At 38.0% G+C, this 55,346-nt stretch overlaps 3 protein-coding genes across 3 annotated transcripts; 1 reads left to right on the top strand and 2 right to left on the bottom strand.

Annotated features, from left to right (window-relative positions):
• Nucleotides 1-4,472: 4,472 nt before the first annotated feature.
• LOC139728426 (uncharacterized) lies at nt 4,473-14,800 on the bottom strand. The gene is made up of 4 exons (XM_071639403.1): nt 14,570-14,800; nt 6,702-6,885; nt 5,759-5,815; nt 4,473-4,683 (listed from the first exon to the last, which is right to left on the bottom strand). Exons 1-4 carry the CDS (start codon nt 14,642-14,644, stop codon nt 4,670-4,672), a joined length of 330 nt encoding a protein of 109 aa, XP_071495504.1. The 5' UTR covers nt 14,645-14,800; the 3' UTR covers nt 4,473-4,669.
• A 524-nt stretch (nt 14,801-15,324) lies between these two features.
• Nucleotides 15,325-30,900, top strand: LOC139718544 (out at first protein-like). Its single transcript, XM_071630046.1, has 5 exons — nt 15,325-15,688; nt 24,247-24,381; nt 25,382-25,559; nt 26,384-26,431; nt 30,590-30,900. Exons 1-5 carry the CDS (start codon nt 15,419-15,421, stop codon nt 30,868-30,870), a joined length of 912 nt encoding a protein of 303 aa, XP_071486147.1. The 5' UTR covers nt 15,325-15,418; the 3' UTR covers nt 30,871-30,900.
• A 10,328-nt stretch (nt 30,901-41,228) lies between these two features.
• LOC139724564 (retinoblastoma-binding protein 5-like) lies at nt 41,229-51,375 on the bottom strand. The gene is made up of 11 exons (XM_071635727.1): nt 51,288-51,375; nt 50,439-50,464; nt 49,398-49,570; nt 48,353-48,493; nt 46,798-46,885; nt 45,524-45,595; nt 44,848-44,957; nt 43,950-44,122; nt 43,322-43,494; nt 42,529-42,646; nt 41,229-41,332 (listed from the first exon to the last, which is right to left on the bottom strand). The coding sequence occupies exons 1-11, from the start codon at nt 51,304-51,306 to the stop codon at nt 41,229-41,231; spliced, it is 1,197 nt and encodes a 398-aa protein (XP_071491828.1). The 5' UTR covers nt 51,307-51,375.
• Nucleotides 51,376-55,346: the final 3,971 nt, after the last annotated feature.

Raw genomic sequence — 55,346 nt, 5'->3', positions numbered from 1 at the left:
GAATTCATGGACCTTTTTAAATCTCATTGATTCGACACATTAGTCATCATCTATCAATAGGGGGAAATTTGTGCTTGATCTCATGCTCAATACTATATTACATTGTTTATTTTCAGAAAGAGAGAAACAAAAATATGGACAGAGGATGCCTCGGTGGTGATTGTCGGCAGCGATTACATCGTTCTATTGCATCGTATAGGCCTATACGCGATGCATGATAACCATGACTGCATACAGTGGCGTATAGGGAAAACGGCGCCCGGGGCAAGCGCGGAAATCTACGCCCCTAATTTCTGAAAAAGTATTAAACCCCCAACCCCATCCCAGTAGGGACTTCATGCTTTTTCATAATATATGCTTTTTCAAGCTTAAAAGGGGTCTTTTGAGGGTGATTTAAATGTAATGAAGTGTGAAAAATTTGGGCGAGCGAGCGTAGCGAGCCAGCCAAAAATGGTTGTATTTCAGCTTACAAAACATGGAATTCTTGTCATTTTTTGCTTACTAAATCTGACAATTCTAATCAAGATAATTATTATATAGTGACGGCCTTATAGATAACGATTAGTGACGGCTTTATAGATAACGATTTATACCAACAAACTAAAATACTCCAACTTAGTACGCGCGAGTGAGCCGAAATTTGTATATTTCCGCGTCATCATCACGTTTTGTTCTTATCTCTTTTTTTTGTGACAAATTTTGGGCGAGCGAGCGCAGCTTACAAATCATGGAATTCTTGTCATTTTTTGCTTATTAAATCTTACAATTCTAATCAAGATATAGTGACGGCCTAATAGATAACCCTATTGATTTATACCAACAAACTGAGGTCTTGAAAAATACTCTAAATTACTACGCGTGAGTGAGGCGAAATTTGTTTATTTCCGCGTCATCATCACGTCTTGTTCTCATCTTCTTCTCTTTTATTTTTGTGATAAATTTGGGCGAGTGAGCGCAGCGAGCGAGCCGAAAAATTTTTGTATTTCAGCTTACAAAACATGGAATTCTTGTCATTTTTTGCTTATTAAATCTTACAATTATAATCATGATATAGTGACGGCCTTGTATAGATAACGATTTATACCAACAAACAGAGGACTTGAAAAATACTCTAAATTAGTACGAGCGAGTGAGCCGAAATTTTTGCGCGTCATCATTACGTTTTGTTCTTATCTTGTTTGATATTTTTTCACGCCCCCCCCCCCCCCATGTTCGAAACCGTTGGCGCCCCTCTTTTGATCCAATCGGCGATCGCTTCAGAACGAAAAAAAAAAAAATTGCAGCCGCTGCTCCGTGTAACATTTTGCCTGCTAAATATAAAATGACATGTGTGAACTCAATATACATTGTCATTTTGTCCGCATCATCATCATGTTTTGTTTTCATCTTGTTTGATTTGGTTTTCTGCCCCCCCCCCTCCCCCCCCCCCCCGTCCGGGCGAGGGTTTTCTCTTCTTCTTCTTCTTCTTCTTCTTCCGTTCTTCTTCTTCTTCCTTTTCTTCCCGATTTTTTCTTTTTTCTTCTTCTTCTTCGTTTTTTTTTTTCGTTTTTTTTTTCGGTTTTTTTTTTTCGTTTTTGGCGCCCCCAAGGAGTGGCGCCCGGGGCACGTGCCCCCCTTGCCCCCCCCCCCCCCCCCAGATACGCCACTGACTGCATGGTTTACAACGTGATCGGCAATTTCTAGGTTTCAACTTGTTTCAGTGTATAAAACCATGCATACATCATCATGTGTCACTTTCTGTATTACTATTACCCCTATCTTACTTAACTGGGGGGGGGGGGGGGGGGGGGTCAAATTGACCCCCTCCCGACATTTTATTTGCTGATTCCGTATAACGCACAAAGATTTTGCGGCGCCACATCGACTTTTTACTTTGAAGTCTCCATTGCATGATTCTCATGAGACCAATAAAAAAATTGTGACGTCCGGGGTACACCGTTATGAAGTTATAATGTTTTATACATGCATGTCATTACGAAAACAGCTCAAATTTGTGATATTATGGGCAAATTCAATACAAATTGTGTTTTCTTGTTAAATGAACATCGATTAGATTATTTCAACTTTAGTCATTGCATAATTCATCCAATGTAGATAAGCTTTTAATCAACGTTTGCAAAAAATCTTGGATAAAGAGATTGAAAAAAGATGAAATACAAAAGTTCGAAGAGCAACAAAATACCAAAGAAATCAACAAAACAAACAACAAAAGAAATCATTTCTGGTCGTGCTATTTTTCCTTTTTTTTTGGCTAGAAAATTGTTTAATGATCTTGAGGAATTCTAATGCAAAAATTAGCAATCCTTCAGCCTTTTAAATGGAGTTACAGGCGGAAATATGATCTCATGCACGTTGAAATTTGTATAAATTATGTATTTCACTGAAATTAGAATACGATATTCTTTTTATTTTTCTACTACTGCATAACCGTATGATCTTGTAGTTGCTATCCGGCTCTATGTTCAGGAAAAAAAAAATTGTAGCGATCGCGTCATTAGCGGCCGAGATCTGATTCTGAAGGGGTACAAAACTTGGTCTTAAAATTGCCCAGAGAGAAAGTCCACCATAGAAATTTAATATGAAATTGTGTCAATGTTTTAATGGCAATGGCACACTCCCCAAGCATACAGAGCCATGGCAGGCCGTAAAACTTCATAGGCCAAACAAAGAAACCCCAATAATTACGTGGATTGAGTGAATGCAGCAATTAATCATTACTAGAACACGTCAGGACAGTGAAGTTTGAGGAAAATCGGAAAGTCGAAATCGATTCAAAAGTTATGAGTTTTTCGAAGTTTCGACATTGCAATTTACACCTCTGAGCCCTTTATTACATAGAGCGCCCTCTATAGAAAATACTGCTACAACTGGTCCAGGAGTCTGGACGCAAAAACCACAGAACTGATAGACTTCTGTGGCAAAAACACTGACCCCAAAGAAATCATTTTACTTTCGTGCTTGCGTCTCTTAATACAAAAGCAACAAAAATAAGCATAATGGCTTGATGCAGTCCGAGCTTCAAAATATGTTTATTGAACTTGGTCCAACCTCCCTCTGTGAGGTGCCCTCGAGTTATGTAAATGACTAATAATGGTATCCTGCTATGGAAAAATTGATAATATCGTTTATTTCATTCATTTTCACGTGCTAATTTCCATGTATAACAAGTTATAATTTGCCATTGGTGTAACTTAATATCTGCACTGTGTTGGGGTAGTTTTTTGTTTTTTTTTATCAGCTTACTAGAAAATATTGTATCCTTTTATAAAATGTCTCTGTAATTCCAAAAGCTTAACATTGTGTGTGTGTGGACATGTGCGTGTGTGTGTTTTAGGAGGGAGGGGTGGGGCATTGTTTATCCTCCAGCAAAACTTTTCATTTATTATGGCAGTATTTCTGTGTGCAATACTGTGAATGTATTTGCATGGTTGAAACCAATGTCACTATTTGGTGACATATTGTGATGAAAATTTTCCCTTTGTGTGTGTCTGACTTTACAGATGTTAAGGTAAAATGATTTTATACAAAACAGTGACTCCTAACCAAAATGAAATTAATTTTCAACAAAAATGTTTGGAGCAAAATGATTTGGCAAAGGCTATTTCTCTGCTTATTGAACTACATCTGTGCAAAAATGAAACTAATCTGTTATGCATGGGTAAGTACACATTAAAGAAAAAAAGTCACACATCATTCAGGGGTGCCTGTGAAATAATTTGTATCTGGTGTATGTCATTGTTTTATCACCCATCTTTTGACCCCCCCCCCCCCCCCCCATACACCTATCCTGACTCTTTTCATGAGTTCTGTTATTTCAGTCAGGCAAACACAATTCTAGTGGTTATGTTCAACCCTCCTATAAATATACACACATGCAGCTTATTTAAAAAAAAATAAAAATCAGATTTTGTTTCTCTCCATAGTAGTTTTGCAGATATGAAATGTATGTACATTACCGAATTGTTAATCAAGTGTTGTAGTGTGGTTGTTGTCAATCCAAAGGAACAACCATATTAGTGTTGTAGTGTGGTTCATGACTTCAATCTGAAAGCAAAAAGTGCACTAAGTTAATACAACCTAACTCATCATTCACATACCACACTCTACCGAAATACCACATGATTAGATACACACACACACACGTACGCACACACACACACACACACACACACATACATGCACTGATACACCTCTACATATGAACTAAACACATCTCTGTTACTTTTATACTATACTATGGACTCCAATCCTACCATGAAGTGGCTTCAAAACATTCGCATAAAATTATACATCATTTTAATGAGAAATATTGTATCCCCCTGGAGTGGTATTCATTTCTATTGCTTTCCAATTTTTGATACCCAGTATGTGTTCCAATCCACTCATTCACTTATTCTCTCATTCACAACATCTAATTCATAAAAGCACAATTGAAGGCTGTTCGGACAAAAGCTCACAAATAAATGCTGATCTTGATTGCCAAAAAAATCAAACACCGTCCATTTCAACACGGCTCTTTATTAGCGAGTCAAGAAAAGTTTCAAGAATGTAACTGAAGACTTGAAATAGCGACTAAGGTGTGTTCCCATTGAATGTTGAGTGGGACGAACAGATCCTGGTGAGAAACTGACAGCCTTTGGTTTTCTCAGCAGCAGGAACAGCATCAGAACTAGTCAAACAGACCTAGAGAGAAGAGAGAACAAGAAAACAGATATCCATGATCAATTACTTCAATTTCACAGTGTCAAGATCAGAGATGGAATCCCTTGAAGTTAACTAGTAATACAAGTTACGGGTACTGGAAGCATGATATACAATGTTGATTCCTGGCTAATCTATTCTATTCAATGCTTTTGCAAGGCAGCTATTGTAGTATTTTGTATCTCAACTGGACTATTTCAGCGGTTTCCAAGCTAGTCAGAGTAACTTACTGTACCTAAATTCCTGCTTCCCTGAAAATTAAAAATATTACGTTTCTGATTTGTCTGTACCTCCCCGTCAGTGCAGCAAAACATTATAAAATGGTCACACATGTCCACAAGATTTGTAGTATGATCTTTGTAGTATAACTGAAATCCATCTTTAAGAAAACCCGATGCTGGTTGGTCTTTGACTTTGTACAGGAGTACTTGTTAAAATGAGGACCTAAAAACCATGACAATTACCTTAATAATTTTTCTGGCTTCTCACATCATCAGGGCACAAAAACAAATCGCAAAGAATTTGGGCCTGTAAAATCCCAATGTTTTAAGACGGTTTTGTTATATCCAACCTCTTAATACTGACATTCCACTGTAACACTGTTTCTCATTAAGGCATTTGGTTTGTATGCTGCTACAAATTCGCTTGTTCATATCATTGGTGTATCAAATCTATGCTCCATAGTAATAGGATTTGTCAGTACAAGGCTCATTTCTTATCACGCTTCTATGGCCACTTTACATTTAAATGTCCCCCCCCCCCCATCTGATTTTTATTTGTTGTTACTATTTCTTTCTTTTTTTGGGGGGGGGGGGGAGATGGCCATATGGAGTAGTGTTATTACATCATTTCGAACATACAAATTCAATTAAGTGTGGCTGATTTACATCATCAATCATGAAGGGTGATTTTTTCCAACAAAGTTTTAACTATGTTGTTATGGTCAACCAAAGTAATATGCCTCTTCCCTCCTTATGCCATAGGTGAGATTCAGTATGTTAGATATAGAGCTCACACCATGGAGTACTTAGAATGGTGTTCTATAAGAAAAACTCACCGAATCCCATGTCATCATCCGACTCCTCTGACTCCTCCTTCACTTCCTCCTTCTTCTCTGTAACGGGAACAAAACAGAAAGAAACAAACGGTAATGACTCAATAACACATTTTGATTCACTTCAATTCACTTCATAAGACAAACGACACCCAAGCTGTATGCTAACAGGTGTTACAGGGGAAAGCTCATGAGTGAATGAAATGCATGGGAAGACTTGCCTATGCTGCTCTCTAATTCGCCTAGTTGAACCATCAAATGATCTCCCCTACATTCACAATGGGGCGATATAATATAATGCAGAAATGCTTATCTCTCACAGTGAGAACATTCTTTCTGTAATCTATTGACTTGTGCTGTTTACTTCCTCACCATTTTTCTTTTGATGCTTGCAAAATTTTTGCAGTCTTGGCCCACAATGGATTATAGTGAATTTGTCTTAATGTCCCATCTTCACACACTCTAAACAATAGCTAGATTATGACTAAGTGGAATGAATGACGAAAAGGGGCAGTTTAACAGGTACTCCGGGTAACTGTAAATGACATACATTACAAAGTGTTTCATTTTTGCTCTTCCAAATAAATTTCACAAGTTGACCGATATTCACAAAAGGTAACAGGGATATTATATACTCCTATAACACAATACAATGTATACTGTATCCAAACTGGGGAATCACATGTTCTTTGCTTTTTGAAAAGGAATAGCACTTCCTTCTTAGTCCATAGCTGAGATTTTCAACACAAACCTACCTCATGAAATCATCTTACAAAGTCTCAAATCGCAAAATGCTTTGTTTGTAAAATAAAATGGCACAATATTTTTTTGTTTTAATCTGTTGCTGTGACCAAGTTTCTAAAACCCAGGACCGTTTCCTTGCTGGTAAGTCCTGGCCTTACTCTCTCCGGTAAGCCCAGGACTCTCTCTCTAGACCCTGACTTACCCTCAGCTGGTGCATCTGCTGCTCCTCCAGCCGCTGGGGCTGCTGCAGCCGCTCCACCGCCTGCTCCAACGTTGGAGATGAGGGAGCCGATGTCAGTGCTGCCAAGAGCCTTGGCGAAGAGTCCAGGCCAGTAGGGCTCCACAGACACATTGGCTGCCTTCATCAGGGTCTGCAGCTTGTCAGCCTAAGGGGAAGACAACGGCCATAAACTCACCTCAGATAAATGACAAAGCAAAGGTCTTTCATAACTTCCAAACATCATATTCTGCATACTCCTATATCAAAATTTTACCAATATGACAATTCACCTTTCTTGCCGATGCAGCTGAACTGTACCCTCCCGAGGAGTAGACGACCGAATTTGGCAAGTCCATTTATATTGTATTTCTCTCAACCAAATTTAGTTATATTATATGTAACTAGCAGCACCCGTGGAAATCCACGGGTCTGAGGGGTTTTATTTTTTTTTCTCATAATACGATTTTGCACATTTTTATTGAAGAAATAAAAAGAAAAGTCTTCTCATTCTTTCGTTAATTGTGCTGTCTTCTAAATGACCACCCTTCCCAGAAATTTTGTAATACATTTTTGTAGTATATGCCAGGCGATCCGGTCCATTGGTAGGGATCATTCCCGCCACTACTTGCTTTTATTATAGAACTTGAGTTTCGTGGGGTTATTTGCACCCGTTGAAGTCCAACAGTTGTCTTGTTGCCCCTCACCCCTCCCCCCACCCTCACGCACACACACATTTCCACCTCCGCAGGGCAAAAAACAAAAACATTCAGGGAAAAATTACCAAAAACGCAAATGAGATTCCTCGAAAGTTCTGCCCACAGGTTGTTCCCGTCGAAACGGGAAGATATTAACACTATGAATTTGATTACCCCCTGCTCTTGCATCCACGCGGGCACCCGCGGGAATCCACGGCTGGTCTCAAGGCCTCGGTTTGTTTTGTGTTTTTTTTTTCATGTTTCTTTTCCCCACGTTATGAGAGAAAAATAAGATATTTTCGTCTTCATAATTTTGCTCCCTCCTTTTTGTTTTTAATCACCAAAACTTGGCTTGATATATCATATTAATATAGAACTACATCTGCTTCAGATTGTACATTATCATAATTAATATTAGGCCTACAATTATTGCTCCTATTATTGTTATTATTATATCATTATTATCATTATCCTTATCATTATTATTATTATTATTATTATTATTATTATTATTATTATCATCATCATTGTTATTATTTGGGGAGGGGGAGATCATAGTCAACAGGTTTAATAGGCACCCGTGGGAGTAGGTTCTCACGACCTCGTATTTTTTTTCTTTAATATTTGTCCCATGTTATGGAAGAAAGAAGAATATATGGCCATTTTTACAATCAGTGGTGTAAAACACGGTTTTGGCACTAATTGGTGTATAACTTTCTTATACACTGACAGATATGCATTATTTTTTCTCATAAACTTACCACCCACAGTGTCTACCTTGGGTACCTTAATGAACTTTCCTCTCTTTTTCTTTCATATGTGGCATGCATTTACATGCTTGAAATCCAACACTTTTGGTGTATGCACTCTGACATGGTTTTTTTGTCAGACCTAGCATATTAAATTGTTCATTCCTTTTCATTATTTTTGTTGTTGTGGTGATAGACAGGTATCCAACATTAAGAACTATTATGTTTACCAGGTTCTGCTTTGTCTTCTTTAAAGACTGAAATTGTCCAAACTTTATGTTTCGGAGGTGACATTTTCCGTTAACAATTAACCCCTCTTTTGAGTTAGCTCTTGCTCACAATTGTAAAATTCAACTTTGCTAATTTCCATCAAAACAGAATAGTAATCAATCTGACTTAACTTCGATCCAAAGATTATTTGATTCAAATAGCTTATCATTTTTTGGTGAGTGTTTATAAATTTATGCAACTTTTCCGTTAACTTTTCTGTCACCTCCGAGACAACAGATTTATGCATTTGATTTTTTTATTCTTGACATCAGTTATACATTACATTTGCAAAAATGTAACATATCCCCTCACATTATCTCTGAAGGAAGGTAGTAGAAATATAGCCTGTTGTTTTCATTTCGGAGCAATTTACAATTTTCCGTTAACACTTGTCACCTCCGAAACAATCGTCACCTCCGAAACAACAAGCGTATTATATTTGATAATTTCTCGAAGACAAAGCAATTTTGTTTGATTCTGTCCAATTGACAGGAATCTCTTTTGGATGAAAATAGTAATATGGCAACAGGAAGTGAGAATTTTCTAGAGATTAATAAAAGATCTAATAAAAACTAAGAATTACTGTTTCGGAGGTGACAAAACACTGTTAACAAGAGTTTTTGCTCATTTCTATTGAAGAGAAACCATATCATGTACACCAATGGTTTCATTTATTTTAGTAACATAAGTCTCAAAGTGGAGAAATCAACTAACACACTCTTACTCTTATTTTTATTACTATACTGTACATGTTAGGGCAAATTTACATTTTTTCACTTTTTTAACAAAGAGAATGCACAAAATACACCCATCTGTTGTACATATAATATTGTAATCAAGATCAATTCTCCTGCTTTAGTTAAGTAAACATATAAATGCTTTCATCTTAGAAGCTTGATTTCCAATTTAAGCAATTTAGTTGTGAAGATTTACCAATCACAGCTTTCCATGTAGGTTGCTTTTTCTTGTGTTTCGGAGGTGACATTGTTTGTTAACACCATATTGTTATGTGATAGTGAAAGGCAAGACTTCAGTTCCTTTTCACTATCTATTAACATTTTCAAATACATTTAATATCTACAAAATCATCACAATAGAAGTGACTTTTGTATACCTAGCTCACCAGAATTCCCTTGATACCAAAGTGATACATGATGTGGCAGTTCATGCATGCCCTAGTCCACAATCTTAAAAAAATCATAAAATAATCAAACTCCACAAAAAGGCCACATGCCTATAGCTGGTGCACAACTTGTTCTTGAATTCTTAGTTGTTGTTTTTCCATGTACAACGTGGTAATCATAAACAAAATTTGTAATTTTTTTTTTTTAAATATGACAATAATTATTACATTTTCCAAGTTGAACCAACTGTTTATGACATTGTATTTTTTAAGATTATTGAAGTTATCTGACAACTAAAGTGAACAGAGGAACAAGTCCCCAGGACTGGAAAGGGAAAGATCCAAAAACAAGATTTGTAGTTCTATCTCAATATAATTTTGATGACATGTTTACCTTGTTTTGTTCTTATGTTTTATCTTAGAATTTGGCTTTAAGTACTGGAATTTCAAGGAAAAGAAAATGGTTTCTTAAAGGACAAGTCCACCTTCATATACATGTGGATTGAGTGAATGCAACAACATTAGTAGAACACATCATTGAAAGTTTGGGAAATTGGACAATCCATTCAAAAGTTATGGGTTTTTAAAAGTATCTATGCAATCACTGCTGGATGAGACGACTACGACAGTGTGTGATGTCACATGCATACAACGATATAAAGAAAATATAAGTGAATTTCACAAAACTTTACTTTTTGAAAAAAGTGCACATTTCTTCAACTTGCTACTGATGTATGTTAGGGCAATATTATTCACCCTGCCTTCCAAAAGAGAGAAGTCAAGTGTTCTTTTGTTATGCAAGAAAAGTGAAAATATGTTGAATTTTCTTGATACTTTCTCTATATCCTTGTACACATGTGACATCACAAGCTCTAGGAGTCTTCTCATTCAGCTTTGACTGAGCAGAAACTTCAAAAATTCATAACTCTGGAACAGATTACCTTATTTTCCTCAAACTCTCACTGATGTGTTTTACTAATATTGCTGTATTTACTCAACCCTCGTGTCTATTGAGGTGAACTTGTCCTTTTTCCGTCCCTTATAGGGTTATTTGAGACCAGTTTGTGTCCGGGACCTTCTGTGAAGTTGATGGGTAAAATTACTGAACAAAAAAAAATTTTCCCCATAAGTTCACACAAAAGCATTATGCTGCTCTCTTCAGCTGGGAAACACAAACTGTTGTCTTAACCAAACTATGTAAAAACTTGCTAAAGATTTAATAGTATGAATTACAATCTAAAACAAAATATGAGCTGGTATCCTCTATCATGAAAGAGAATAACTAAACAAAATAACAAGTAAGAACTGAAAGAAAGAGCTTATATTTGAAAATTAAAGCCATGAGGAAAGACACAAATGTTCACAATATATTAGTTAACACCTGAGAAGTTGGGCTGTCTCTGTGTTGTGTCACCTCCAAAACAATAAAATGACTTTTTCTTATCTTATACTTTTTACTCTCAAAAGTGACTAATATGGGATTTGCTGGTAATTTTCAAGCAATTCAGAAAGATACATAAAATATATTTTAGTAATGTCAACAGTTTAAATGAATCTGGTATATATAGAAAATTTATCCCAGATGAACCAAACACCTTTCACCAGTATTATAACATTTGTATGGTGGCTATCAAGAATGATGAAGAATTCATGAACATCCTTGAATTAATCTATTTATAATACTATGTGCAAACAAAAATATAATACAAGTCAAATAAGAATTTTTGCTTTTGGCATTCATAACCTATGTCCCCACCAAAAAATTACAATGGTACCCTCCGCAACAATAACTTTAAAGATAGTGAATCAATCTAAAATACAATTTGAGGGATTGAAACTATAACTCATTGCCCACACCTTACAGAAAACCCCATTCAATTTGCTTCAGAGGTCAAAGAGAAATGAGGATTTTTGTAGAGCATGTCAGGAATCCCTTCCCTCCAAGTTCTGTATATTGTGTTTACACATTGATATGCAGTTCCAAGAGCATCCAAGTGCTAAACTTGGAAGAATCAGACTCCTGACATCCTTTATAACAATCCACATTTCTTTGAGACCACTTTCAATAACCAAATTGACTGGGGCTTTCTGCAAAATAGAGCTAAGATGTTATGTAATTTAAGACCCCAAAGTAGATTTTAGCTGATTTAATCATATTGGGTGCTATCAATGCAAAAGTCTACTTGTATTTTTTTTTTTTTTTTTTTGGGGGGGGGGGGGGACATACTATATGAATACTTGAACACAATGTTAACATTGAATGTCACCTCCGAAACAAAGTTATTCTTCCCTGGTGTTGTGGAATAAAATGTTCTGAGAGCAAAGAAACATTACTAAAATGATCTTACACCCTCATTTCAATTTAAGGTAGAAAATGGAATGCCATGTTTCTTCAGGTTACAATATCTAGCTTATGTCCGTCATATTCTTACTGTAAATGAATATTTCAACACAATGTTAACATTGAATGTCACCTCCGAAACGAAGTGATTCTTTCCTGGTGTTGTGGAATAAAATGTTCTGAGAGCAAAGAAACATTACTAAAATGATCTCACACCCTCATCTCAATTTAAGGTAGAAAATGGAATGCCATGTTTCTTCAGATTACAATATTTAGCTTACAACCTTCGTCCAAATGGAAGGCAAACTACCGGTGCCCATGCTAATTAATGAAGTGTAAAAAAACACTTGTTCTGTGTGGTTTATCTGCTTGAAACAGGAGTTAATTTCTTGTTCTCGAGTTATAATTATTAAAAACATTGATAAAAAGAAGAAGTTTTGGGTTATTGTCACTTATTCTCAAAAAAACTGAGTGTTAATATTAATGTCACCTCCGAAACATTCTATTATGTTAACTGTCACCTCCGAAACATCCATGTGTGAAAAATCCAAGATTTAAAGAAATGATTAGAATTTCATTTGACCTACATAGGAAGGTAGCCCTTCTTAAAGACTTGTTATTGTATAGAGTTTGACCTGGCTTGCCCTCCAATAAATAGTTAAAATCTTAAAAATTGCATGTCAATTGGTATTTTTACCAAAAATTTATAAATCTCATGTATTTTTTTTTTTAATTCACTTTATATTCAACCCCCAAATAGTTTTGATTCACAAACTATATATTGTTGTTAACCATATAAACTTTGCATGGTGAAGTTTGACTACAGAGTTTTGTCATTATGGTGCAATTCATGAAAACAAAATTTTGCTTAAATTTACTTCAGGTGCCAGGGTTTTCCTTAAATTACACCAATAACTCTTCAGCTTTAAGGTCTGAAATGTTATTTTTTCAAAAATTTGAATACTTTCCAACAGGAATCAAACAGAATAATAAAAAAATATTTTGTTTGAAATTTTGACCCTCTGAGTACAAAAGTTACACCACTGATCGTAAAAAAGGCCATATACATCACTGCATTCGTCCTCATTTGCTCCCTCTTTTTTTTTTTTGTCACCAAAACTTGGTTTGATAGACCATAGAACCACACATTCTATTTCCACTTGCAATTTTAAAAATAGGCGGTCGGCAAAGCGAGGTTTTCCTCTACGTCCGCTCATCTTATGAATATGTATGACTACAGCAGCTCTGCAGTAAACGAATGGACACAGCTGCGCGTGTAATCTGATATGTAAGGGTACGTCGGCAAATATATTTAGCCGCGTCCTAAACAGTCTGCGTACAATGACACCGGACTTGAGAGCAAACGGCGAGCAAACTAAATGACGTACCTGAGCTGCATAACAGTATTCTGCAGTTGTGCAAAATACAATTACATAACCAACGTTCGTTGTTTTCATTTGGGGACGCCAATAATGGCGAACTGTACGTAAATGCCCTTGTAGTCCATATCACGCACACACAGATTCGTGTAACCATCGTCAATACATTCAGTACATGTAACAGGCGGAGGCAAAGGTACATCACAGAACTATACACACAGTGTAGAGTGTGTATAGAGTTCTGCGAGGTACATTGTGTGTGTGCGTGCGCGTCCGCCGGAAGATGTCAGAGATTTCGCTGCACCATCATCTTTAGTATCCCCCAGTGTCTCTGCAAGCTAAAAGATGGAAGATCGAGAAAGCAGGAGGCCAGCGCAGGTTCCGTGAATATTGAAACGCTCGGCTCTTTCGTCACGCACAAAAATGCATTATGCATGTAGCTAATTAATTTTTCTTTTTCGTCCTCGACGTCGACACGGAGGCGGAGAGGGGACGAAACCCGCGCCATTCGATGTAGGATACTCTCCTGCGGCCGACGGCACCGGTCGCAACTGCCCGGAGCCGACGGCTCGGGAGGAGATAGAGAAACCAGCAACGCCGAAATAAAACAGGAAATACATAAGGCCGCGACAACAACAACAACTTCGAGTATTATAGTATACTATAGGACTACAAGTGCTCAGATATTTTTTTTTTTCAATTTTAGTGAGGGGTACATAACGAAGCCTTGTAAGCCCACTTGTAATTGTTGGGAGCACATGGCAAATGTTTGTTTGTGACATCAGAACTATAGTATGCGATGGAACAGCAGCTAAGTTCAAGTCAATCGTGAGTTTTAACATGGGAGTCAATGGAAATGGGCGACATCAGCCATACCATGCACTATCCATTCTTTCTCAAACAAAATTGCACTGCTGACAGTCACAGCGTGCAATGGAACTTATTAACTAAATGTCACGTGATGGGCAATCGACCCGCATCGGACAGGGGTCTAACTGTTGGTGTCTACCTAAATTTACATTAATATTTATTGTCGATTTTCCTTTTTAGGTGTTGTATAAAATGAGATAATTATGAGGTAAAACCCCCGCATAATTAATGTGGGGGTGAAATACACTCAAAATAATTAGTGGAATAATTATTATTCCATGATGGCATAAAACCAACTCATCACACCACATGCAGATGTTTATCGAGTGGTATCTGTACTGTAGGTATCTACCATTCATTCCAATACGGCAAATCAGTGAACGACTGTGCATTACATGCCTTCCTTAATACACGAATACCTACCGTGATAGCAACATCATCGTCGTGAAGGATCAGGGCGCTGTAAACGCAGGCTAGTTCAGATGTGTTTTCACCCATTGTTTCTTTTGTTTTTTGACTACTGATTTCCAGTGAATTGAGGCTTGATGGCCTAGAAAAGTGGTACACGTCGCCGGATTTGGCCTTAGCTCGAACAGAGAACGGTGCACCTTATTTCGGTCCGTCTTGCGAAAGAACGAAGAAGGGGACGATTCCAATAATCTTGGGGGTTACACATTCGCAGAGGGAAAATTCATGGAATAAAACTCAGATTAAGTGCATTATTTTGCACACTGATTATTACAGATACAAAGTTATCTAAATTCAAACCTTGATTCAGTGTTTTATGTAAAATTATACATTTAATAATATATTATATATTTTTAAATTGATAGCTGATTCTTTGTTCTGCAAGACATCACCTTTATCCCATTTGGTAAGGTCGTCGTACAGCCGCATGCATGCTGGGATTCAGTCGCTGATCTCTGGGCCGGTGGAGTAGGGTACGCTTCGGAGTTGGCTTCGGTAGAATTTCAGCGGCTTTACACGCGCGCGTTGACCGGGTCATCGTGTCATTATGTGCGTGCGTTGAATATCACCATCTTTAGGAGTACTTAGTACGCATAATCACCACACGTACTCTCGCTATGTGTACGCATACTGCTATACGGATACAGAGAACTAGTTAACTACGTATGTACATGTACTCTCATTCAATATGCGAGAGCCTTGACCCTTGTCCATGTCTGTGGGATACTAGGTGAAAAGGAGACATTAGTTTTCCACAATAAGTCAAGTTTCTACCAACTATGTGATTGCTGAAGAGTCTCCATCATGGAAGTTTGGAGGTGGAGAAGTACGCCATATGTGGGAGTGGACGTGTCAGCTAACTGTGCTCGTTTAATTCGTAATTCTCAAAGCCTTTTGACAGCCCTTGTTTTGCTCCTGCACATCGCCACCTCACAACTCGTCATCAATGTGAAGAACGATGGAGGGGACTTGGTCCAAGAAGCCATCAACGCAGACGTCAAACAGGATGTCATTTATTTACAGTTTCAAAAGCTTGATGGCACGCTGGTTAAGATGGTTATAGACTTCAAATCGGTAAGAAATAATCTGCAGGATGGTAATGAATGATATGTTTCATCGAATATCGAGTAAATTATGAGTAGAAACCTGTAAAAATGAAATGAAGATCTGAAGATTAGATAAAATTTCTACAAAAACAAAGTCACTACTCTCTATATAAATTTACCTACGCTTCTGCTGTTCTTGACTCTCTAGTTATCATGGTTGACAGTGCCACAGTGCCGCAGTGGTATTCAATTGAATTGGTATTACGATTAAACGTATCTAGAAATAGAATAACTTTAATGGAATTGAGCTGCGAATTTATTATTGTGAACTTGTGCTTGCTTGTGATGTGTGCTCTGCGCACAAATGTCAAATTTCACAATATTCTCAGACTCGCAGTCAGAGCTTGCAAACATACTAAATTTTAATTTCATAAATTCAATTCAAGTTGTGGATACCCTGAAGCATTGTCCGTCCATGTACCACTTGCATTCTACAGACTTTACAGTATACTCTCCTACCCTTGTGAGCGTGTCAGCAAAAAAACCAACAACAACAAAACAAAACAAAACAAAACAAAATACAAACCCCCGACCCCCAAAAACAAAACAAACAAACAAAATCTGAACAAAATTTCATCATTCCCCTTCAGCCTTACCATTGGCATTGGAGCTGGAGTTTGTGTACAATTAGTCTGGTAGGAATGGGGGGTCCCCATGCACCCCCCGAACACATTTTTTTAACTTACTTTTTTGTAACCCTTGGGGTGTCTAGTTAATGAATTTTTTTTGTTCCCAAGAAAAAATCGTGTCCCATGGGGGTCATTGGCGGCTATCTTGGCAGCCATCTTGGATTTTCAGGGAAAATCATTATCTTCCATAACTTTTGAACTGCACAGCATAAAATTATAAATAAAGCATTTCTGCAGGGTAAACATGACAAGAGGAATCGATTGCAATGGCTATTTACATGATTAAAGCAAGTCTGAAACAATTAAAAGCCTAAAACATGCAAATTTCGGTGTCATTTTCACCGAAAACTACCCAAATAGTTTAACTTTTGAATTACATAACATACAGGGACAAATAAAACAGTAATTCAGAGTTAATACGGCATGAGGAATCGTTTGAGAGAGTTATTTACATGATTAAAGCAAGTTACATACAAGAAAAGTCCAAACATGCGAGGAAAACCAGTGTCGTTTACTCTAGAAATATTCCCAAGTAGTCTATATATATACATATACATTGACAATCTCATATCTCCTAAGAGTAAACTAACCTCTTTTTCTTAACAGTCTGGTAGGAATGGGGGGTGGGGGGGGGGGGGGTCCCGTGCACCCTCCTTTTTGTATCCCTTAGGGTGTCTATTTGATTTTTTTTTTTTTGTCTCCAAGTGAAAATCGTGTCACATGGGGGTCATTGGCAGCCATCTTGGATTTGCGAGGAAAATCATTAGTTTCTATAACTTTTGAAGTTTCCAACATACAAGGAAAAATGAAACATTTTTCAGGGTAAATGTGACATGAGGAATCGATTGAGATGGTTATTTACATGATTAAAAAATGATTGATACAAGAAAAGTCCAAAATATGAAAAATTCTGTATCGGTTACACTGAAAAGTACCCAAATAGTTCAACTTTTGAACTATACACAACATACAGGGGACAAATAAAACATTTCTTCAGACGAAACACAGCATGAGGAATCAATTGAGATCGTCATTTACATGATGAAAGCAAATTTGATACAAGAAATGTCTCAAAAATGAAAAATTAAGTGCTGTTACTCTGGAAATGGCCCAAATATTTCATGCTACATACATGACAAATTGCATACCTCACAAAAGTGACTAACAACTCTGTCTTTAGATCATTGCCCAAATGGGCCTTTTTGTCCCCGCCGAACGAGTTCGAGCAGGGGACTATGAAACGGGCTCCGTACGTGTGTGTGTCCGTGTGTCCGTCCGTCCGTCCGTCCGTCCGTGTGTGCGTCCGTGTGTGATCAAAATCTTCAATTTGCTACTTCTCTGTCATTTATGAGCAAATTTTGATTCTGTTTGCTTTATATGATAGCACTACATGGGAGCTTTGAAACTTCTACACAGAATTTCAGTCGTGACCTTTGACCTTGACCTTTGACCTATATTGTACATTTTGCTACAAAATGCTACTCCTTCGCCATTTCTAACCCGATTTCGATTCCGTTTGCTTTATGTGATGGCGCTAGGTGAGGGCTTCAAAACTTCTACACAGAATTTTGACCTTTGACTTCTTTGACCTTTGACCTTGATTTTTGACCTGTATTGTACATTTTGCTACAAAATGCTACTCCTTCGCCATTTCTAACCCGATTTCGATTCCGTTTGCTTTATGTGATGGCACTAGGTGAGGGCTTCAAAACTTCTACACAGAATGTTGACCTTTGACTTCTTTGACCTTTGACCTTGATCTTTTGACCTGTATTGTACATTTTGCTACAAAATGCTACTTCCGGCGGGGACATATTTTACGCACCGCGTAATTTCTACTTTTCCTTGTTTGTTTTGTATCAAAAACATTAAATAGAATCTGAAGAGAAAATTAATTTCAAGCATTGTCACCCCTCACTTGGTGAAATAGAATAAGAATGTAAGCACTGTGGTACAAATTGTAATTCATATGCAAATACCCTTAAAAAGAGGTGACACATTGCATGATAATAATGCTGATCACAACACTTAAAAGTGACTAATGGACAAAGATAGAACTTGAACTGAAATTTAACACTCTTCGGGCGCATTCAATTTCGTTTCATTTTATATTTGAAACGAGTTTGAGTTGGGATATATTCAAGGAAACAATCACTGTGTCAAAATGTCGAGCCGATTCAAAAAATTTAGATGCCAAAATGGTTTCATTTATTCTCAGGTTAAAAAAGCAGTTCATTCAAATGTATTTGTTTAAAGTTTATTGTCCGAAAACAAAAAGAGAAACATTTCATTTGACAGGCGGAAATCTAGCCTGTGAATAGGGACTGTATATCAATGTGGATTGCTGCTACTTTGATTTAGAAATATTTGCATATGAATCGCTCTTGTGCTTACATCCTGTATGCATTCAATTCAAGTTCACATTGATTGGAATTAAGTTTCCTTTCGAATTCTGTTAAAAGTTGTCTGATATAAGACGCAATATTCAAGCTATTATCAAAAGACATAATGATATTTTGAAAGGGTTAGTCACATACCGATTAGTGATTGGCTGAACACAGTCACGTGATGGAAGTACATTCGTTATGTTCGCCCATGGGCGAACATTCTTGTAATGTTCTCCCATGGGAAAACATTTCCACGTGACAAATGACAGAATTAAGGCCTAGGACCGCACCGCACTTATAACCTCCCTCAATAGCATTTCAAACCCTTCGGGTGGAACATTGGGTATGTTCCCTCCGCCGCCAGTCATCATCTATATATTTCAACGTTTGTGACATGTGTATATGCTTTTCATGAAGTATGGAATTAACGTATATTGAAAAAATATAAAGTAACACAATATGACTTCACTTTTCTTAAAAAGTATTCTGAATGCTCATCCTGTGTAACTGTACAAACCACAGAAGTGGTTATGCGATATGTCAGGTTTTCATTTCACACTTCTTTAATTTCTATACCGGTAGTCATCATCAAAACGATCATTGTAATCAATGTCTGGCTCCTCTTCTTCATCCTCCTTCATTTCCTCAGTAATTTTCTGAAGCAAGTCAATGAGGGAAGTCGGAAAGATAGGGCCACTTGACCACACTGGCTCCATCATAACAAAGGCTACCTTCTGCCATCCTTGTCCAGAATCAAAGGAGTCATATACAGAGCACCAGAAGATTGGTTGGTCAGCTCTCTTTAAGATGGCAAGGCGATGGGTCACACATTTAATGTGTGGGATAAGGTTGTCTCTGCAAGGTGGGAGCATGAAGAAATCTACATTGTAGTTTGTCGTCATTTGTTCGCCCCCTTCCATCATCTGCTTTGGATGATGCTGCTGTAAGTAGACTTCTCCACCTCTTATGGTCATACATTAGGCATGTGAATGCTCCAATGTCTTCTGTCACCTCTTATTGGCTCTACAGACCACCCATCTCCAAGGTTTAAGTGGGGGACAAAAAACATTGGCACATTTCAAAGTCATGTTGTAAGATTTCAGCAGTGTTCATTATAATGTAATATTGAACAATTTACCACATTTCAGTAAAATATTGCAGAGATTATAATGTCATACTACTCTCTCCTGAATGCTGTATGGTACATGGGGTGGCTTTGTAGATTCTTTAGGGGTCCGACTTTGCCCCTGCTCTTGAAGGCACTTGTTACATCTTCCCCTGTAAACACATGTCGTCCAAGTATTGTGGTACAGTAGCCAGCTCCCTTTGATTCTGTATGCCAGTTCAACGACATTCACAATCTGGCAATGCTCGACAGTCCATTTATCAAGGAGGATAGTGAGGGTGACGGAGTAAGCACGGTGCAAGAAGATCAAGAAAATGTCTGTGTCTGGTGTCCTTACCACAGCTGCTTTGTACCCAAGCTTAATAGTGGCATACTCGAGGTAGAGCGCTACCCTAGTGTCCTTCTCCTGGTTAGACGGCAGCTCATGGATAGAGCTTATTGTCTCCTGGGATGAATAATTAGGTGAACAAAAAGAATGTAACAGGAATCACTTAAGCTTCAGAGAATGTGATTTCTGTTACATTCCTTTTGTTTACACAATGATATGTTCCAAGAGACAATGGCGCGATATCCATGAGTGACTGTCTAACCAGTATAAGGAGACGGACACCAGGGTCGTGCTCTACCTCAAGTGCGCTGCTAAACTTGGGTACAAGGTAGCTTTGGTGAGGAATCCAGACACACATTTTCTTGATCCCCTTGGTCCTTGCTTAATCCATTCTACAATGTAGTATCTTTCTTAATAAACGGACTGTCACGTATTGCCAGGTTGTCAATGTCAATTAACTTGCATTTATATAGAATCATCGGGAGCTCATATACTGTATACCAAAATACCTGGACTGTATGTGTTTACCGGGGAAGATGTAACAATTAAAGTGCCTTAATGGGTTGGGAAAAGTTGGACCCCTAAAGAATCTACAAAAGTCACCCCATATACCACATAGCATTCAGGTGAAAGTTGTTTGATTTCATGATTTCAGAAGTATTTTACTGAAATCTAATAAGTTGCTCAGTATTATATCATAATAAACACTACTAAAATCTTAGAATATGACTTTACAATATGCCAAGTTGAGTGTTTTTTCCTCACAAATCTTGGTGATGGGTGGTCTGTGGAGCCAGAGGTGACAGATGACATTGAAGCATTCACATGCCTAAAATGTATAGCGAGGCCCGGGAGAAGTCTATCATAATGGCGTTCGCAGCATCATGCTGAAACAGATGGTGGGAGAGGGCGAGCAACTGATGACCAAATCCAAGGTGAATTTCTCCTTGCTCCCACCTGGCAGAGGCAACCTTATTTCACACTTTCAATGTGTGAACCATGGGTACCACCTTGCCGTCTTCAAGCGATCTGACTAGCCAATCTTCTGGTGCGCTACCTCTTTAATCCTGGACAAAGGTGGCATAAGACAGCATTCGGTATCATGGATCCGGTGTGGTCAAGTGGCCCTATCCTTCCCACTTCCCTCATTGACTTGCTTCAGAAAGTTACTCCGTAGACGGAGGAGGATGAAGAGGAGGAGCCAGACATTGATTACAATGATCGTTTTGATGATGACTGGAAATTACAAGAAGTGTAAAACCAAAAGCTAACATAATTATGTTATCGATAACATATTATCGCTTACCGAATCTGTGGTTTGTATAATTGCATAGGATGAGAATTAAGAATATGTTAGACAAATTAAAGTCATAGAGAGAGAGTGGATTTCTGACTGTCAAGTGATTTGCATATGTTTATTTTCAGACAGGAAGGCTTTAAACAAATAAGTTTGAATGAACCATTTTTAACTTAATCTTAAATAAGTTTAATGATAACAATCTGACACCTAAATTGGTGAAACCGACAGAGCATTTTGGTACAGTGATTTCCTTTATGAAAATACACTTACTCAAACTCTTCAAATACAAAATTATATGAAATAGAAGATGCATACAAAAAGTGTTCAATTACATTTTAGGTTTGAATTTTGTCGATTAGTCACTTTCACATGTTATCAAAATTTGTATGTTCACCTCTTTCGATCTGCTTTTTTAGGGGTATCTGCATATGAATTGCCATCGTGCTTACATTTTTCATTTGATTTCAACAAGTGAGGCGTCAAAATGCTTGGAGTTGCATGTTGCATATTTTTTTTTGGATATACAAAACACCATATTTGAGCTATGATCTAAAGACAAAGTGCCAAGTCACTTTTGTGAAGTAGTTTGTCATGTATGTATACGGATTTTGGGTACTCTACGGTGTAAATGACACCAAATTTTTCGTATTTTGGACTTTTTGTATCAAACTTGCTTTAATCATATAAATAACCATCTCAATCGATTCCTCATGACACAGTTACCCTGAAGGAAATGATATATTTATCCCTGTATGTTGTGAAATTCAAAAGTTACAGAATTTACTGATTTTCCTCTCAAATCAAAAATGGCCGCCAATGACTCCCCCCCCCCCCCCCCCGACACGATTTTTACTTGGAAACAAAAAAAAAAAGAAAAATCATCAAATAGACACCATAAGGGATACAAAAATTTAGGGTGCATGAGGATCCCCCATTCCTAGACTTTAGTGGTTAGTCAATCATATTATGAGGTATAATTGTCATGTACAGTATGTATATGGACTATTTGGGCAGAGCAAACAACACTGGTTTTTTATTCGCATGTTTGGATTTTTCATGTATCATAATTGTTTTAATCATATAAATAACAATGCCAATCGATTCCTCATGCCAAATTTACCCTGGAGAAATTATTTATTTGTCCTTGTATATGTTGGAAAGTTCAAAAGTTATAGAAATTAATGATTTTCCTCGCAAATCCAAGATGGCTGCCAATTACCCCCATGTGACACGATTTTCACTTGGAGACAAAAAGAATCAAATAGACACCCTAAGGGATACAAAAAGGAGAGTGCATGGGACCCCCACCCCCCATTCCTACCAGACTGTTAAGAAAAAGAGGTTAGTTTACTCTTAGGAGATATGAGATTGTCATGTAGACTACTTGGGAATATTTCTAGAGTAAACGACACTGGTTTTCCTCACATGTTTGGACTTTTCTTGTATGTAACTTGCTTTAATCATGTAAATAACTCTAAAACGATTCCTCATGCCATATTAACTCTGAATTACTGTTTTATTTGTCCCTGTATGTTGTGTAATTCAAAAGTTAAACTATTTAGGTATTTTTCTTTGAAAATGACACCGAAATTTGCATATTTTTAGGCTTTTCTTGTTTCAGACTTGCTTTAATCACATAAATAACCATTGCAATCGATTCCTCGTTTAACGTTTACCCTGAAGAAATGCTTTATTTATAATTTTATGCTGTGTAGTTCAAAAGTTATGGAAGATAATGATTTTCCCTGAAAATCCAAGATGGCTGCCAAGATGGCCGCCAATGACCCCCATGGGACACGATTTTTTCTTGGGAACATAAAAATTCATTAACTAGACACCCTAAGGGTTACAAAAAAGTAAGTTAAAAAAATGTGTTCGGGGGGTGCATGGGGACCCCCATTCCTACCAGACTAAATACCTCCTGCCTGAAACTGAATGCTACATGTACTAGTAGCAGAGGTACAAAATCTTTGATGAGACCTTGCAGCCAGTTTCATGGCCTATGGAGTCGGGGAAGAATGACGTTAATGGTGGTACAGCAGGGTTCTCACTAACCTCGGGGCGCTCCTTGTAGTCCAGTACACAGTTATACTGTGGAACGCTTTGCGTTCGGCATTCGGGCTGTGTTTGAGGTTCTCACAAAGGGTAAATTAGATTACTTGAAGCTGGTGGGAATGCCCATGGTTTAATGTTTTTACACCTCTATAGGGCTCTGGTAAATAGATTGGTGTGGGTCTTGCCAAATCATGCTAAGACCTAACCCCAGGGCGCTCCTTGTACACAGTTATACTGTGGTCGCGTTGGGGCTGGTCGTAGTTAGATAAGACCTAGTCATGTATTATGTGAATGCTATTATTGTAGATCACCTATTGGTATTACCTGGTTTTTATGAGGCATAACACTCAGTTGTAGATATTATGTACATTGTACATCAAATACAGAAAGTTTGAGGAAAGGGACATGCAGTAAGAACTTGTAACTAAATAACCAGGTGTAAACAGGGAATGATTTTCCAACTCAAATTTGATTAGCAATTTCAGCTGATGAACAATATATTTTAAATGGTATCCTGCACACTTCTCTTCTATGGCAAAAAAAAAAAGAAAAGGAAAAGAAAAAAAAAAAAGATGGATCATGTAGCCATGGTGTAAAGATGCATAGCAAATTTCAATGCGATACTGGAAAAATTATTCCCTGGTAAAGGTTTCTTTTATACTCGCTGTGAAGATAATCTTGTCATTTATCTTCCTGTGCAGGAGGTGCGTATCTTCAAGACAATTGTCCTGGGAGAAGAGGAGCGGTTAGAAAGCCAAGTCCGCATTATGTGTTTCGTGACCAAATTTAGCAAGACAGAATTCATCTCATCGGATGCAATGTCAAAACTTCGACAGGTAAGTTGGACTTTCAGGATTACATGATTACTAATTAGAATCTTATGGACTGTTGTGTGCAAGAGAAATTACTGCAATGCTATTAGCATGCATGCTCAAATCTTGTTAATATTTCACTCGGATACAAAGAAGACATCCCTCACAATGAAGATGATTCAAATTCATGACAGTTTGATGACGTACAAGTGTGGCAGTATGCGTGTGATTGTCTTGCAGAAAAGACCTGTGAACTGCCAACTGGCAAGCACAAACTGCTGAGTAATTATGGTTTTCCTTACAGGTAGAAAGTGAAAGACTCAGAAAAGATTTGAATTGCATGGTCTACATAATTTTGTTGTATGCTAGCAGTGTGAAATACAGTTACTGTACATCTGAACAATTTTGCAGTATGAGGATTTGTTTGGTTAGTGTCTGTAAACTGTCAATATTCAATTTGATTTTGATCTCAACTAAGCCCTTGAACAAAGGGGATTTTTTTTTTTTTTTTTTTGTTTGGTAGGTGAGATTGATTTTATATCTTCATTGTGCTTTATTGAGACACCCCAAAACGAAGCATAACATTTTCAGAGGATATTTTATCTTTCTCATTATGAAATTTCTAGTTAATTCATGCAGAGCTTGAGAGAAATAGGTGTGTTGTGACCTTATGCAACTAAACACCATTTGACTCCCATGAACTTGAAATATTTGACTACCCAAGACAGGCCCCCCCCCCCCCCCCCCAATCCCCTGTTTGTGGCCCCTGCAGGATTGCCCCTGATTTATTAGATACTCGCAGACCAGCAAGAATGTCCCACCTGAGGCAAACCACCATAAACTGTACATGCTTACAGAAAGTGTATTTCTCCCTGATGCTTTTGGACACCTAAACATTAATTTGGGGCAATCATTCATTGTGATGTCATGATAACCAGCAAAACATATTCAGTTTACCTAAGTCTGATCTTCCTCTACATTATTAATGCCATTTGTATTCTTGTGTTGTTTTTTACTTGAGTAGAAAAACCCAGGCACCATTCGCAACCCAGAAGAAGACAAAGGAAGTGAGCTTCTAACCTTTGACCTTAGCATAAACTTGGACAATGCTGGGAGAATCAGTCCTCACATCCAGGAGACTTGCAAGGAGGCAAAGGGGAACATTTACACCAGGGAGGCGGACATCAAGGCCTGGTCTAAAGGTAAACAATACAAGGAATAGCTTACATTGTGTGAGTTAACACAGAGGTCCCATGGAATAGGATTCTAGTGCTGTAGTCTTGTGCCCTGATAGACAATGACTGAGTTAAAATGGTGCTGAAGACTGTTTTAAGATCTAAATATTCAAGAGGAGTGTCTGCTTTCTCTTTGGCATATTGTTGGATCTACCATCAGAATTTTATAAGGAGCTGATTTGATCTCCATGAGATCAGGTAGACTTGAGAGGGTTTGTTTGTAGCTATGGGTTAGTCTCTTTCCAATACCTTTCCTTTTTTGTGTGTGTGTAAGGAGAGGTATGTAGAATGGTAGGGAGACAAAAATGCTAACATATTCTGATTGAATCATAACTCCTAAATACACTGAAAATGATGTTTTATTCAGATCGTACATGAAAGCAAACTGTTGCAGACGTAAATACATTGATGGTGGTTGTATGATAAGATTTACTTCAAAATTCCTTGAAATCTGTGACCCCTTTTGAGTGATATTATATGAATGTATTTTCCTTCAAGTAGTCACCTTCATGTGAACTGCTTGTGTTTGTAGTATCCATATCAAGTTGTAATATTTTAAGAAAACAAAGTAGTTTCTGTTCTGTAAAAACATAAGCCAGCTAAAGATAAAAAAGAAAAGAAATAGCAAAAATTGCTTGAGGGCCATGAAAACATGGTCTCTGAAAGGGCCATGTGCAAGTGGTCAGCATCCTCTTTTGTACCTCTGTGAAATATTTTTATTAAAGTTCTGTAAAAATCCATTATAAAGATTTTATATTCCACTCTTTCCTACTCAAAATATTGATAAACAGGCAACAGAGCTGCTCTTCTCTACCCAAAGTGGGCCCATACTGTCAAGGGTACTGGTATAACTTTCTTGATTTCCCAAATGCTGGCTCTGTGTATGTATCGAGAGCAACCTGCGCCCACTTCTGCCTAAAATGCTTCCAGTACCCACTGGCTTTGCTGATTTTACTGTTAGTAATTTGATGCAATGTTCTCAGTGTTCATCATTTCTCATGCCATACATTTGTATTTTATGTGTGTCCATGGATTTTCATCGCTGCCTACACCCAACCATGCAGTAAAATGTCCTGTAATGTTGCATTGCACTGTATTGCATTTTGTACTCCGTTTGCCGTTGATCATACATACATGTAAATCAGTCTGAAAAGAGACTGATTTACATGTAACAAGCTACAGTAGCTTTGATAATACACTGCTGATATCAGTCCATAGTGACACTGTTGCCACATGCATAAAGCATGGACGTACATGTAGGGAGTACTTAGTCTTTCTCAAGACTGGATTTCTAATACAAACGAGATGAGTCGAAACAACAGCTGAAAGCAAGATTGACATGGCTTGATTGAAAACAAGGATAACAGCACTAGATGAAAGTGGCGATAGGGGTTTATTCATCATGTGTTATATAATCCTTTTGACTTTTCCCCCTTTCAGTTTAATCCAATTTCCTCCCTTTTAAAAAAAAAAGCCTTAAATATTGATCTGTTAAAAAAAGGAAATTAAGTGGAGAAAACCATAACTTTCTTTGATCTCCACAATGAATTGTTGAACAGTCAACATTTACAGTATCTTTGCTGAAGTTTGCTTCCACTGCATATTGGTTGCCTTTGTAATGATGTCATGTTTGCTTTGTTTCTTTAATTTTAATAGACTAAAAAACTGTGAATTATAATACCTTTTGAGTTGCCGTTTTCATTCTGAGTAAACATACCCATGTTTTTTTTTTGTAAATTAATTTGTACTTGTGGTTAGTACCATTTTGTATGATGACTGTGTTCTTAATATGATGCAAACTATCTGTGCTAAAAAACATCAGTGAAAGTTGCAACCAGTAAAGTTTGTTTCATTACTTCATCAGTCTTTATCATGAGGAAATGTCTAAATGTATTAGACTAGGCAGTTACTAGATGCCCCCTTAGGGCTAGGATCAAAATTTTGGCCAGTATTCCCATTTCGATCTGCTCTTTGAAAGTGCATGGTCAAATTTGCTACAAACTTGGCAGGTACAGTATTATTGCCAGTGTGATAGAATGTACAAATGGCCACCATGTCCCTCCTGGAGGCCCCTCCCCAAGTTTCCTACTTCTTCTTTGGTAATAGTCTGCAAAAATGCATAGAAGGTGAATTTGTGATACTGGGTGAGCGCGAGACCCACTGGGTCTCTTGTTCATTGCTTCAAACCATTTTGTGAGGAATGAAGTTCATGTTTCATCACTGCAATCATTGTCATTGCACTCCAGCACTCAGAGGCACTTTTATCTCCGGGAGCTGTTAGTTGAATTGCAGACGTTATGGTCTTGTGTCATTCTTTCTTTGTTTATCCATCCATAACTCTGAATTGTGTGTGCCAGGTATGAAACAGCATTGTGATCCATGGCGATTTGGTGGTCATGTGTGTGTGTCTACAGTGTACAATGTACCTTACTTATGATATGTGAGAAAGTTTGTTGAACCTTGGCCTGGATCTATAAGGTGAATACCTGATTCAGTTTCAGAAACAAAAGTTTGTACCATAGTCTGCACACATTTGCTTCTTGTTTTTATTCAGAAAAGTACTCTTTTCTTTTCTTTTTTTTTCTTAACGGGGAAAAAATAGTTCAGATAAAGACAAAATAATTCAGGTGGTGATATTCAGCCTTTGATGTTATGATCTACACCGTACAATGTATGTGCATTACAAGAGAAATACTGGAAGGCTTTTCATGTTTTTCTTTTAAAAATGAAACAGGAGTACAATGTGTAGTGAAGTTTACTTCCAACCAATTATATTTATTGCCCATTTCTGTTTAACCCGCTGAGGATGGGTCCAGAGTATACCGAAAAAGTGGAAATTTTCACGCATTTCGCGCAACCCGAAACTAGCGCGAAAATAAAAGCACGCGAATATTTTTGCTTGCCATATGTTCCAGTAGTTGATGTCTTGATTCCGCGGAATTAAAAACACGCGAAACTCTTCTTACCCGCCGATCGCGAAAAATAAGTCGAGCAAAAATATCCACTTTTACAGTACTCGGGCAAGTATCAGTGGGAAATGTGTTTTGTAGCAAAATCAGCTCGTCCTCAACAGGTTAAAAAAGAAAAGGATGCCAGTATTGCAGTACATCTCAATTGTATATTGTGATGTGTCTAAGCTGACTACTCCTAACACTGCAGAAATGAATGGCATTATCTTGTCTCTGTCAATGTATGATTTCATTCGCAGCCAAAGAACTCTTTTATTCTTAATTGCTGAATTGAACATGCTCTATCGTTTTTCTGCTGATAAAAGATGTTACTATATCCCAAACATGCACTTGCTCTTTACATTCATATTTTCAACTTTTCCTCCATTGTATCTTCAGCTAAGCATGGGAATGATACAACATCTATCATGTACTCAAATTTGCATTTCCTATATGAAGAAAAGCCTTGCAAGCTATACCCATCTTGCACAATCCCTCCTGTCTAGTCAAATTGTCATCTATCCCATTTCATACTTGTAACCTCTATCCGTTGCACACCTCTGACTGACATAAAAAAAAAGCTCTTTCCTATCTGCAATATGTTCCCCTCCAGAACTTATAAAACAACTGATCCATGCCTGTCAAAATTGCATGCGAATTATGTGATAGTGTAATTAGTATATGAATATGATCTGAATTTAAAGTCTACTTTACTTGGCTTTGTCATCTTACAATTTCTTATTCAAATTAGTGGAATTCAGGAGGTCGTAGGTTCGAATCCTTCTCGAGTATTGTATGTACGCCCATGATTTTTTATCATGGCTACTACTAAAACACTGATCAATTCAGTGCTTATTTACGTCGATGTTCGGCAATTTGTCAATCAGTTGCAATTACAATTTCTTTGTTTATTATTTATTTTTAGTGTTCATGTTTCTTTATTACTGTAAGAACATCCAACTTAGCCACTTGATTGCAAGTTTTTATTTGATCTTTTTTTTTATTGCAAGTTACATGATTTTGACTGAATCATTGTAACAGTTGTAAGCCTATTTTCACTATAATTAATCAGAGGTTTGTTAGTTTACACATCTCTTTGTACACCGTAACACCGTAACACATACTGAATACATTGTTCCATCATTATCTCCATCCCAATGTTGTATATCTTTGTTATCTGTGAAAGTCTTTCTAAATTATTACAAACCTTTGACTGAGATGGAAAGATATGTAAAACTCTTGCTACTGTGTAGAATTACACTGTATATACTTCAGAGAACATTATGTCAAAAGCCTGTCAAACAAGCCTACAGAGTACATGGTAACTCAGAGCCATGTGTAGTTAATGTGTGCCCTGCACTGACTACTGCTGCTCCTTTTCCTGTCTCTTCTTTCAAAAGCCTCTGATCTGGGACGTTGACACCTGTCCTAGTCTTGGGTCCAGTCTCCACTGCTTTTGTGTACAATGCATTTTATTCAAGATTTCAAACCTACTCTATGTCAGCACACCAGTCAGGCTGTTTTATTGTCCGTGCAAGGAGAGTTAGCAGGAGATGAAGAGAGGAATGATTTGTCTGTATTTTAATAATTGTTTGGTGTAAAATTGTAAGTCTTTTTTTGGTGTAATTGTTTATTTTATTATCATTTTTTTCTCCAAAATTGGAACTGTGCATGTTAACATTCAAGTGTGTCAATGAGCAGCTTGCTCATTGGTATAACTGTGGAACATAAACATGCATGCCTTAAGTTGCATGTATGTACTCAATGTGCAGACATTCCTTGGTTCATACTTTTTTTTTCTGTGCATTCTATCATTTTTGATGTTCCAATCATTTTATATTTTGCTGTGAAAGGGTAATCATTTGTCACCAAATGCTAATTTTTGCAATTTTGCTCAAGACCAGCATTGCTGTAGAAGCCTGCCACGGTGCTGTTGATACCAAGAGGTCGTAGATTTGTACATACTATTTGTATCAAATACTGCTTTTGATTTGTGAAGCTAATAATCAAACTGTATTGATAACTTTGTGTGGTGTCTGATTCCTACAGGTTCCAACCTGACCTACACATCTCTCATGAATGCAGTCCAGGCCCTACCTAGCTCTAGTTCCAGGCCCAGCTGTAGCACCATCCAAGACGTTCGGCTCCCCTGTACCTGCCGCCTGGAGGTCTGCATCGGCTGGTACCCGTGTGGTCTCAAGTACTGCCGTGGTAGGGACTCGGCGGGGAATGTTGTCAGCTACCGGTGTGGTATCAAGACCTGCAAACGTTGCCACTCTTTTGACTACCACGCTGAGCAGAAACAACACTGTCTGTGGGATGAGCCCTAGCCTGGGAGACAGAATGAGCCATATTGCATTTTTGGTAAGATGTCCCTCACCAAGTACAGTCCTAATCCCTACACTGTGTTTTGTTTCATGACATGTAGTTTGCAGTTTTTGATGTGAATTGTACCTTACAATTCAGGAATCTCTGAGGTGCCTGCTGTCTGTTTTCTGAGGGCTTTTACGATGTAAAAAATACTAAATTTATGTGTTACTTAGTAGAGGAAAGGGGTATCCTCAGTTGGACTTAGTTCATTCAGTAGTGTATGATAGTAATTGTTTAGAATCAGAATTCAATGTCAGTCTACCTAGAGCTCAATTTGTGCCTTCTTCCTGCTAGTTGCTTTGAGAGCTACAATCTGGAAGTTAGTACCGTAAAACATGATATTCTCGCAGCATGAAATTTTTGCGAATTGCCTCTAACATTCAATGCATATAGTGTAAACAAGAACTTTTGCGTGCATTTTAATTTCGTGAATCTTGGCTCTCGCAAAGTTCGCGAAATTAAAATTCACGCGAACATTCCTCGTTTTTCAGTAGTGAAGGTCATTTTAGAGATGTTCAGATCACTCTGATGCCAGTCTTAAAAGGCTTTGTCACAATTGAAACTTATTAATGTTTGTTCTTGTTTTTAGGTTGACTTGTGCATACAAGGAGGTACCCCTGCTACATCTAGAGTGACATCTTGCTTGATATGGAGCAGAGCTGTGTATAAAGGTGCTATATTGGCGGTGTACATAGCTATAAACATTATCATACAGTGATGAAGAGAAAGACTACTAGACTTGGACTGTAAGCTTCTACTTTGGAGTTGAATGGGTGATCTGCAGAGAATTGGAAAGTGCCTTGGTTGCTATCAAAGACAGGGTTGTGCTAGTGATATCTGCACTGGTATAACTTACTTCACAGCACAGCAAGTGACATGGACAAAATTTGACAAGGAGCTTACGTGTACAGTGCACTCCCATTATAACAAACACGGTTATAACAAAATTCTGGTTACAATGAAATCAAAATGCACGCTGCAACATTACCGGCTCTTTGTTTTTTATTGTTTATTCGTTAGGTTATAACAAAATTTCGATAAAACAAAAGAAAACTGCTGGTCCCGAGGACTTTGTTATAACGGGAGTCCACTGTATCGATGTTTGAAATCAGTTGCGATTGAAGAGGGAAGATACTTCACACTTGCATTGTTGCCAGCGTGGTGCAAGTGAAATCTTGTGTTAATTTTATAGATTGAATGACCATTACTGGAGGACGGAGTAGAATGAATTTTTCTTTGCACCTTGTTTCAGACACATCTGTTTATAAGAGGCTTGTAAGAATGATTGCTTCTTATTATGAGTATGCATGAGATTTTATTTCTTTCCGTAGATTAGGACATAATTGATTTTCCAGTGATAAAAAATTATTGCTGAAGCAAACTTTTCAACCATGTTCTTCATCCTAAAGATGACACGGCATGAGAAAATAAAAATGTGTTCAAAAAAGATTTTATACTTTTGTATGAATAATGTAATTCCTTGTGCAGCTGGCAGAGGAATACAGCTTCAAAATTTTGAACTGAAAAGTGGCTGCCATTGCACAATGACAACCCTATAAGTGTGTTGAGATTTCATTGGTAAAGTTCCAGGTTACCTTGATTATGTCATACAAATGTATGTTTTAAAAGTCATCAAGTTTAAGTCCTTTTAGGGCTCGAATTTCACCCTGATATCTACTGCTAGCAGTACTGTAAAAGTGGGAATTTTTGCAGTGTCGAAATTTTGGCACATTTCACGCAACATGAAACTAGTGTGAAAAAAAGCACACAAATGTTTTTGCTTCTCATATGTAATATTTCATCTCTTTCATTCCACAGAATTAAAAGCACATGAAATTCATTTTACTCGGCTGATCACAAAAAATTAGTGGCGTAAAAATTTCCACTTTTACAGTATAGTGAATTGTTCAATCATAGAAAATGGTACAGAACATGTCAAATCCTAATGTACTTGGCCCTGTTTGTCAAATTTGATACATTATAAATCACATGTACCTGAGTGAAATGAAACTACTTGCCAATGCTACACAGCCTCTCAATTGTCAAAATTACTGTGAACATCGTTTGAGATCTTTGAATGTTCTCAAGACTTTATGTTCAGCTCAGTATGATCAGGAAGATTTTGAACCAAGTTAGCTCTGAAGTTGAGTCAGGTCAGAGTTGTGGACGAGAACATTTTTACAGTATGGCTGTTACAAGCTCTACACCAATTGGTTTGGTTGATATAAGTTTGAAATGTAATATATACTTGAATAGTGTTGTTATGAGGATCACCTAACTTTGTGTAATATGTGTGCAGAAAATATTTTTGTATATTTATTAGCCATGTGAAGTGAAGGACCATACAAGTGTATTGTAAACCTACAATTGTAAGGGTTTTTGTCAGGTATGTATAAATGAAAGGTTTTGTTAACCATGGCTTGGACATGGTTACATCAAATCATAACCCGTCTGTACAAAAAGTGGATAACTACAGAATACTATCAATAAACAGCTCATGAAGGTTTTGCACTCATGAAGACTTTTCTTTTTCTTGATGTACTTGCCACTTTTTAAAAATAAGTACATGTACATGCATACCGATAAGATATCAGACAGCATCATTCAAACTACATTTGTACAGTAAACCCTGCACAACATGACTAGGGTAGGCCATCTTCTGTCTAGGGTATGCATGACACATTCTGGTCTTAGAATTCCATAGACCTTGAAACACTTCTATAATTGACTGGTACCTGACTTTGTGGTATGCAGAGTGGACTGTTGATCTGTGTGCTAATTTCTCCTTTAAAAGGAATGTGCTTGTTACTTATTAGGCTGAGTGTAGCATGTCAGCATTTGTATGACAAATAGACATCTTTAAAAGTAATATTGTTGTAACTACCTTTTCCTTGAAAATGTTGATTGCCCAGGTGATTGAATTGATTTGTAGAGATTTGTAAATACATCTCGTCGAAGAAAAAATTCTAATAATATCACTAACAATCGTAATAAGGATAGTAACAATAATACTAATAATATAGATATTATTATATCCCTCATGTAAAGCTTCTTGCCATAGGATTGTACAGAGCACGAACATGGTGTAGTTTTACTAGCTAGCACGAGCAGCTGGATGCGGTGCAATTGGTTACTAGCCAGCGTGATATAGTACTTTTGGGAATCCACGATTTGCACCCAATCGTGATCGTGTGATCGATATCTACATTTCTCACTTAAGAATGTACGCAGTGCGCGTAGTAGCGATACTTTTGAGCGACAGTCCTGTGGCTTGTAGCTAGCTAGCGCTAAGAGAGCGCGGAGCGCGCGTTGTGCGATGCGACACAGCTCCAGCATTACAGAAATCTGTGGTGCGATATGGCGTGGGTGTGTGCGACGTTAGTGGACGTGTGATCAATGCATTCAGCTCAATTGACAAAGTGACTGCTTATCAAGTAACGGAAGAATGATCGCAGGAGGATACCATATCAGGTACGAATTAGGAATAAACTAAAACCGATTTTGAATATGATCTGGGTAACGAAGCCGCTTTAGGCCTACTAACGTAGTCCTGGACCTCCTCGATCTTTCGGAGTTTTGCACGCTGTAGTGTAGCTCGTGTGGAATCAACAACAGCGCAGCGGTGTCGTTCGCTACGCGCTGCACGCACTGCTGCTGCACTTACGGCCTAACGTTAGATTTATCGTTCACGAAACCTGCACACTTTTCCATAAGGGAACCGTCATTACTCTAGTAAAATGCTCGAGAGGGATATAAAACAAATATCGACTGCTTTCTTTCGGGCCATGGTAAAACTATTTGACCTCGGTGATGTCTCAACAGTGCCATGTCCCTCGACTTCGTCTCGGGACATAGCACTGTTGAGACATCACCTCGGTGCAAATAGTTTTACCATCTCCCTCTGCAGCAGTCGATATTTGTATACTAGTATTATTTTTACCATCATTATGTAGTAGTGATAGTAACGAGTGATATTTGCAGGACTGAATGTGGGAGTGAAATTTTGTTCACTCGAGTTTTAAAGATCTTCTGTCATATGGCGACTTGAGAAAACTATAAAAGACATTCAAGGAATGTACATGATTGCCTCTCACCACCAAGCCTAAGGAAGTGTGCTGTACTTTGATACATGTTCCAATGATGTCGAATGCCATAATTCAGTTGAATCATGGCTGATATTAGGACTTCAAATAGAAGGCTACCAGCACTGAAGGGTTCTTAGCTATCTGCAGATAAATGATAAACCACATCTACACAGTACTCCATTGTAAGTATGAACACAGAAGCCACAAGAATGAAACGGAACCACAGAAATTGGAGCAGGCGACATTCAGTACTATGTATTATAGATAAAAATCACAGTCAAATGAATCAACTTTTACTGTCTTTCATCATTTTCATCTTGAATCAAAACAAAAGGTTGACATGTCACCATCATTTACAGGACCTTCAAACTTTAATTCATTTATGACAAAAATATAGAGGATCACATTGTTGGGAATATATGCACAAGAAAGATGTTTTCTTTATACAATTGTAATACTGCCCGACTATCATGAGTCATTCCAGGATAATATCCACTACATTACACAAAGCGATAATCCCTCCTCCACTGTTAATTCACAGACATCACATCTAGGGGAAAACACTCTGAGATATGTGGTCAAACAGTTAGCCTATGCCATTCCTGATTGTTTGATACAACTTGCACTTAACACAAGTGTACTAAAGCACCAGACATTCAGCCTTGTCCTCCAGTCAGGAGTGTAGACTCTATGACTAGAGATGACAAATATGGGAGTTCACGGTTGTAATTTGCGCATGTGCAAAACAAAGGTCAAATGAGACTGTCTGTGTATTTGCCACCCACTTTAAAATGAATAGAATCCTTGGGCAACTGGGAATCTGAATTATGTCATTACAATGTATGTGTTTTAGACTGAATTGGAACGTTCAGGTGTAAGTAATTCATTCATCAACACTGATTAGCGAAATCTCTCCATGAATTTCAAGAGCATTGATTGAATACAAGATGCCATGCTTCAACAAGGAATTCTTGATCACAACACATGTCCATGTTGTTTGAGAGTCTGTGGCGTAAGGGTCAAATGAGACACGCGCTAACCGTGAACTCCCTTATACACAATACAACATGTCATGCTTTGTCTGAGAGCATAAATGTTTGCCTGTAAACATGGCCTGTAGAGGGCACTCTCATTATCATGTTACAATGAACCAGTCCCATAGACTTTATTATTTGATTGCTTTTTTGTGTCAAACACAAAAAGGCTAGCTCATTTTACAGCGAGTATGTATTAGTCCTGTCAATCTTTTCTTTTTTTTTCCTCTGTAAAAATGATTGAATTGTTTTCAAGCTATGTGTGTTGATTCAAGCAAGATGAATCAAATTTCACAAACAACTTACAGCTCTTGTAACATTGGTGCTTTAAAATTTTCCCCACACTTGACTAAATGGCTTCAAATTGCCTTCAAGGACAAACTCACATAGTGACATGAAACGTGTATGATGGAATGGACATTTATTATGACTACTGAGAGAGCCTGGGACAATTTGTGATTTTGAAATAACAAGGTCATATATCCTGTATCTATTCATGAGCCAGAAACACTGGTATAGTTAACAAGAGTTATGACAACCAGATAGTGATTACGACAGTGAAGAGTCTATGGGGGCAATGTCTTCAGGTTTCTAGGATTTTAGTTTATTCAGCATCAGAATTTTGAGGTGAGAACATTTCACTACTTCAACGATAAACATTTAACAAATATTAAGCAAATGAAATAGCCTAACTTCATGGAATATCATTTAAGGTATAACATTTTTATCCATACCCGAATGACATGAATTAAATGATGCTTCTGTACACTAGCCAGGGGTGAGTATGAAGATATTGGTAAAAGTAATTCCATGATGAATACAATGGGCTTTTCTGTACACTCAGAGGTAAGAAGAGCTTCCATGAATTAACAAAGAATAATTATTGATAACACACAAAGGACATTGGACTCTGTGACATCAAACTAAACTTGAATAGCTCTTCCACAATGACCAGTCAGCTTCAGCAAATCACTTGAATGAGATTAATCACAAAACTCTAAATTCTATGGCCCCTATAATGTAATTCAGTAGTAGTTGAGTGAAACATGAATAAATATGCTTTCATCTTGCCTGGAATATTAGCCATGTAGAACCACAGGGCTACAATGTTGCCTTTCCCATTTATTAAGCTGTTGTTTGAACTATTTACAATCTGCGTGGAATGTTTGAAGGGAAAATGATCTGTCACTCATCTAGATCACATGAAACCTAGTTTTGTTTTGTTTTGTTTTTTGCCATACAAACCAAATAAGCCTATGTACAAATTGCTCAGACATGTAAGTGCATACTGTACATATTTACAGAAACTATTTACTCTGTACAAAAGGAGTTGGAAGTTCTCACTGGTAGGAGCCAAGATTCAGGCATCTCTTCTGTAGTGGTCTGTAATAATGACTTCTAATCAATGTCATATAAATACAGCACCATGCTGAGCTTGACTCCTCATGCAGTGACCAGCACCCCTACATAGCTATACACATAGACACTGACACCAGTCTTGCCATACTGGGCATGGACATTTACAGCATCAACGATAGTTTGCAGCCATCTACGTTTTTAAAGTCTCGACAGAATACATGCCAGCACTGCTGTTGACGAGGGAGACATAACATTTTCCAGGAGCTCAGGTCTTGATAGCTGTGACTGGTGTCCACGTCCAGACTCAGTTTGTTTTCTGGTTTCAGTGATGGTTTCTATTCAGCGGGCTTTTCATGTTTCAGGAGCATGTTTCACCAGAACAGAGTCTGATCCTGAAGACTACAGCCATTGATAGACAGGAGCTGTTTCATGGACCTATCCCACCTCATTCTCAGCCAATCAGAGAGAGAGCCGATTCTAATCCGAGTCATCCCTGTATCGTGACCGTCGGTGTTTTGTGCTGCGTCCTTCCTTGGCCTTGCCTGTACTATTCGTCTTCTTGCGTGACTTGCCTTCATTTCTGGAACCGCCTAACAAGGGATGGGTTTCTGGCATACATAAAAACAAAACAACAAAATACAATGGTTACATCTTCCATAAAAGTCTATGTCTACTTTTCATGATGAGAAATCAACTACAGTAGTCTAAAATGGGAGGCAAGACACTCTAGATCATGTCAACAAACAAAATGACACTCAGATGTACAGAAGGTTATGTCAGCTGCAGTATACCAGCACATATATTGGTTTGATCGACTGACATGATCATGACATTATTTTTCTTTGCACTATCATAATGGTATTAACGTAAATTGCAAGTCTTCAGATCCTAACACACTTTTCGTTTCTAATTACACATAATATACTATATTACATACACAATTACACAGAATATTTGTATTACATAATTCTACACAAGGTTTCCTTATATACAAGACTTTGTAAGAGAAACGTGGAGTACAGGGGAAACTCGGTATAACGAACACTGCTATAACGAGATATCGGTTATAACGAGGAAATTTTGTCGGTCCCAAATTTCCTTCCACACAAGTCTATGTAAAATGCTACTCTTATAGCGAGATCGGCTATAACGAAATAACTGCTATAACGAGATAAATTTTGTGACTTCCAAACAAAGGAAAACATAGTAAATCAAACCTGCTATAGCGAGGTAAAGCAAAATGCCTTCGGTAAAGCTTTACTTCGCCTGTGCTATCATCTTCCGAGATTGTACAGCTTGATGCGCCAAAAACTGTCTTGTACACACATAATCATTTTCTTCAGTGCAATCCAGCTAGCACTGCATGTTGTACGTGTGAAGTGTGTGTGTGCACGCACACTGATACATGCAGAAAATGTGGTGGGACGGCCATATGTATACATGACATCATCATGACGTTTAGCAGGTGTGCCGGGCAATCTGATACTGTGATTGGCCTTCTACTTAGGGAATTCCCCGTCTTCACACACACACGCAGTCATAATGTACCTACAGAAAGTGTCACATACACACACAGCATTGTGCAGACCATAATTCAAGCTTTCCACACAACACACACCCATACGATAACCACATACCAATCCACAGACGATCTTGATACAATCGCAAGCTATATAAATTTACAAATTCAAACATCTACAATTAATAAAAAGCACATTCTTGATATTGGATTTCCTTGGCGAAAAATATCTTCCTACCCATAAAGGTGAGTAATTCCCTCACACACAATATCAAGTTATCAGTATTGATTGAAATATGATGGGTAGTCCCACATGTGCAAATTAATGTCTTTATTTTATGCCTTCTTTTATGCCTACTGATATAACGAGATATCGGCTATAACGAGGAAAATGACTCGGTCCCGACCATCTCGTTATATCGAGTTTCCACTGTATACCTCTGGGTATTTCTTCTATTTGCACCAAAGCTTTGGAAGCCTGCTCCTTGCATGACAAGAAATGTAACACATGAAGAGATGGTCAAAGTTTAGAGGATCAGAGTTTATGGGGTCAAAGTTCATGGGGTCAAAGTTTATAGGGTCAAAGTTTCTTACCATCTGTTGGAGCTCCCTTCAAGCTGATGTCATGAGTTTTCAACTTGCGTTTCCTTGGAGACACCAGAGATGGTTCCTGGGGGGCGGGGCGTTTTGGAGCTTCTGTTGGGGGAGGCTCGTCAGTCTGAATGGACAGAGTTAGAAGAAAACTACAATGTAGAAGTCATATCTGACTACAGTGAGTCTACAAGGAATGCAGGTATTCAATATGAAAAGTATCATAACAACTGAAAACTGGCAGAATATACAACAGTATTTCAAAGGTAGTACAGGAATATATAAATTTTGACTGCATTATCAATTCTAATAACATATGGTATACGTCAAACAGACGATCAACAATGAATGCGTGCCGACACATACTTGTATAAGGTTGCATGTTTTGCAATCGTTCTAGTCAATGGAATAAACTATAAAAAATGAACTAGATTTTACTTTAGGCCAATGAGTTTACATAAACACCAACAATCCTTATAAAATAAAAACACACAAAAACCATGCATTAATATTACTATAAGGCACTACTTAATTAAGCAAAATCCTTATTTTTTCTTTTGTCACTTCCAAGAACATAAAGATTGTTTACAACAAAAAAAAGAAAGAAAGATGTATTTCTCCCGCATTCCAGAATATGAATTCCACTGAGGCTCCCTAACGAGCAAAAAGAAGCATTTACTGTAACTGCTACAATGCAACAGTTATAATATATGTTCAGTGGAAAAGTATAAAATAAACGGAACTTTTAAATGCTGCAAAATGATTTGTGAACATAAGATGGAATGTGTCCTGGTAGTGACCAGCTATCCTGACATGTTGACTAATGGGCAAAATGCTGAATAATACCATTTTCAGAAAAATAAAAAAGCTTTTACCAATATACAACAATGAACCAATGCTCTCTTACATGCACATGGTCATTAGTTAAAACTGTCTACTGCCCTCTTTGTCAATGATCATTAAATTTACAGCATCTCATCAATTTGGTCCAAAGCAGTGGTGGATCCAGGGAGGACCGCAACAGGCGCACGCTCCCCCCCCCCCCCTTTATTTTTTGTTGAAACAAAAGAAATAAAAAGGAAAGAATGGGGGTAGGGGTGCGTGCACCCCCCCCCCCCCTTTAATTTTGTAAATGCGCCCCCTCTTTACGGAATTCCTGGATCCACCCCTGCAAAGTCTAGCTAACTTACTGGGTCAGTGTTAGGGCCCCAGGTATCCTCAGTGTCCTCAACATCCGGTGCCGTTGGTAGGTAGAGGAGAACATCCTTGGGTTCTTCCTCCTCATCACTGACATAAAAACATTAAAAACAAACCAAAATTCAACTGGATAAGTCTAATCTCACAGTAGGTTTACTTTTGCTCTGTGTGGAACTATTTTCTTGCACTGTCCTTTGCGTGGAACTATTTTCTTGAACTACTTTTTTAACCCCCTGATGACGAGTCCCAAGTATGCTTGGGCAAATGTCTGTGGGAAATGTGTGTTGTAGCAAAATCAGTGCGTCCTTAATGGATTAATGAAGGATGCTAAAGCAGTGAAAGAGATGATACACTTAACTAGGAAAAGAAAACATAATGTCTAAATTGAGTATATTTTGTTCTCCATGGTAAAAACTTTTTTAATCATTCACAAATTAGAGTGATTAAACTTATTTTTCAGGATGCTGGGAAACATTGAAGCAGGATGGACTGACAGTCTTTTCACTATTAAAAAATACAGATTAATCATTCAATCAATCTTTCAAGGTGATAATATTCTCTTTATACCTGCTGATGAATGCTGCTATGGGTTCAACGGATGTCACATCAACCTCCTCGTCTTCTACATTGTTGATTTCTGTGGCAGACAGTGGGTAGGAAGCACAGAGGTTACACATACACTGCCAATAGAGGGCAGACTATGTAATTATGTCTGTGATCACAAGAAAGGTTGGAGTCACGACTTCATAATGGCAGACTTCTCTCTGTGCACTCAGAAAACAATTGAACAGGGTGTACAGCCAGTAAGCATTCTAGTACCTACTTATATATTTTGCCTTTTAAGTAGGAATACACTGATGTTTCATGGTTGGTAAGATACAAATGTATAATCTTAAAATCCTAGCATTTGCCTTCACTAGCCTCTAAACCACTGAGATGCCACGGTGAAGTCTCAAGTACTTTTAAGTCTTCATCTACACTAGTATCATATATTCTCAACATGAAACAAGCTTTGCATCATCTTGAAATATCATCTGCATGGGGGGAAAGGCATGTTATCCATTTCATAGTCAAAGGTAAATTTCATCAAATATTTCCATAAATGCTGAAATGAATATGATGGAATATGTCCACTGTAGAGTTCATGTTTCTCTTTCTCCCATGGAATCATCCTGGAAGAGATTCTTACAACCAGCAATAGAATGGTATACATATTAGTTAACCTCTTGAGGATGACCTGATTTTGTGATAACACATGTCTCTGATAGACACCTGCCCAAGTATACTTGGGACTAGCCTTCAACGGGTTAACAGTTAAACTTGGTAGAGAAACTGACCCCAGCCTTTCAGCTCTGTGGGCACTCTAAGGGTTATGATGTCAAGAGGGACTCAGATCTCTTCTGCAGAGGCAGATCCAGGAATTCCATAAAGGGGAGGCACCTTTACAAAATTAAAGGAGAGTGGATGCGCACCCCATTTTTTCTTTTTATTTCTTTTGTTTCAACAAAAAAATAAAAACAAAGAGGGGGTGCAAGCCTGGTGCGCCCCCCTCTGGATCCACCACTGCTCTGGGCAGCATTTTATGAAACTTGCCAGTCACCGATGACTGTTTTTACCCTTTGAGGACAAGTCCCGAGTAGACCCAGGAAAGTGTCTATGGGAAATGCGTGTTGTAGCAAAATCGGTCCATCCTCAATGGGTTACGTTACCAAAATTCTCGCATCTGATTGGCTGAGAGCAATTTTGTCAGTGTAAATCACTGACGAAACACTTGATGAAATGCAACCTCAGATGGTAGTCTACATGAAGTAAAAACTGACGTCATCCCCTCACCTGTCGGATCCTCCACCGACTTGTCCTCATCCTCGACGTCGAACTCGCTCTCCCTCTCCTCATACTCCACATTCTCATCGAGCTCCTTGAAGTCTGGTGCGTAGGCGCTCCAGTTTTCCTGAGATGTGTCATGGAGAAAACATCAGTGAGAGAACAGTGCTGACACATAGAGCATTGAAAATCATTTCTTAAAGGACAAGTTCACCTATATGCGTGTTGATTGAGTGAAAGAACAATATTAATAAAACACATCAGTTTAAAGTTTGCGAAAATAGGACAATCCGTTCAAAACTTTTTGAAGTTTCAGTGTTGCTATCATTTGATGAGAACACTACTAGAATTTGTGATGTCACATGTGTAGAACAATATGGCAAAAGAAATTCAACATATTTTCACTTTTCTTGCACAATAAAAGAAACATGCCTGTTTCAGAAGGCAAATTGCATAATATTACCCTTACATGACATCACAAACTTCCCCAATCAAAACATATATTAGGTAAACTTGTCCTTTAATTAAGAATTAACAGTAAGGTATCTTCAGACTCGATACATCTGACCTCACAAATGATGTTAAGTCTACTCAGATTCAGTCTAGTACACTGGACATTGTATAAAGGAAAGTTGTAAATCTTTGTAATATATGTCATTACACATGGATCTTTCACATAGGGGTGACTGCAGGAATTCACCATTCAATTCAATTCAATTCAGAGGTCGTTTTTAATATCACACAAATTTCATTACATATTTTTTAATAATATGATACTTGATAATGAAGCAACATTACTCACAACTTGATTCTGAGCCCACACTGAAACTACACCACTTGAGACGGAGGCTATGATTGGTCGAACAGGATGCCAGACAACGTCCAATAGGAGCTCTCCTCTTGTCCCATGCAGGATTTTGACCAGGGAACCAAATTTCTTTTCCCACAGATATAGAGCATGCTGTTTGGCCGAACCTATTGTTTGAGGTAAAGAAAGAAAGAAAGAACACTGGATCAATAAATGTCTTCAGTCTTGCTGCTTATATACAAAACAAATTCTTTCAATATCAAACAATGAAATTACTCTTTAGGAGTTTAATCATATAATCAACAGAACAATGCCAGACACAATTCACAAGTGTGCAAGAATATTGATTGGAGCTTGACATGAAAATAGATTACTGGTGCAATAAATCTCAAGTAATGTGCAGTTTATCTTTTTCATTCATTTTATTTTTCATACTGCATACTTTATTCTGCCAGTGAACACTGACTCAGCACTGTGTGATGTCCATAGGCATGCATGTGATGTATACAACACTTGAAAATTGGCCATTTTATCACGACAGAAAGAAGTGTGTGACTGTTTTGTAATGTTGTTGTTATGTCTGGCACTGAAGATACAGAGCAGTGGGTCTCCCGAATCTCACCTCCAACGATGTACTCGCCATCCCCAGAGAAGCAGCATTTCTTCCATGGTGTTCTGTTCACCAAATCCTGCAGCTTTTGGATCGGTTCTGGTTCACCATTCTTACCACAGGCCAACACCTCCCCACTCTCATACACCCTGATGATACGATCTGCTGAGTTCACTAGGAAACAACTGTGGGTACAGCGGAGGGAAATGAGTTTCCATAATGCTGCTCAAGAACATTTCAAACCTTACAATGAAAATAAGGTTGAAAGGGAGTACATGTACTGTATTAGGATTTATTACAGCTACACATTATATCTTCATATTCAAAGTTTGATGACCTCAAATCCATGCTGCAATTATGGTAACTGGGACATTTTGCCCACAGCATAGAAGTATCCTGAGGGCAGACATGAATAGCAATACTGGTAGCAAATGGTGTCACTGAATTATCTACAACATTCAGACAAGTTATGTTGTTTGTTTGTCATTTTCCATCTGAGAAGATGGCTGGATAGCCCATATTCAGCTACACTAAGCTGGTCTTCCATGGGGTCCAGTTGGATGTGAGGCGGGACCACTTCACCGGGTTAAACACCACTCTTTGCGATGAATGAATGAAGGAGGATCTTTTACGGGCACGAGTTGTGACTCTCTCACACACGGGACCTCCATTTTATGTCCTATCCAAGGACCAGGGTGTTTTGCCTCTTGCTAGAGGGGATGGTCTGATTACACACAACATTGCTCAGTCCAGACTCGGGTTCGAACCCGGGTCAGTTTATAAGGTCGCAGGCAGACACGCTACAGACTGAGCCAACTCACCGCTAGTTATGAGCAGTTGAGTGTGCCTCATTTCATCACAGGGAGGATATTAAAGGAGATAGTCATAATCAGATCAACTCTTTACTCACTTTCCTCTACGGGCAAACTCAATGGACTTGATAGCTGTAGTGTTACTGGTTCCTGTAGTAACCTTGAAGGAAGCAACCAGCTTACGAGTTTCAGAGTGAATCACAATCACCTGCAGAAAAAGACAAATATTGGGACAATAACAAAAAGACTTTAACCCCGTTGAGGACGGTTTGATATTGCTACAAGGCGCATTTCCCACAGACACCTGCCTGAGTATACTCGGGACTCGTCCTCAACGGGTTAAATAAAGAACAATATATCACAAACATTGAAATAATGACAGAATAGAATCTTTTCACTAATGGAGTATATGCCCATCAAACCTTGTTTTAATGTATGTGTTTCTGTAATCAAGAGCACATCTTGGCCGACAGATAGAAAGCTGTAATACCAAGGCATTTAAACATAATACAAATGAAAAAAAAAAACAAAACAGTGAAGAGTCTGTAAAGATTCTGATGCATGTTCAGAGGATATTTTACAATTTCCATTGTTGTATCCTGATATGCAAAACTCCTGATTTATCATCATTTGCAAATATACGGAAGAAAACTTCTGAAAAAAAATGTACTTTTAAACAACAACAACAAGAGAAAGGAAAGCTTGCATCCTGCATGAGTGACAGAGAAGGAAAAATCTCAATCTGACAAGAAGATTACAGAGAAACACACCCACCTTTCCTTTGGCATTTCCAGCGTAGACATGCTCTCCTTTCCGATCAAATGATGCAACTATGGTGGTGTCAAACTGGAAAGAGTAATGACAGAGAGAAATAAAATGTCATAATGAACGAAAATATCTCATATCTTAGGAATAAGCATAGCCCACTAGGTTATCAGTACAGGTATATCTAGGGTCATTCAGAATAAAACATTTGTTTGAAAGTCATTCAAAGTGAAAAAAGAAATTGAGTCAGAAAAATGATACATTAAAATCAGTCTTCCACATGGACTTGTTAGCATGATATATCATTGACTGTCAGCACTGTCCTTCTTTAACCCATTGAGGACGAGTCCCGAGTACACTCGGGCAGGTGTCTATGGGAAATGCGTGTTGTAGCAAAATCAAACCGTCCTCAATGGGTTAAATACCTTTCTAAGAGGAGTTCAAAGTTTATTTGGTGAAAATTTGTTTTGGAATGGCTGAGACATCCAAAACAAAGTAAAACAAAGCGATCATAATAAAAGTTGGGTTCCATCGTTTATTAGGATTGCCTGTTTTGGATATCTAAGCCATGTGGAGGTGTCGTGGCTGAGTGGATAAGAGCGCTCGTCTGTGAACGACATGAGCGTGGTATGGTGGGTTCGAGCCCATGCCAAGCCCGACACGTTTGCCCTTCAGCAAGGCACTTTATCCACATTGCTGCTCTCCACCCAGGAGTATAAATGGGTACCCGGTAGGATGAGAAAGCTTATGTTGGTTGATCAGCATGTGCGCGCCTGTAAAATGGCTGCGACTGGCTGGAATGCTCCCCAGGGAGTGGAGAATGAGCACTGTTTAGTGCTGGTTGGAAATCATGTATCCAGTGACCGGGGTAATAATAGTCTGTAAAGCGCATTGAGACACTTAAGTGTGAAATGCGCTATATAAAAACCAGCTATTATTATTATTATTATTATTTCATAACCAATGTGCATCAAATAAACACTGAATTCCTCTTCGAATTACATGCTCTTTCATATTTCACAAGAGGTTTCTCACTATCTCACCAAAAAATGTTAGAAACCTGAAGTTATGCCTCTACCAAAACTATACGATCCCTTTAATGTATGCACCATGAGACAATACAATCTTCCTTTATAGCAAACTTAACATCATGCTCTGTATACAAAGCAACATTTTTGTGTTTACAAACTGTCTCCACACCACCTCTACTCAGATCTATATCTTGACTGTGAAACATGAGACCCTGAGTGCGTCAGTCACGCGACAGGAATGGGGAAACTCACATCATCATCCAGAGGTACCACGTTGTAGGATCCGTCAAGATCCAGCAGCACAGGGGCGTACTTGAGAGGACACACCAGGGCCTTGCTCCTGTAAACCAACACCAACACAAACACTGAGTCTTTGCTTCATACCATGGACATACACAAAGTCTAGGATAGACAGACTTGTGTGTAATAGTTTTAGGTACACACACAACTTATGGGTGCCTCATGCTGTGTTAAAGTTTGAAAACAATCTCAGTCTCCTATTGACCGATTCGGGTTCATTGAGGGCAGCAGACATTTTGTGGCACTGGGCGCAGCCATGAGGTGTCTTAGCCGACCCCCCCTGCTTTCCCCCACCCTACGGGCAACATGTTTATTGCGCACTTGTAACAAAGGTTCGCGCACTAAGCAAGCATTCGCGCACTCAGTACGACACGCCTATTGGTTAAAACAACCATGCATCATTTTTTCATTCCGTGCTCGGAAGGGGGTGGGGGAGAGGAGAGGGGGGGTCGGCTAAGACACCGCGTAATGGCGCTGCCCATGCCAAAAATACACATAGCGCGTCACAAAATCGGTCAATAGATATCACCTTCAAAGGAAAAAAAAAAATACATTTAGCACAAACATTGAATACCTTAGCAATAAAATGTATAGTGAACTGTAAGTAGGTGAGCTAATGTTTCTTTTCTTCTCACAGGGAAACTACACAGCTTGTGTACAAGGTATCACATATTAGCAGACAATACTTATTACCTCCAACTATCCCTGGGACCAAGCATACAGTAGTACAGACCACCCAACCTCTCTGACTGAGAAATAGGGATGATTTGGCTCAAAAGTAGGAGAGAAAGAGCAGTTCCCACATGAGTGTGTAGTAAAATTATCCAGAAAAATATAAACATCCTGTTAAAACAAGAGCTGGGAATGGTCAAAATTCAGATTCTTTCCTCCAAATTCAGTATGGTTGGGAGGTCTGGTAGTATTACAGAGAGTAGACACGGATCACACTAAATACCAATCATGTGTGAGTGGACAGTATACAAATGACGCACAGGTCTGAGTGCGTCAGTCACAATTGTGTGCATAAGGTAACTATGGAATGCTTAACCCACGAGGGGAAGCCGAGTGGGTTTAGGCTAAATTCCATAGTGACCGCATGCACACTATATTCCGACTGACGCAAGAAAAGACATGTGCGTAATCTGATTTATAGAATGGGTAATTTTCTTGTCAAAAACCCATTTTTCTATCGCGTTACCCGATGACAAAATTACTGGATGCATTTCCTTTTGGCTTGCCGTAAACGAGCATGCATCAGTTTTTACTGGACGCATGGCCAACCTGACTGCGCGAACGCTTGCTTTAGTGCGCGAACCTTTGTTACAAGTATGCGTACTCTTGCTAAAGTGCGCGATAACATGTTTACCACTGTGACTCAGCATGCGGCCAGTAAAAATCAACACATAGCTCTCAACCAATCAGATCGCAGGATTCCCGCTACCCATTCTATAATTTGTGCAAATGTACGGATACCTGAAACTCCTAGTGATACAAGGCCCAAACTTACTGATTTCTTGGGTGGAATTGCACTCTCAGGACCGGTGAAGGAAAGCGATGTCTCTGTTCACAGTCCCCTGTGGAGACATCCCAGACTGATACCATGTTGTCTGTAGACGCACTCAGTAACTTGTGTCCATTTCTACTCCAGCTGCAGAGACAGACCAGATGGGTAGGACATGGGTTACTGTGACCAACTTGGTACTACCAACACGTGATAAACAATTAAAGCTTTGGGTATATTGATATACAGATAATGAATGTTTATGAGTGCAATGGACAGAGTATTTCATGAGGTGAAAGATGAAACATTTCATCATATGAAATACTCTGTCCTAAGCACAAATGAAAAACATTTATCATTTGTTTTATATAACACCTTAAAATAGATCCTTGTCATTTGATGTTTTATGAATTTGGAAAAAAAACAGAATGTGTAGAATGCTCACTGAGCACTTTACGCCATCACGCTGCATGCATACTGCTCTCAGCAAGCGTGCAATGAGGCAAAGCGTATGGATCCAAAATTGCACAGTAAATGGAGCCATAATTGCACGAATGATGACGTCATGGTGAAGTGGGACAAATGATCAATATCAAACAACCAATCAAATGACAAGGATCTATTTAAGCGTTATATGATCGCTAATAATTTGCATGCAACCTCTTGTTTGAATAGTTACAAATGTTGTGTTACAAGTTCATTATTTTGGTCTATAGTTAAAACAAGCATAGTGGTCAAATAGGAGAGAAAATACAATACAATATAGGTACCCATACTTAAGTAGTGCTCTTACGAATGGACATGTATCATAGTGCTTTACAAAATGATATCAAGCTTACATTGAGGGAGTTACAGGGAAAATTATTATGAAAATAGCACAAGAACAAATTATGTGATGAACAAAAATGTGATGAATACACAACTTCCCATTTAGCATTAACACCCATCTTTTAACCTGTCCCAAACTGAATTCTGAAATCCCCATAGACTTAATACACAGGCCACCAGGTTCCTGTAGGAGACGGGTTAATGCAGAGAGATATTGACATACCTCAATGAGCAGACAGGGTGAACGTGGGCACTGATGATCTTAGCAATACCCCTGGTCAAGAAATCCCAGACCACCACACGTCCATCATTGCACCCTACGGCCAGGAGAGTGCCTCGCTTGTTAAAGGCACAGGTCAGTGCCATGCTGATGGAATCCAAGGTCCCATCGCTCTCCTGGTCACAAAAAGATCATCATTAGGTTATGCACTGTCTCATGCATCAGTCATTATCCACCTAACTCACATCAATTGGTAAAGTGTACTTTGTGTTCAATGACAGGCCGTTAGTACTCACGTGTTTGAATTTATATGTGCTAAAGTTTTCAAAGACTGTGATGGGTAGATGCATATCAATAGCTGAGTAATAATGCATCAATTTGTGACAAATTCATGGTAAGACTTCATTCACATGCCCATTGGTGCTTCCTTACACACATGCAGCCTTGAAAAGCAACCAAATCCATTAAAAAGCCACTCCATTTAAAAAAAGCCCACATCATCAAATACAATGCAATTGTGAGCTGACCAGACTTAATGGAACAGTTACAACAGTCTTGAAAATGTATAATCAGAGTGTTCATGAAACAGTTAAACATTCCTGAATGTCCAGTGTGTACATTTTAGGCGATAAATGGCAAACAAAACCATTTACGTTGTCTTGTGTTTAAATCATTTTTATCCATTCAGCCAGGAAACATTAATGACATGTTGGTGACAGAAAACAAAAATAGAAAAATGAAAAGAAAAAGAAATTAACCACGACAGGAGGAGAGTGAGAGACGGAGAGAAAGGAAGAGTGAGTCTGAGAGAGCCAATACACATCTTATTTATGTAATTTCTTTTTCTAAGTATCTGTACATGTACACCACACAAGACCTGCCAAATAGTAGGACTATTTATACACTTGATGGCGGACTGTACTTATCAAGAAGAAGAAGGAGAAGAAGAAGAAGAAGAAGAAGAAGAAGGAGGAGAAGAAGAAGAAGAAGAAGAAGAAGAAGAAGAAGAAGAAGAAGAAGAAGAAGAAAATTACTAATTCTTACCTCTGGGAAGTTTTGCCCAAAGGATTCTGTAGAAAGAAAAAAAAAAACACAATTAAACAAAAAGTAATTGTAAGTTGGCCAGACTTGGCAGCTAACTTATAAAACAGTATATCACTTGATGAGGGTAGTACTGCCTTGGGAAAGAGCAGCTACATTAAATTGCAGTAGGGGGTCCAGCGGCTCTCTAGCTGTAAAGCTCAACTGAGTAAATTACTTTAGCCTACGGTGCGATGGGCCCAGGGCATTAGAATATTATCATGATGTTTATGTAAATAGGCACTACCACTGTACTAACCCTGGCGCGGGGCGGGCTCAGGGGTAGCTGTAACCCCGGCGCGGGGCGCTGTAACTTAGTACGGGTTGGGGTCGCTGGTGCGGTTACCACTGTACCAGAAGTAAGAACTAAAACTTTAGCTCAGATCATCATAATCTGATCTTGGTTGTGAGTTGGATGACACCCAGCCATGCACAAGAGCAAAACAAGCTGTTGTGCTAGATCCTACTACTCTAGGTCATAATTATGTTTGGAAACACAATTTTGCTCGAATATTATTATTGAACACGTAAAATGTGACTCTTCGTCTTTTCCTCAGTTTAAAAGCAATAACTGACGACATTTTGATTTGTATGTAAATTTCCCGCCACAGTTCATATCCAATCATACAATTCGCAGGCACTGTAATTTCAACTAACACGAAAGTATACGAGTGGGACAACGATAAACATTTTACATTAGATAGAACCGATATGTTGCCAAAGTCGTGAGCTACATAGCTTAAATATCCCTTAAAATAAACTATCATTCACCAGTATGTTTAAACACACACACGAATTCACGAATAATCATACCTAAGAGCTCAAGATTCATGTCGACTGAACATAGAGTTCAATACTATCAACTGCAGCAGTAGGGCCTCCGTCGCGGCGGTACTTTCTTTCCAATCTTCAACGTGAGCTCCTACATCACATGCGATTGGGATCTGACAAGGGATTTGAGAAACGGGTCGTTGACCTTGTTTGAGATTAATACAGCTAGCTGTACCACAAGAAGCCCTTTAGCTTAAATGATCTCTATTCTCTGAGCAAAACTCCGGTACTTATTAGGCTTACAAATTATGTTACATTTGAAAAACACAGATAATGCAAACAACGGAACCAGAATCATGGACATGGTGTTTTGACTGTGAAATCTCAAATAAAAATGAATATAAGCCGATCGAGAGACAACTATGAAAAAACGTTGAGAATCATAATTCAGTTCATTTCAATTTAATTCATTTAAATTAAATTAAATTAAATTAAATTAAATTCAATTCAATTCAATTCAATTCAACTCAATTCAATTCAATTCAGTTCTATTCAATTTTATTCAATTCAATTTAATTCATTTCGATTCAATTCTATTCAATATAATTCAATTCAATTCAAGTTTTATTTCATTTTTCGAAAAGAACATAGACATTTAACTTTCTTTGGTAACAGAGAAAACGGTTTCATTAGCAAAACAAAGTAAACTGATAGGCCTAATTATAAGAGTGTAAAAGGGAACTGCTTTCAATACAGTGGTCAAGTAGGCATATTGCACAAAACTAGTTTATTTCACTAGAAATGAATGAGTTCATAACATTCCAGATTGCTAATTGCTATGACGGTAACTCGAATACAGCCCTGTTGCTGTAGGGCCTACATATCGCACGGCGTCTGGTCAGGCTACATAAATATTATGACATTTGTGTCGTCCTTAATTGTTGCAATCCTGAAAATTGATTTCATTTCATAAGCTGGTATATTGAAGAGGTAGGTAGGCCTAATTCAGACATTTGATCCTCAGAATACAAGTTGAAATATAACTGGAAGCCTCATCATGATGGAGGGGGAATCAATACTATACAGCATAAGCAAAAACAAAAACATAAACAAAAACCAAAAAGCTTAGCCACATTTTCAAGTGGTTAGACCCTAGATGTATTCCTATGTATTATGGAAAAAATAGATAAAGTAGAGAGGGGGTGCCCTCTTACATTAAATTATACACTTAAAAGAAAAAAGAGAGAGAATACTCTCTCTTTCAATACTAGAAATAAACAATGTTATGTTTTACCATTTTATCGTCTGAAAATCAGTCAGTCTAGCTCAATAAAGTACAAAGGGGCTAATTGTGGAATTTGTTAAACACGAAACTGAAAACTGTTAACACATTGAATCTTTTTATGACTCAATATAAGCAGCTTTTTCTTAATCTGTATCATATAAATTATGAAAATTGTGCAATTCCCATACAAACCTTTGACAATTATCCTGCTTGTTTGTTTTGTTTTGATTGCATTGTATCATATTGTATTAGTTCAGTCCTTGTTTTGTTTCCTTTTTCCTGTTTCCTGTTTCTATCATAATGTATTGTTGATTTTGTAACGGCCTCTAATTCAAGTTCTGTTTTAAGTACATTTTGATATGTATAGGCCTATCAAAACTATGATTTTTAACCATATTGTAGAGGAAATCTCCATTTCCAAGCCCTGGGCTTTTGCGTGATTTCCTCCTTTGACTCACAAATCTATGTAAATATTTTATGTGATTTCATGAAATGAATAAATTGAATTGAATTGAAATTGAAAAAAAAAAAACATGACGGGAAAATGAACCGCATGCCGACAGTGTATACATGGACATGCATTATAGTTCGGTTTATCTTTATACACACTGTGAACACATCGGTGTTAGATTTCACACCATGGGTGTTAAATTTAACACCGATCAAGTTTTAATAGAGGACCACACCCACAGGTGTAGAAAATGTATTGTGATGGTGTTGAAAAGTGTTCACCTGGCACTTCGTGGTGTTAATTTGACACTGTATCTGGTGATATTTTGACACTGCGCTGGTGTTAATTCAATAATGACACCGCATGGTGTTGATTTGATATTGCTAGTGTCAATGTCAATGGTATAACACCCGTCCAGCTTCAATAGGAGACCACACCAACCGGTGTTACTGTGGTATAAATGTGTTTACATTTTTTTTTCTTCAAAAATCAAGTACTTTATCGGAAAATTCTTGATCGTCTTATTGAAGTTCAAAATCAACAAGAAGTGCAGTTACTAAGAAACTCTTCAAAAAACAATTTTATATTTTGAAATGACACCAGGAGGTGTTAATCTAACACCATGAATGAGCACCGAAAATTTACACCAGCTCGGTGTTTCATATTTAACAACGGACTTTTTGCAGTGTGCATATTACACGTAAATATTCATCACAATAACGTATTTTATATTCGCACTTAAAAAAGAAATGAAGTGGCATACATCAACTTCATTTCAGGCACAGAATTTCAAATGTGTGGAGCCTACTCCTTGATATTTAACAGGTCAATTGAATTATTTACAATCATTTATTTGACAATATTTCATGGATATGATTACGGAAATAATGAATTAATGAATTTTTGTCACTGTGGCTACTCCTTGTTTGCTTTGCAATTTACAGCTGTTTTCCATATATGAAGAGCTCATTTGCAAAAGGGGCTAGATCCATTTTTGATGAAAATTGAGTTATTAGCATCACTGCACAGAATTCCATTTGAGTTAGTTACAATGAAAATTTCACCATCAGACAACCATTTGAATAGAAATTATCGCAAAATTAGAATTTGATATTCCATACACTTCTGTACAAATTCTCTCAAACAAACCAATTTTTCTCTAAAGTACTAAAAGTGGATCTAGCCCCTTATGCAAATAAACTCTTCATATATTACTTTTTTTAAAACTAATGTTTGACATTCATAACATGAGCTCATGTCATGAATGGATTGTCTCGGCACTTCTGCAATCCAAGTGTTTTAAAGGCTCAGTGTAAGGCCCACACACTTGATCCACATGTGTATTTGAATAAAATATCTTGTCACCACTTAACTTCCCGAAAAGAAACAGAATAAATATATGCCCTAAATGAGATTAGGAACAGACGAACGAACGAAAGATAAGATCGGAGTTCGGTAAGTATTGTTACGTCAGCAGAATTATAAATTCACAGGAGAAGAAAAAACACAAAACGGAAAGCGCTCACATGATTAAACACAAGACAAATCAAAAACAGGTAGCGAGAAAAGGAAGTGCTTCTTTTTCTTGTCCCTAGCTGGAAACGGATACGTGCGTGAACATTACTATGTGTTATAGTCAAGATAGTATTGAAAAGAAAATAATAATTACCTCAGCAGAACTAGATTAAGCAAGGACATCATGTGGTAATTTCAACTGTAGGCTACGTGACTGAGAGAGCATCCCCCATGAAAAAAAAAAAATCTTCAGCTGCTTTCAAAAACCTCACATTAAAAACGATTCTTATTTATTTGCAGTTCTATCCCAGGTTTCTCCGTTGACTGACACGCATTGTTCCCCGTGATGTACGATAGGACAAAAACAATTGTAAATAATCAACACGAACTGTGGCTTGTGGTATCCAAACCCATGGCACACCTTGTGTGAAAATATCCCTTTCAAAGTATGACGTCATACAAGTGTAGGCGTCCCATGGTCACTTAACCTCAATGCTCTTTGAAAGCGTAATCAAAATATTGACCATTACGTGTGACCTTCACTGGAGCGACAATGAGTGAATAATCACTTTTCGGTATAAAAGCAAATCAAACACACTTCGCTTATCCAAGTAATATCACACTTTGTCATAGAAATACTGCAATGTCATGTGGGTACCACTACCATTACTACTGCAGCAAACTGCTATTGCGATATTCCGACCTCTGTTCCTATACACTATACTTTACGATAGTGATACACTACTTCCAAGATTACCATGTAAATCAGTAGTACACTCTGTAATGCCGCTGCAGTTAAATTCTACCTGGGATTCGCATGGTCGTTGAATAGGAGGTATACACCAAGTAG

Source organism: Diadema antillarum, unplaced genomic scaffold (genome assembly GCF_040938485.1).
Source record: "Diadema antillarum isolate AM-2024a unplaced genomic scaffold, OU_Dant_1.0 scf00000001, whole genome shotgun sequence".
Lineage (NCBI taxonomy): Eukaryota > Metazoa > Echinodermata > Echinoidea > Diadematoida > Diadematidae > Diadema > Diadema antillarum.
This window is presented reverse-complemented; position numbering and strand designations above follow the sequence as displayed.

Bases quoted from the DNA above. Each gene is read 5' to 3' on its own strand.
- LOC139718544 (XM_071630046.1), top strand. From the start codon at position 15,419: ATGGAAGTTTGGAGGTGGAGAAGTACGCCATATGTGGGAGTGGACGTG. The intron at 24,382-25,381 runs GTAAGTTGGACT...TTACTTGAGTAG, and splicing joins CAATGTCAAAACTTCGACAG to AAAAACCCAGGCACCATTCG. The intron at 26,432-30,589 runs GTACTGGTATAA...TGATTCCTACAG, and splicing joins GTGGGCCCATACTGTCAAGG to GTTCCAACCTGACCTACACA.
- LOC139724564 (XM_071635727.1), bottom strand. The intron at 48,494-49,397 runs GTATGTCAATAT...CTGTCTCTGCAG, and splicing joins CACCCTGTCTGCTCATTGAG to CTGGAGTAGAAATGGACACA. The intron at 41,333-42,528 runs GTGAGGGGATGA...TGTCTGCCACAG, and splicing joins GTCGGTGGAGGATCCGACAG to AAATCAACAATGTAGAAGAC.
- LOC139728426 (XM_071639403.1), bottom strand. From the start codon at position 14,644: ATGGGTGAAAACACATCTGAACTAGCCTGCGTTTACAGCGCCCTGATC. The intron at 6,886-14,569 runs GTAGGTATTCGT...TCTTCCCCTTAG, and splicing joins ACGATGATGTTGCTATCACG to GCTGACAAGCTGCAGACCCT. The intron at 5,816-6,701 runs GTAAGTCAGGGT...TTCCCGTTACAG, and splicing joins AGCAGATGCACCAGCTGAGG to AGAAGAAGGAGGAAGTGAAG.